The 72,089-nt window shown below is 39.7% G+C and overlaps 1 protein-coding gene across 1 annotated transcript; it reads left to right on the top strand.

Annotated features, from left to right (window-relative positions):
- Positions 1–13,121: 13,121 nt before the first annotated feature.
- Positions 13,122–51,435, top strand: POC1B (POC1 centriolar protein B). The gene is made up of 12 exons (XM_060777342.2): positions 13,122–13,295; positions 19,806–19,890; positions 21,062–21,233; positions 24,108–24,287; positions 25,875–25,982; positions 27,024–27,139; positions 30,625–30,758; positions 32,599–32,667; positions 32,926–33,078; positions 36,582–36,668; positions 48,402–48,590; positions 51,165–51,435. Exons 1-12 carry the CDS (start codon positions 13,281–13,283, stop codon positions 51,261–51,263), a joined length of 1,407 nt encoding a protein of 468 aa, XP_060633325.2. The 5' UTR covers positions 13,122–13,280; the 3' UTR covers positions 51,264–51,435.
- Positions 51,436–72,089: the final 20,654 nt, after the last annotated feature.

Below are 72,089 nucleotides of genomic sequence, written 5' to 3'. Positions count from 1 at the left end.
AAACATGAAAGGACAACTTTTCCAGGCTAGAAAACTATATTCCCCAGAAGGAGCTGCAATTGCTGACCCCAAATGGGGGGTTATGGGGTGAGCTGTGCCCCATCATGACTACCCCATCTAAGCACGCACACAGATCCCCTTCCTTCTAGTTGATAACAAAGGTTGCTGACCTCCCACCTAAGTCAGCAGAGGAAACCTCTTCCATCTTGTTTTCTCTTCATGTTATTATCAACAAGCAGTACCAAGACTACAGTTGCTTTCTCTTTCGTCATTCACCCAAATTCAGCTTTCCTTACTGCACAAATTCCACATCAAATGTTTAAATAGCATATCTCACCTCACCTTTTTTTCTGTGTCTCTTAGCTGCATGGGTATGCTGGGAGAGCTATGCATTGGAAATAATGACTTTTGTTTATTTAATTTCTGGAGAAAAATTGTACGTACATTTGAAATGTACATTGGAGTGACACAATTCGCCTGTACCCATAAAGCCCCATGTAATTGATTTAAATCCGTTGTTTCAGTTTTCAACTCCACCCTAGTCCTAAATTCCAAATTCTGTTGGATCGTTTTTTGTCATGACTGATGTTATTATGCACTGCTCTCAAATTTTGTCCTTGCAGTTCCTGCCTGTAAACATTTTGTGTACCTCCACTACTCTGAGTAAATATCAGACATGTTAGGAAAATACTAAATATAACGAGATATTTGTTTCAATAATAATAATAATAATAATAATAATAATAGTAGTAGTAGTAGTAGTAACAAGAACAACTTTATTTGTATCATGCCACCATCTCCTCAAGAGGACTCAGGTCAGCTTACAAAAGCACTCAACAGCACAGGCATATATAGTACAGCAAGTACATAAGCGAAATGGCACAATAGCAAAAACATAACCAGATTACATAAAACATCATATAAAATCCCCAACCTCTTTAAAAGATTCAATAAAATGCAGCTATGGCTGCGGATATAAAAAATAACTTGTATTAACATCAATCCTGTAAGGTGCTGGGATGAAAGAAATCAGTAGTTTCACATGAATACCAGATAAGGCTCTAAACATGGTCAAATGCCTGTTTGAAAAACCATGTTTTCAGGTTTGGTCTGAAAATTTGAAGTGTGGGGGATAATCTAATCTTTTAAGGGAGGGAATTCCAGAGCCGGGGGGCCACTACCAAGAAGGCCCCCCCTCTCTCGCTCGTCCCCACCAACCTCACTTGGGATGGATGTGGGACTGAGAGGAGAGCCTCTCCAGCATATCTTACAGCCTGCACCGGTTCATAGAAGGAGATGCGATCTTGAAGATACATTGGACCTGAAGCATATAGGGCTTTATAGGTAATAACCTGCACTTTGAATTGGGTTCAGGAACTTAGCAGCAGCCAGTGGAGCTGTTTTAATGGGGGTGCTATGCCCTCTATAGCTAGCCCCAGTTAGTCGTCTGGTTGCTGACCTTTGCACTAACTACAGTTTCTGAATCATCTTCAAAGGCAGCCTCACTTTGAGTGCATTGCAGTAGTCCATTCTGGATGTGACTTAAGATGTGGATCACCGTAGCCAAGTCAGGTTTTTCAAGGTATGGTTGCAGCTGGCACACAAGTTTTAACTGTGAAGGCCCTCTCTTCCTTGTCTCCATACAATTTCCCTCCGTTTTCTAATGCTAGTTCCCAATACTGTCATTTTGAGTTCAATTTACACTCAATAAGCAAACCGATACACTTATTTTCAAGAATATCTTCTTTTAGCAATATTTTGAAGGAATAAAATACCAAGAATGGACTTTGCCTAGTTGCTGTTCAGGATAAAATATGTGGTCCTAAACAGTCCTAAAGAATCAGCATTGTGGTAAGAGTTGTCCTTAAAGTTATAGTCAGCCTTCAGCAGTATGGTGTACATATATAATCTTAGTAGATAACCTCAGAAAGTATGAATACTATAATGAGTTTTTCTTGTTAAACAAAAATACAAAACTTGCATCACATTAAATTATGATACAGATGTCTAGAATGGTTATTTCAAAATCTTGTGTAAAGTAGTTTGAGTGTAAATAGAAATTTGACATCCTTCATAATGCAGATTTTTGTTCAAGCCTAGCTGTATGTTCAAGGTTCTTCTTCGATACCAGGTTGGTTGTAATTTTGTCTGACCATCAGACTAATCTGGGTCATAAACTAGAAAATACTAAATTAATCTTTTCAGACATGAGTCTCCCCTCAAGTACTCTCCTCCCTGTCTAGTTTTCACATCATTACAAAAATAAAACCAGGAAAAAAAACATCCAGAAGAAACTACTCTCAGTGTATCAAAGTATCCAGTTGCTTAGCATGGAAGCTGCCAACTGTTTTCATGAATATGGGGTACAAATATATACCACAAAGAATATAAACTAGTTACAGTAACAGAAAATGACAGACTAGGGATAATTTCCGGTCCGGTTATCTCTGCACTGATCTTCTCTACATTCCATAGATTTCCCATCTGCAATTCTAATAGATAGCATTAGAATCTAGCTCTGTATGTGTGTTTCAGATAACAGGACTTTGATTCCAAGGGCCATATCACATTAGAAAATGAATCCACTTTAAATCCAGTTGCTGCGTCCTGCAGAATTCTAGGGTTTGTAGTTTAGGGAGGAGCCTTTAATAGCCTCACTAAACTACAAACTCCAGAATTCTGCGAGAGGCAGAAACCTGATTTAAAGTGGATTCATTCTCTAGTGTGATGAAGACTACAGCCATACAAGATTTAATATTCAATTTGCAAATATCAATGATCACTGCTTGGTAAGATGGGCAAAAGAACCTGTTGTTCTTCTCCAACTATCTAGTTGTATGTTCTGGGATGGGAAATTTAATCTCAAAACCTATAATAGGTTTTAAAAATAGAAAACTCTTACAGTAATGTTCTGTAAGGTGGTGCTACTATTTGCACACTTGATAATAAAACCTTTGGGGTGTTTTAAACTGCTCTGTAAATAACTTGGATAAGTGTTGTCTTCTTCATGTCTGTGCCAGTGTTGCTTTTCATTTCTCAAAAAAAATGAAAGAAAAAAGATTAGTTGGTTTTCTGAACTTCATTTTTAAGGTATGTACTACAGACTGAGTACATCTACATTGCAGAATTAATGCAGATTGATACCACTTTAACTGTAATGGTGCAATGTTTGGAATCATAGAAACTAGTTTTACTAGGTCTTTCACCTCTGCTCAAGAGTGATGGTGCCTCACCAAACTGCAATTTTCATGATCCCATAGAATTGAGCATTGGTAGTTAAACTAGAGTCACAGGTCATAAATTCTACAGTGTAGATACAGCCTATGTTACATTATTCTGTTTTATTAAAGCTACATAGTTTCACCTGTCTGTATGGGGGATTACACTTTTCAAAACTATTCCATGTACTGTGATTTTCCTTCTTCACATTACAACTTCTGGTGCTTTCACAAGTCACTTCTGATGATCAAGATGTCCAGAGTGATGTGCAATGTTGTGTGATGGGATTGCAGCTGGGAGATACCTGGTGGAAACTACCTGTGTAAAGCCGCCTTCAGATACAACATGTGGACGAGCTTGCAGATATGTTGGACCATTACTGTCAAGATGCATGGCCATGGGTCTTCTGGCTAGGGATTATGTGTTTGTAATCAACACATTAGAAAGATGCTGTAATAGCAAAATCATTCGGAGTGTACATGCTTTGTGTAGGCAAAATGTTATCACATGACTGAAACTCTATGTAGCAAATTGATACAAACCATACTTTGATAGGCCCAAGGGAGACTAAGATTTGCAAAGACTACAGGAACTTAAATAAGTCTTGAATAGGGATCAGCAAGATGCCGAATTACTGTGGAATACTGACTCATCTAAGCACGTGTGAGTGGGAATTGAGAATATGAATGGAAATGGAGCTGATTGATGGAGGAAAATCATCAATCACGTGGCAAGATTTTGTTGCAATTATCATATTACTAAATGTCATCAGAATCCCCATCGCACTTAAGATTTAGGATGATTTTTAATGAAATGCTTCATTTACTTGTTTTGGCTTAATTGGGGTGGTGGGGGTATTCCTAAAGCAAAAGGTTTCCACGGAGCCTAGACATAATTTCTGATTCATTTCTAGATGTTACTCTTCTCATTTCGTACTTTGTCCTGAAAGCAGTCACTTTGTGTATGTGGTTCTAAATTATGTTTGAAATGTGTGTTAACATCAAATTGCCTCATTTGGTTACATTTAATCCCCATTTAAAAGACTGCATTTAAATATTGTGAATATTTGTCAAACCTGCCCATATTTAGTAGGCATTATAATATGAATACGTTTGCCTTAGTAGATGTGCATTTTGGCAGATGAATGCTTCAGGAAGTTCTGCCACTATAAAAAAGTCATTGCTCCTTCCACATTATTGGCAGCTGGGGCATGTTCCTAATGTAGATTGAACCTTGTCTCTGCATACTGAGATAGGCATGTTGGATATTTATCATAAAAGTCTGTTTCATATGCATAAGAAGTAGAAATTTACTTCTACCCTACAGTTGCCTTTACCGTTTCCTCCCAAATGCCCACCTTTGTTTTTCCTCCTCTTAGTCTCATTTTTCTTGTTTAGGCTTGGCTGCTGACAGAACTGAGTCTGTGTGTTCAATCTGTTCTTTCCACCCATGTGATCCTTGCCTAGCTGGTTGGCAACAGGAGATAACCTAATGATAAATGTCTTTTTCAGAATGGACTGTCATAGCAACTACCTGGCATGCTAGTTTAATATTTACTCTGGCTAAAGACATATTCTTATGATCCAAATGTTAGAATCATTTCACACTTATGGTCATATTCGTGCTTTCAAAACTATGGTACTATGATCCAATATACTTAGATACATCTACTTTATAGTATTTCTGCCTTCAAAGTGCAGCTGTGAATATGGACATTATTGTGAAATGATTCTAACATCTGCTTCAAAGTAGAAGAAGGCTGTATTTTCATTGTTACAAATTGAACATAATTAAAGCATAGTGATTAATCACAAGAATAATATGTAATTATAGAATAGGATAGAACAAGAGAGAAGGAGGGGAGAAAGGATGAGAAAGAAAGGGGAGGAAGAGAGGGCCTGCCTCCTTGCCTTCCCCCTGTGACTCCTCTACCCCGTACCGCTGGAGGAAGAAGAGGAGGAGCCCCTTTTCCAACCTGAAGGAGGCCAAGCAGCAACCCCCTGTGAACAGTCGTTCGACCCCAAAGGGTTTGCGACCCACAGGTTGAGAACCACTAGTATAGAGCATTGGTCATGAGTTTCTCTTGTTCAGACCAGAATTTGGAAGCAAAGAGTGAAGTAATGAAGTTGCTTGCAACAACTTATTTGATATGCATAATAGCGTTATGTTTGTGTGATGAAATAACCAGCTAGCAAAGTTAGGGGGAGGCAGAGCTACAAATAAGGTTGACTCACTGTTATTCTTTTTGTGAGAATATTTAATTTTTACCCCTGGGATACCTATATGTATAAGTGTGATGCCATATACAGTAGAGTCTTGCTTATCAAACGTCAACGGGCCGGCAGAATGCTGGATAAGCACAAATGTTGGATAATAAGAAGGGACTAAGGAAAGGCCTATTAAACATCAAATTACATTATGACTTTACAAATTAAGCACCAAAGCATCTTGTTTTACAACAAATTGTCAGAAAAAGCAGTTCAATACACAGTAATGTTATGTAGTAATTCCTGTATTTACAAATTTAGCACCAAAACATTGCAATGTATTGAAACAGTTGTGGATCCGGGTGGGAGGCAGGCTGCATTGGATATTACAGAATGCTAGAAAAGCGAAGGTTGGATAAGCGAGACTCTACTATAGGTAAAGGTAAAGGTTTTCCCCTGATATCAAGCCCAGACATGTCCGACTCTGGGGAGTGGTGCTCATCTCCATTTCTAAGCCGAAGAGCTGGCACTGGCCATAGACACCTCCAAGGTCGTGTGGCCAGCATGACTGCATGGAGCGCCATTACCTTCCCACCGGAGTGGTACCTATTCATCTATTCACATTTGCATGTTTTTGAACTGCTAGATTGGCAGAAGCTGGAGCTAACAGCAGGAGCTCATGCTGCTCCCTAGATTCGAACCTGCAACATTTTGGTCAGCTCAGTGGTTTAACCCACTATGCCACCAAGGGCTCCAACTCTACTATAGTTCATACATAGATGTAATGATTTTAGTGATATTGCAAAGTTGTCCTTAGGCTAATGATTTGCCAATAAGCTGTTCTTTCCAACAGTACAAAGCTGGCCACTGATACTCAGAATCCTCAGAGCTGAGAAAATATAGATAGATAGATAGATAGATAGATAGATAGATAGATAGATAGATAAGGAAAATTATACTTGGTTTTCTTTGTTTGCTTTGTCTGATATGGGAAAGGCTCAGGTATTGCATATAAAATATCTTTTCTGAATTTGAAATCTGTGAAAAACAAAAAGTGATATATTTTATGATAGTAATGTTATGGTGTTAGCAGAGGTGGAGGATGGTAGAAAATGAAGAAGAAATACCAGGCTCCCACTTTAGTTAGGCAAGTATGGACCTTTTTCTAAGAAAATAGCTTCTAATCCGTAATGTTAAAATTTAACAAGAATGCTTAGTTCAAAGCAAAATACAAATGCGCAAAGTAACACTGATATTGCTGTCAATATAACATTGCTGTTCACTAGCTACATAGGCTGCTATCTTCCCTAAAAGATAATATTTTGAGCATCATGAGGCTTGTTGGACACACTGAAGTTTGTCTCTCAATCACAACTGAAAGTGCTGGCAAAAGGTAAGACACATTTTTTCAAACGCACATCTCACCTCTTGTCTGTGTGCAAAGCTGGCCATTTTTATTGCACACTAGCTGTAATAGAATCATAGAGTTGGAAGAGATTGTAGGGGTCATCTAGTCCAACCACCTGTCATGCAGAAAAAGCTTATTCAAAGTACCCATGACAGATGGCCATCCATCCTGTTTAAAAGCCTCCAAAGAAGGAGCTTCCACACAAGTTATGCCATATATGTGAACAAACAAGGAAAATTAAAAGCTGGGTTGAATACTTAAATGTTAGATCTTTGCCCGAAAAAATGAAAAGAGCTGGATTTGAGGTTTTTTTAAATGAATACAAGAGCTAAAACAAAATCACATTTATTTTTATGTGGGGAACACTATGAAATGTTTCATATCCGAAAGCAGATGGTGAAAAATAGTCTAACTAAATTACAGCTACTATTTGTTACATATGATCCAATTTCATAAATACATTGAGATATAATTTCAATTAACCAATTTAACCAATAGTATACCGTTGTATTACATTACAATATGGTGCTATAATATGGGTATTATCAACCAACACTCACAAGCTTATTCAGATAAAAGTGTGTACAGAAAAAGAGATAAAAAGTTATAATGCTAAAAGAAATTGTAAAAAAAACAACAACGGCCAAGTTTTAAAAACAGACCATGATTAAAAGGACTGCATCTGTTCATTTAAAGTATTTTTCTCAATGGCCAGTCAATTGCTAAAGTGTGGAATACATTACACCACATTAAAACAAGGGATGTGGCTCTTAATGCGACCTGTCGCATTATCACAGGATATCTACACCCTAAACCACTGGAAAATTTAGCTGGTATCGCACCACCTGACATCCATTGGGAAGTAGCAGCCAATAATGAAAGGACCCAGACAGTGACATCTCCGGCCCATCTTCTGTTTGGATATCAGCATGTCAATGGTTTAAATTAAGAAACAGTTTCCCAAGATAGAGAGAGAGATACTCACAGGAACACCTCAGCAAGTGAGAATGCAAAAGTGGCAGGTTAAAACCCAGCACCTTAATCAGTGTCTGAGACCGGCTGAGAAACTCCCTCCTGGGCACACAGAAGATTGGGTGACCTGGAAGGTGCTGAACAGGCTGTGCTTTGGCACCACAAGATGCAGAGCTAATCTTAAAAATGGGGCTTCAAAGTGGAGTCCACAACATGCGAGTATGGAGAAGAGCAAACCACAGACTACCTACTACAATGCAACCTGAGCCCTGCCACATGCACAGTGGAGGATTATAGCAACAGCAGAGGCACTCCAAGTCAAAGGACATTTAGCATAATGCCAAGAGGTTTTTTTAACCTTTGTGTTTTTAAATGCATTTCAACTGTACCCTCAACTCGCGTCTGACATGATAAATAAAGAAATAAATAAATTGCTAAAAGTATGCCCAAATAAAGATGTCTTTGTCTACCTATAAGAAAACCAGGAAGAGTGCAGAATCACCTCCCTTGCCAAGGAGTTCCACAGCAACTGGGAAGCCATCACCTGTCAATAATGTTATTCTAAATTTGTAACCAGGATAAAGGAGTCAATTTCCATGCAGAAAAGAAAATATATTAGAAATGAACAAAACAACAGGCTTTTGGTATCCTCTATAGCAGGCATGGGGAACCTTCGGCTCTCCAGGTGTGGTGGACTTCAACTCCCACAATTCCTTGAGGCCAAGGTAAGCCTTTGGGGTGAATGCCGAGCCTCAAGGAATTGTGGGAGTTGAAGTCCAGCACACCTGGAGAGCCGAAGGTTCCTGACCCCTGCTCTATAGTTTGGTCCCAGGACCTCACATGAATACCAATATTCATGGATGCTCAAGTCCCTTTATATAAAATAGCAAAATCAAAGTTTCCTTATTGGAATTTCAATCTGAGGATGGTTGATTCATTGATGCAGAGGGATGACTATATTTAAAAACCACAGCAAGAATCCTTTAAGTCTCCCTGGACACTCTATTGCACATGCAGAAGTCACCTTTCTCAAACAAAGGAACTTCAAAAGCAGCAGTAGAAAAAAATGGAGTTGTCTATTGCAGTGCTTTTTTGAATGGTACTTGTAATTGCCTTATTATGTAGCTTTTCACAATGTCACTATGACCCATATTTCCTAGCCTTCTGCCCCCCCCCCCCCCTTACAATTTATTTATAGAGCATTATTTCTATTCACAATGCTTCACAAAGAAAAGATTTGACAGATCCTTAGCTTACACAGGCAAGGAAACAACAGAGGCATGGGGAAAAGAAGGTGTGGGAAAACAGAGGAATCATAGAATCATAGAGTTGGAAGAGACCACATGGGCCATCCAGTCCAACCCCTGCCAAGAAGCAGGAATATTGCATTCAAAGCACCCCTGACAGATGGCCACTATTTTAATTGCATATGGCTCACTTACACTTAAAGGGACTTAACCCCCGCCTGGGATAAGCATACTGATTTAACCGCCTTGGAGCCAAGCTCCAAAAAGTGGTGGGATAAAAATATAATGCTGAAGATTTCTGAAATAAATTCAATGACCACTTGTGGCACAAGATTAGTCTTTTATATATTTAGAAATGTGAAATTAATCTAAGTGTAAAATCGTTCAACATATCTATATATAATGGTTTGCTTCTGCTCAGAGGCGGCCCTGGGTAATTTTCAATGGTAAGCAAACAGTATTTTGGTGCCCTGCCCTCAACCAATCACTGATGTATATTTTCTGTTTGTCGTGGGAGTTCTGTGTGCCATATTTGGTTCAATTCCATCATTGGTGGAGTTCAGAATGCTTTTTGATTGTAGGTGAACTATACATCTCAGTAACTACAACTCGCATATGTCAAGGTCTATTTTCCCCCAAGAGCACCTCAAGAGCGCCCCTGGGCAAAATCAACTATACTGCAAATGCTTACTTTGTGTAATGGGTTGAGCCACCGCTGCTTTTGCTCAATCCTGTTAGCCTCAGTAATAAATTCAGCTTGAAGTTAGATCATGTACTGGAGTATTGAGCATTATTACATGCTGCGTGCCAATTTATATACATTCCAATTGCAGATAACACTGAAAAATCTCTGAATTGTTTTGTTAATGTATCTTAAACATGGAGCTACTTCTGAAGACAATGTTTAAAGCCTTGCACAACATATTGAAATGTTTAAAACAGTATAAAATAGAGCCACTGAACATTTTTTGGTTCTCATCAAATGCTTAAGATTCCAGGGTTTGAATAAAATTCACTAGATGAATGTTCCTAATAGATGGGAACTTGAGTGTTGGGTTTTTGAGTAGAATGAATGCAGTTTGATAACTTTTTAGACTTCGAACAGTTATATGCTGAAAGTTATATTCTCCTTTGACTCTTTGAGGCCCTCACTTCTAACTGTGTTCCATGTACATAATCTGAATGGCTTTTGTCTCAGTTTAGGGGTGATATGTCCTTGATCTGGGCAATCGGAGCAATCTTCCATTTTGCTGAGATGCATGGTAGAGGGATGGGACATGGAAATGTTAGTACTCCTTAGTATGGACTAGGATTCAAGGCACTCTTTAATGGCACATCTACAATAGGACAGGGACATTAATAAGTAGGAGTTGTCAGAAATGTTATATTATGTACTCTACATGTGAAAATAACCTTAAAATCATGGCCTAGGCTTTACAAGTGAATTCATATTTTTCACACATGTACACATACATATAATTTGGTTATGTAAGTAAATTATAACATTGTCACAGTCACCATCACAAAATAAATTCCATATGCTGTATTGTCAAAGGCTTCATGACTGGAATCACTGGGTTGTTGCAGGTTCCTCGGGCTGTATGGCCATGTCCTAGAAGCATTCTCTCCTGACGTTTCGCTGCATCTATGGAGGCATCCTCAGAGGTTGTGAGTTTTGACAACCATACAGCCCCAAAAAACTACAACAACCCAAATCCCATATATTCTCATTCCATTCTAATGATTCCTGTTTTTCTATTATTATTTTTTTACATTACTATGCTTATCTGCTACTTACACATATCCAATTTTTCTGTATCCTGAGGAATCTATAACGACCAAGTAGCAACACTAAGAATAGACTATGGAACAACAGACTGGTTCAAGATTGGGAAAGGAGTACAGCAGGACTGTATACCCTCACCCTACCTATTCAACTTGTATTTCTAGGCGTGAAGATTACGGCAGACACAGATTACAGCCAGGAAATCAGAAGACCTTAACTTCTTGGGAGAAGAGCAATGATGAATCTCGATAAAATAGTGAAGAGTAGAGACATCACACTAGCAACAAAGACCAGCACAGTTAAAGCAATTGTCTTCCCTGTAGTGACCTATGGATGTGAGAACTGGACCATAAGGAAGGCTGAGCAAAGGAAGACAGATGCTTTTGAACTGTAGTGTTGGAGGAAAATTCTGAGAGTGCCTTGGACCACAAGAAGATCAAACCAGTCCATACTCCAGGAAATAATGCCGGGCTGCTCTGTGGAGGGAGGGATATTAGAGGCAAAGATGAAGTACTTTGGCCACATAATGAGAAGACAGGAAAGCTTGGAGAAGATAATGATGCTGGGAAAATGGAAGGAAAAAAGGAAGAGGGGCCAACCAAGGGCAAGATGGATGGATGGTGACTGAAGTGACTGGCTTGACTTTGAAGGAGCTGGGTGTGGCCAAAGCTGACAGGGAGCTCTGGTGCGAGCTGGTCCATGAGATCATGAAGAGTTGAAAGTGACTGAACAAATAAACATCAACAAAACAACTGTGGTGATCAAGTATTTGGACAACGGTGGCATTCATTTCATCACTTCAGTGCTGGTGACATGCAGTTAATTGCTTTAAGGTTTCTTCTAGCACGATGAGGAGCCCCTGATGGCACAGTGGGTTAAACCCCTGTGCCGGAAGGTCTGAAGGCCGACAGGTCACAGGTTTAAATCCGGGGAGAGCGCAGATGAGCTCCCTCTATTAGCTCCAGCTCCTCATGCAGGGACATGAGAGAAGCCTCCCACAAGGATGGTAACACATAATGACATCTGGGCGTCCCCTGGGCAACGTCCCTGCAGATTGCCAATTCTCTCACACCAGAAATGACTTGCAGCTTCTCAAGTCACTCCTGACACGACAAAAAAAAAAAAAAAAAAAAAAGCATGCTGACATTTGCCCGTCTGTCTTTTCAAGAGATTTGCAGGATTTTTCCGAGGCAGTGCTGATGGAATCGTTTCAGGAATTGAGTGTGAGAAACGTGATAAGAGGAAGGTGCGTCAAGCCAACCCTGACTGAAACCACCTTCCACCTGGAAAGTGATACCCTCACTGTGAAAGAACATGCGGATCAAGAATAGGTCTCTACAGCCACCTATGCATCCACCGCCAAGACACAACACTCAGAAGGCCAATGAGGGATCGCCTAAGTAAGTAATGGAATAATAGCTTGTTTATAAAGCTATTGTCCTCCTAACCTTGTTATACACCTGCAAGACATGGACTATCTATAGATGTCACATGCAACTCCTAGAACGATTCCATCAGTGTTGCCTCCGAAAAATCCTGCAAATTTCTTGGGAAGACAAGCGGACAAATGTCAGTGAGCTGGAAGAAGCAAAGACCACCATCACTGAAGTGATGGTCCTCCACCGTCAACACTGGAATAGCAACGTTGTCCGGATGCCTGACCACCGTCTCCCAAAGCAGTTGCTCTACTCCGAACTCAAGAACGGAAAACGGAATGTTGGGGGACAGGAAAAGAGATTTAAAGATGGGCTCAAAGCCAACCTTAAATACTCTGGCATAGACACTGAGAACTAGGAAGCCCTGGCCCTTGAGCGCTCCAGCTGGAGGTCAGCTGTGACCAGCAGTGCTGCAGATTTTGGAGAGGCATGAATGGAGGGCGAAAGAGAGAAACGTGCCAAGAGGAAGGCGTGTCAAGCCAACCCTGCGGGAGAACATGCAGATCAAGAATAGGGCTCCACAGTCACCGATCTGGGAAGACAATCCTACTCGGAGGGATCACCTAAGGAATGGAATAATAAGACGTCATTCTTTTTTTTTCTTGGCCTACAACTCCCACCAGGCCTAGTCGTCACAATATGATGAGGCATTACGGGATCTGTAGGCTGAAGCATATCTATCAACAACCACAATTGTCCCCATACTTTTCGCTGCCTCTTTCCTTTTCTAAACTTCCTGGACGCTCACCGTCGCTAAGCAACAGGCTCGACTTCCGGGTCTTGAGAGGGAGGGTGAATCGAGCGTCGACGTCATGGATGCTGAGGCTGGGCGCCGAAAGGTGGGCGGGGCTTAGTTCCGCCCCTCGTTCCCTCTCCGGCTGAAAGGCTCCTCCGCTTTGTTTCCCCTCCAGGGGGCTCGGCGGCTCCTCGCTCGACTGGCGTGGTCTGAAGCGCGGGCCTTTTGAGCGGGGCCCAGAGGCAGAGAGGAGAAGGAAGGGAAGGTCGATGGCCTCGGTTCTGGTAGGGCGCTTCTCTCACCCCACTTTGCGCCTCTGGGCCTGCCTCAGCCTTTAAAAAGGGCCAGGAGAGCAGTTTGGCAGCAGTGCCCCAAACACAGACTCCTCCCTGGAAGCCATGCAGTTCGACACCACTGTAATTGTCCTATTTCAACACTATGGAGTCCTGGGAGTTGTAGTTTAGCCTCTATGCTGTGGAACAAACTTCGGTTCTCCAGTGTTTTGGACACTTTAGAGGGCCAAGGTTTGCCCATGCCTGCTGTAGAAAGAGTGCAGTTTGACACCACTCTCTCACAATCATGGGAGTTGTAGTTTTACAAGGGCTTGAGCCCTGTCTCCCAAATAATGCTGGATTCCTAGTTCCAACAGACCTCACTACCGCTGAGGATGCTTGCCATAGATGCAGGCGAAACGTCAGGAGATAATGCCTCTAGATAGTATGTTCAGTTTCTGATCAATTCATGTTTGATGGGTGCAACAGAAAAAAATAGGAAAGGGTTAAGGAAGAGGCAGTGGACAGGGTCATGCAAATCCCACAGCAATAGAGAGAAAACACTGAGATGTCTGTGGTGGAGGAAACACATACAATATAGGATGAAATTGTCCCAGTATGAAAGCCTTCACTTGGGTGGTAGGTTAACTATAAATCCCGGCAACTATGACTCCCAAATGAGACAATCAGTCCCCCCACCCAACCCCACCAGTATTCAAATTTGGACGTATTGGATATCTGTGCCAAACTTGGTCCCGTGAATGAAACGGGACACATACTGCATATTGGATATTTACATTACGATTCATAACAGTAACAAAATGACAGTTCTGAAGTGTCAACGAAAATAATGTGATGGTTGGGGGTCTCCCCAACAGGAGGAACTGTGTTACGGGGTCACGGCATTAGGAAGGTTGAGAAGCACTGCTCTAGAACATGGCCATGTAGCCCAAAAATACCTACAACAACCCAATGCTGGATTCCATAGCATTGAGTTACATCAATATGGGGATATTTATTTATTCATGTGGTGGGGATGAGAGACAGGGCCTTCTCAGTGGTGGCCCCTCGGCTATGGAATGCCATTCCTGGGGATATTAGATTGGCCCCCTTCCTCTTAGCATTTTGGAAGAGAGTCAAGACTTGATTGTTTGAGCAAGTGTTTGAAAATGCAAGGTAAAAGACGTAGGAATTGGAACGACTGGACAACGAGATGGGACAATGTTTTTATTAGGAGAGGCAAAGGATGTATGGTTTTAGTATTCATGTTGTGGTTTTATATTATGTGTTAATGTTTTTAAATGTTTTATGGTGTTTTTGGGCATCGAATCGTTGCCATTGTAAACAGCCCTGAGTCGCCCAAGTGCTGAGAAGGGTGGTATACAAATATAGTAAATAAACATTTATTTCGAACACTTTTACTCCGCCCTGTTCCCTCCAAGTGGGGGACAGGACTCAGGGTAGCCTCACATAAGATGCTATCATCATATAAATAATCAACAATTATATTAAAATATCAAAAATAATTAATTAAAACGATAGATTAGTCACGCCAGTTTAAAACCAAATCCAAGTCTGGGTTAATTCAATGTCGCAGTATCCAGTCTTCTTCCAATTGCCGCTATCCATTAATCAAACATCTGGTCCCAAAGCCAAGTCTTCAATTTTCTTCTAAAGGACATATAATATTATATAGACCAGGACTGGGCAAACTTTGGTCCTCCAGATGTTTTGGCATTCCAACACCCACATTTCCTACTGACTGTTAGTAATTGTGGGAGTTGAAGTCCAAAACACCTGGAGGGCCAAAGTTTGTCCATGCCTGACACAGATTCATAGAATTAGGCACTGTAAGGGCTCCAGCAAAGGATCACCGCCTTGTCGGGGCGCTGGAGCTTGAGCACCTCAATGATGTCATGAGCGAAACCGTGAAGGGACACCCAAGACGGGACGGTTGTGGCAGAGAGGTCAGACCAAGCGTGATCCCTGGGGAAGGCAATGGCAAACCACTCCAGTATCCTTGCCAAGAAAACTAAATGGACCAGTACAACCAGAGATATGTCGGTATGCCATTGGAAGATGGGACTCTCAGGTCGGAAGATGGCCAAAATGCTACTGGGGAGGAGCAGACGATAAGTTCAACTAGCCCCAGATGTGATGACGCAGCTAGCTCAAAGCCGAAAGGAAGGCTAGCGGCCGACGGTACTGGAGGTGAACGACGAATCCGATGCTCTAAAGATCAACACACCATAGGAACCTGGAATGTAAGATCTATGAGCCAGGGCAAATTGGATGTTGTTATTGGTGAGATGTCAAGACTAAAGATAGACATTCTGGGGGTCAGCGAACTGAAATGGACTGGAATGGGCCACTTCACATCAGATGACCACCAGATCTACTACTGCGGACAAGAGGAACATCGAAGAAATGGAGTAGCCTTCATAATTAATAAGAAATTCGCTAAAGCGGTGCTTGGATACAACCCAAAAAATGACAGAATGATCTCAATTCGAGTGCAAGGAAAGCCTTTCAACATTACAGTGATCCAAATATATGCCCCAACCACAGCTGCTGAAGAAGCAGAAGTAGATCAGTTCTATGAGGATCTGCAGGACCTACTGGATAATACACCAAAAAGAGACATTATTTTCATTACAGGAGACTGGAATGCCAAGGTGGGAAGTCAAATGACAACAGGGATCACAGGCAAGCATGGTCTGGGAGAACAAAATGAAGCGGGACGCAGGCTGATAGAATTTTGCCAGGAAAACTCGCTGTGTATAACGAATATTCTCTTCCAACAACCTAAAAGACGGCTTTACACATGGACCTCTCCAGACGGTCAACACCGAAATCAGATTGACTACATCCTTTGCAGCCAAAGGTGGCGGACATCCATCCAGTCGGTGAAAACAAGACCTGGGGCTGACTGTAGCTCAGATCACGAACTTCTTATTGCCCAATTTAGAATTAAACTAAAGAGATCAGGGAAAATACACAGACCAGTTAGATATGATCTCACTAACATTCCTAGCGAATATACAGTGGAAGTGAAGAACAGATTTGAAGGACTAGATTTAGTAAACAGAGTCCCAGAAGAACTATGGACAGAAGTCCGAGACATTGTTCAGGAGGCAGCAACAAAGTACGTCCCAAAGAAAAAGAAAACCAAGAAGGCAAAATGGTTGTCTGCTGAGACACTGGAAGTAGCCCAAGAAAGGAGGAAAGCAAAAGGAAACAGGGATAAGGGGAGATATGCCCAGTTAAATGCGCAATTCCAGAGGTTAGCCAGAAGAGATAAGGAACTATTTTTAAATAAGCAATGCATGGAAGTGGAAGAAGACAACAGAATAGGAAGGACAAGAGACCTCTTCCAGAAAATTAGAAACATTGGAGGTAAATTTCAGGCAAAAATTGGTATGATAAGAAACAAAGATGGCAGGGACCTAACAGAAGCTGAAGAGATCAAGAGAAGGTGGCGAGACTATACAGAAGATCTGTATAGGAAGGATAATAATATTGAGGATAGCTTTGACGGTGTGGTGAATGAATTAGAACCAGACATCCTGAGGAGTGAGGTGGAATGGGCCTTAAGAAGCATTGCTAACAACAAGGCAGCAGGAAACAACAGGATCCCAGCTGAACTGTTTAAAATCTTAAAAGATGATGCTGTCAAGGTGATGCATGCCATTTGCCAGCAAATATGGAAAACACAAGAATGGCCATCAGGCTGGAAAAAATCAACTTATATCCCCATACCAAAAAAGGGAAATGCGAAAGACTGCTCAAACTTCCGTACAGTGGCCCTTATTTCTCATGCCAGTAAGGTAATGCTCAAGATCCTGCAAGGAAGACTCCAGCAATACATGGAGCGAGAGTTGCCAGATGTTCAAGCTGGGTTTAGAAAAGGCAGAGGAACGAGAGACCAAATTGCCAATATCCGCTGGATAATGGAGAAAGGCAGGGAGTTTCAGAAAAACATCTACTTCTGCTTCATTGACTATTCTAAAGCCTTTGACTGTGTGGATCATAATAAATTGTGGCAAGTTCTTAGTGGGATGGGCATCCCAAGCCACCTTGTCTCTCTCCTGAGGAATCTGTACAAGAACCAAGTAGCAACAGTCAGAACTGACCACGGAACAACAGACTGGTTCAAGATTGGGAAAGGCGTACGGCAAGGCTGCATCCTCTCACCCAACCTTTTTAACTTGTATGCAGAACACATCATGCGATGTGCGGGGCTGGATGAATGCAAAGCTGGGGTGAAAATTGCTGGAAGAAACATTAACAACCTCAGATATGCAGATGACACCACTCTGATGGCCGAAAGCGAGGAGGAGCTGAGGAGCCTTCTAATCAAGGTGAAAGAAGAAAGCGCAAAAGCCGAGTTGCAGCTAAACGTCAAAAAAACCAAGATTATGGCAACAAGAATGATTGACAACTGGGAAATAGAGGGAGAAACCGTGGAGGCCGTGACAGACTTTGTATTTCTAGGTGCAAAGATTACTGCAGATGCAGACTGTGGCCAGGAAATCAGAAGACGCTTACTTCTTGGGAGGAGAGCAATGTCCAATCTCGATAAAATAGTAAAGAGTAGAGACATCAGACTGGCAACAAAGATCCGCCTAGTCAAAGCCATGGTATTCCCTGTAGTAACCTACGGATGTGAGAGCTGGACCTTAGGGAAGGCTGAGCGAAGGAAGATAGATGCTTTTGAACTGTGGTGTTGGAGGAAAGTTCTGAGAGTGCCTTGGACTGCAAGAAGATCCAACCAGTCCATCCTCCAGGAAATAAAGCCCGACTGCTCACTGGAGGGAAGGATACTAGAGACAAAGTTGAAGTACTTTGGCCACATCATGAGGAGACAGGAAAGCCTAGAGAAGACAATTATGCTGGGGAAAGTGGAAGGCAAAAGGAAGAGGGGCCGACCAAGGGCAAGATGGATGGATGGCATCCTTGAAGTGACTGGACTGACCTTGAGGGAGCTGGGGGTGGTGACGGCCGACAGGGAGCTCTGGCGTGGGCTGGTCCATGAGGTCACGAAGAGTCGGAGACGACTGAACGAATGAACAACAACAAGGGCCATCCAATAAAGGTCACAGAAGACCCACTAAACCCTCTGCATCCTTTGGGAGGATGTTAAAGCATTTAGGAAGAAAAGGAAAGGAAGAAATTCCCTTCTTCCCACTGACCTTTTCCCCCAGAAGCTATATCTCCCAGGATTTCATAGCATTGAGTTAAAGTGGTGTTGAATTGCATTCATTCAACAGTGTGGATGGCCATTTGGGAGCTTAAATGAGAAAACACATTTCAGAGTTCTGCTACAAGGCACACGACTCTTGTCTATGTTGTCTAACCGCCACGTTTGCGGTTTTATTTTTTGCAGATTTGATAACTCACAAATTTGATGAAAGCAATTCTCCTTAGGAATTTCTAGCTCCCCCCATGTGATGATAATGTTTCCAGGAAAAGTTGAATATAGAGTCATGCTGGAAGAGGAAAGGATGCATCTCCACTGTCAAATTAATGCAGTTTTGACACCACTTTAACTGTCATGGCTCAATGCCTGTGGAATTATGAGAGTTATAATATTGCAAGATACTTAGCATTCTCTGTCAAAATAATGCTAGATCTTCACCAAACTACAACTCCCATGATTCAGTCGAATCAAGCCATGTCAGTTACAGTGGTGTCAAATTAATTCAGCAATGTCGCTATACCCTTGGAAATTCCTAAGGGGATATTACAACCCTCTTATAAAAATAGCATTTTTTTGTGTTGTCAGAGATTTGAATGGCTGGAATCACTGGGTTGCTGTGAGTTTTCCTCAGAGGTTGTGAGGTCTGTTGGAAACTCAGACAAATGAGGTTTATATATCTGTGGAATATCCAGGGTGGGAAAAAGAACTCTTGTCTGCTTGAGGCAAGTGTGAATGTTGCAATTGGCCACCTTGATTAGCATTGAATGGCCTTGCAACTTCAAGGCCTGGCTGCTTTCTTCCTGGGGAATCCAATATTCACAACATTGCAACATTCACACCTGCCTCACACAGACAAGAGCACTTTCTTCCACCCTGGACATTCCACAAATAAACAAAACCTCACTTGTTCTACTTTCTTCTTTCTCATTTATTTAACATTATAGAAACTTTTTTTTGTATTAGAAGCTGATGGAAGAAACTCTACTTTTATCTGTTCTCGTAGCCCTCCCTATTTCTTATATTTTATAAATGAAATTATTTTGGAATATATATATATATATATATATATATTCATATTCTAAAACATCCCCAAAGCAAACATTTACTACATCATTGTGTATAATGGGACTCGAGCATCCACTGATTTTGGTATCCACAGAAGGTTCTGGAACCAAACCCCAGTGATTACCAAGGATCCACTGTACAACAAAGGGTCTCATAACACCTTAAAGTCTGAAAGATTCAGTGACATCTTTTACTGTTAATTTTGGTATCAGATTATGTGACTGTCTAAATAAAAGCTGCATGTTATTTTCTATCAGGAGGATCCTATCTTGCTCCGTAATTTTAAAGGTCACAAAGACGCAGTCACCTGTGTTGCCTTCAATCCCACTACTAAAGCACTTGGTAAGTACATTGGAAATATTTATGGATAAAGGGATTTGTATGAGCTCTTCTGGGAAGCACCAATGGTCAAGTGGTTCAGTTCTACCAAGTTATAAATTGAATTTGTCAGTTGGAGACTTAAGGGAAGAAGGCTCCAGGTGCTGCCCTGAGTGTCATATTTGGTTTTTAAACTCTTCAGATTTTTACATCATTTTAAAGTTAAAGGAAAAGATTGTTCTTCAAATGAGAACACTTTTTTCTGGAATTGTTTTCAGACCATATTCAACAGCAAACTTAAGCCTAACAAAATGTGCAAAGGTTATATCATTTTCATCTTTCTGCTGTCCACATTTCATTGGTGCCATGCTGAAATCATTTCTTCATGCTAACCACTTAACAATTTTATTTTTGGGTTGTTGTAGGTTTTTTCAGGCTATATGGCCATGTTCTAGAAGCATTCCCTCCTGACGTTTCGCCTACATCTATGGCAAGCATCCTCAGAGGTTGTGAGATCTGTGGGAACTAGGAAAATTGGGTTTATATATCTGTGGAATGTCCAGGGTGGGAGAAAGAACTCTTGTCTGTTGGAGGTGAATGTTTCAATTAGCCACCTTGATTAGTATTTGATAGCCTGGCAGTTTTTTGGAGTACCTTGTTAGTGCCTGGGGGAATTTTTTGTTGAGGGGTGATTGGTTGTCCCTGCTTCTTTCTCCTACCCTGGACATTCCACAGATATATAAACCCAATTTTTCTAGTTCCAACAGACCTCACAACCTCTGAGGATGCTTGCCATAGATGCAGGCGAAAGGTCAGGAGAGAATGCCTCTAAAACATGGCCATATAGCCCGAATAAACCAATAACAACCCAGTGATTCCAGCCATGAAAGCCTTTGTCAAAGTTATTTTTGATCATACTCAGGATATGTCTTCACCACCAAAGCTCCATGACCAGATAAATGGCCAATTCTTTCTGCTGTCATTGAAGTGCACAAGAAATGTGAATGGCAATTCTTTTTGCATGCCAGTTTTTATCGAAATGGGGAATCCAAAATTGAGTTTAGAACAGAATTATAGTCCCAGCTCTCAGATCGAAATGTTTCTGCTTTTATATTCAGTTATATTCAGCCTTTACAAAGAGTGTGGATACAGTAGTTCATTTGTGTTTTTAGTATCTGTGTTTATTTCTTTCCAGCTACCTCTTCCTTAGATAGATTTCTTATGATATGGAATTTGAGGCCAAACTCCAGAGCCTTCAGATTTGTGGGCCATGTAGAAGGTGTAACATGTGTACAGTTTTCACCAGATGGACACTTGCTGGCTTCTGCTTCTCAAGACAGGACAGCAAGGCTGTGGATTCCTTGTATGTAAGTAGTGCTGAAACCTTAAGATTTTTGCTCTCTGTGCTTTTCAGTGGCACCACTTCTGAAAGTATGGCTAAATGTAGGGCATCTTATTACTTTTTCTGTCCCTGTAGCAGGGACAGATAAAGTCACTTTTACTTTCATCTACAGAATTTACTTCAGCTGAGCTGTAACTCTTTATTTACAAATGTGATATTGATATTTTGGTCTTAGGATCTTAAGGTTCTGTGATCTAAAGATGCTTTAAAATTAGGCTTATGCAATCCTGGTAAACTGCAATCAATTTTGAGGTCCTGATTTCGATGGGGGGTCCCAATCTGTTTTTCGGGAACCTCTCAGGTTCAGGAGGACCACTCTTTCTGCGATCCTTTACCTTCTGTTGTAGAGGACACCGGGTTTAATGCTTAGTTAAAGCTGTTTCTACTCTAGAAGAGACAGGCACTGCAGGCACATGCAGCATTCTCCCTGCAGCACGCAACTTTCCAAGGCATTTTAAGGAGGCTTCCCCACTTCTCACAGAAGAAAGAGCAATCAACCTGGAACTATCCTACCCTGGGCTTCCTTTAAAAAGGCCTCTCATTTTTCTTGGTTTGCAGGTCCTGGAGTGGTGCCTTTTTTGCCCCTCACACTTTTCCTTCTAGCAGCTGCCTCCCGCACACCACTTATAACCAAAAGCAGCCGGTTTTTGACAGACACTGTTTTGTTGCAGCCAAAAACATGATGGAGGCTGAGTCCTTTCCGTTATGGCCAGCCAACAAGCCGGACCAACCGGATTAGCCTAAGGGAACTGGCCAAATAGAATCTGTGCACAAGCCTATTGAAAATGTAACTTTTATTGATTCTTGCTGGTTCCTTCCCTTTTACAAAAAAATTAAATGGTAGATTATACTGTACTGAATGCAATCTTGGAATTTGGGATTTTAATTATCAAACTAACCAGTTGATTATTTCATATAGGCTTGATATACTAGACGTTAAAACCTACCCTATACTAAAGTTAAGGTAAAGGTTTCCCCTTGACATTAAGTCTAGTTGTGTCCAACTCCTGGGTGGTTCTCATCTCCATTTCTAAGCCGAAGAAAGGGCGTTGTTCATAGACACCTCAAAGGTTATGTGGCCAGCATGACTGTATGGAGCACCGTTACCTTCCCACTGGAACAGTACCTATTGATCTATTCACATTTGCATGTTTTCAAACTGCTAGGTTGGCAGAAGCTAGGTCTAACAGCGGGAGCTCATCCCACTCCCCAGATTTGAATTGCTGGCCTTTCAGTCTGCAAATTCAACAGCTCAGTGGTTTAACCTGCTGCACCATTGAGGGCTCCACCGTATAATAGAGAGACATATGATAGTATCTAAATAGGCTTGCAGTAGCTCTACAGTTTATCTTTCTTTCATGTGAACAAGAAGCAAACTATTCCTTTCTGTGCCAGTAGTTTTCTGTACACCTCTCTGTTGATTTTTAGCTAGACTTGCAAAAATAAGACAAGATTGATTTTCAGGGAGCTGTATTTGTTTTTAATATTTACACAGTACTCTCTGATCCTTGGGATATTATTAATTGCAGATCAGAATAATTATTTGTACAGTGTTTTTGTGCAATACTGAAGAATATTCTTTTTTAATACCTGTCTACTTGTAATCCTTTAATCAAGTTTGTTCAGTTGTATAAAAATATAGCTACAGCTATAGGCTCAAAGTTTGTGCTTTTAGTTTTATCTCTCTCCCCATAACACGGGTGCAATTTAACACGGCATTTGAACAAGGGCTGTAAAATATCTTTATCTGGTATCCTAAAAGTTATTTGGTGGCCTGTAGGTTTTTTTTCTTTCTAGCATCATCCCTGCCCTACAATAGTATTTTTGAGAAAGATGGGAAGAGTCTAAAACAGGAAGAAAAGAGAAAGATTTGTACCATGTCATTTTAATATTTATACTAGGATGTTTAAATGTTGTTTATGTCTTATGTTTGATGGTTTTAATTATTTTAATTAATAGTTATATGCTACTATTTAGTTATTATGATTTTTACGTGTATGTTGGCATTGAATTTTACCATTAGTATGTTGTAAACTGCCTTGAGTCCCCTCAGGGGTGAGAAAGGCACTATATAAATATAGTAAATAAATAAATAAATGTAGTTCTTTGACTCTCAATATACATATATTTGGTCCAGTCATAGTCTATGATGAGGTAGGAATATATAATGCCCCCAGAAACTCCTGAGGCCCTCATAATCCCTTGCACACACACTTGCATGGTCAGACTATTCCTGATCAAACTAGGTACCTTGTTTCCCCAAAAATAAGACAGTGTCTTATATTAATATTTGCTTCCAAAGATGTGCTAGGTCTTATTTTCAGGAATAATTCACATTTATTGTTGAACAAAAAATGAACATTTTATTATATACTGTACAGTCGTTGTCAGTGCATAATAAATATACTGGCCCTCACACACAGGGCCACAAAAAATAAGGCCTGTAAAGTACCTAGCTCCCACATACTGTCTGGAGACTGTAATGATCTCCCACAGCACTTCCCAGACCACTTGTACAGCAGGGACGGTATTGCAGCTTCCGGCCACCAGGGGGAGCATGCTTCCAAACAAAAACTTTGCTGGGTCTTACTTTCCGGGGAGGCCTTATATTTAGCAATTCAGCGAAACCTCTAGGTCTTATTTTCAAGGGATGTCTTATTTTCAAGGAAACAGGGTACATCTGGTCTTTGGGGAAAAGGTGTCAGATTATGCAGAGAAGCACACTGACTGGATTAGAAAGGTTTATGTTGTCTTTAAGCAAGTTGAGAAAAAGACAGATTAGCCTGCAATATTTATTACTCTCCTTTTATTATGTTTGTTTTCTTTTTCCATTTTGCAGTCATGGCGAATCTACACCATTGAAAGGCCATACTGCAACAGTCCGCAGTGTGAACTTCTCACATGACAGTCAGTTTCTCGTTACTGCATCCAATGATAAGTCAGTAAAAGTGTGGAGTATTTACAGACAAAACCTTTTGTTTACCTTATCCCAACATACACACTGGGTGAGCTGTGCCAAGTGAGTGTTTGTATACCTTTCCTTTTTGAATTTGAAAAGTTCTTGTGCTTCTACTAAGTTTGCAGATAGTCTTCTTTTCTGTTGCTTCATTAATTGGCCCCAAAGAAAGGAGAAAAGGTTCACTGATACAACAACTCATCTGAAACCACGGGTCTTCCATCTGGTCCGAATAATTCCATTGTTGTATTCAGGCTATATAGAAATTTACTAAATTACACTTCTGGTAAATAATTACTTTTCTTATCTTAAGTGTGTGAAATTGTTTCAAACTCAGTTCTTGTGGGTTTTTTCGGGCTATATGGCCATGTTCTAGAGGCATTTCTCCTGACGTTTCGCCTGCATCTATGGCAGGCATCCTCAGAGGTGAGGTCTGCTGGAGCTGGGAAAAAAGGGTTTTATATATCTGTGGAATGACCAGGGTGAGACAAAGGGCTTTTGTAAGTTGGGCTAGGTGTGAATCTTTCAACTGACCACCTTGATTAGCATACAATGGGCTGACTGTGTCTGGAGCAAACTCTTCTTGAAAGGTGATTAGATGTCCCTGCCTGTTTTTCTCTCTGCTGTTTTTGCTGTTGCAATTTTAGAATTTTTTAATACTGGTAGCCAGATTTTGTTCATTTTCATGGTTTCTTCCTTTCTGTTGAAATTGTCCACATGTTTGTGGATTTGAATGGCTTCTCTGTGTAGTCTGACATGGTGGTTGTGAGAGTGGTCCAGCATTTTTGTGTTCTCAAATAAAATGCTGTGTCCAAGTTGGTTAATCAGATGCTCTGCTATGGTTGATTTCTCTGGTTGGAGTAGTCTGCAGTGCCTTTCATGTTCCTGGATTCTTGTTTGGGCGCTGCGTTTGGTGGTCCCTATGTAGACTTGTCCACAGCTGCATGGTATACGGTAGACTCCTGCAGAGGTGAGAGGATCCCTCTTGTCCTTTGCTGAACGTAGCATTTGTTGGATTTTCTTGGTGGGTTTGTAGATTGTTTGTATGTTGTGTTTCCTCATCAGCTTCCCTATGCGGTCAGTGGTTCCCTTGATGTATGGCAGGAACACTTTTCCTCTGGGTGGATCTTCATCTTGACTCTAGTGGCTTGTTCTTGGTCTTGCAGCTCTTCTGATGTCTGAGGTGGAATATCCATTGGCCTGTAGAGTAGACATCTAGCCCAACTTACAAAAGCCCTTTGTCTCACCCTGGTCATTCCACAGATATATAAACCCCTTTCCCCCCAGTTCCAGCAGATCTCACCTCTGAGGATGCTTGCCATAGATCCAGGCGAAACGTCAGGAGAAATGCCTCTAAAACATGGCCATATAGCCCGAAAAAACCCACAAGAACTGAGTGATTCCAGCCATGAAAGCCTTCGACAATACATTGTTTCAAACTAGTAATGGATATAAATTACAAAAAATTGCTTCTCTACTATAAACAGTAGAAAACCATGTAGCATAAGGAGACCTCACTGACATAACTGACATGAATTAAACTAGTCTTTTCAATAGCTTGCATGCCCCTCTTTTGTCTTGCATTCTTCTGTACCACCAGTAGTTGTGAATTTTTAAAATATATGTGTGTGTGTGTACTTCCCTTTTCAGATACTCACCAGATGGAAGATTAATAATATCTTGCAGTGAAGATAAAACTGTTAAAGTCTGGGATATAAGGAACAAGACCTGCATTGATAGTATAATAGATCATGATGGGTAAGCAGTAGTCATGTGCATTCGATACTTACCTTGATTCGTTTTGTGTCCCGGCTTTTGGTGCCCCCCCCCCCCCCGATCCATCTTAGTTCTGAGCCTCCCGAAATTGGAAGGTTAGATATTTGTTTTTCGTTTCCAGGGCCTAAATATCAGTTTTCTTTTGGTCCATTATTGCAGGGGGGGGGGGGGGACTTCACCTGTAGGCCCAAAGCGCCCGGGCCTATGGGTGCAGGATTTAGCCCTACGCACCTGGGCCTGGCAGGGCCTGCAGCTGAGCATCGAATAAGGAGCGCTCCTTACTCGGCACTCAGCTGCAGGTCCTGTAAGGCCTGGGTGTGCTTTGGACCTACAGGTGGAGGGTTCCTTGCCTATGTTCCTGGGTCTGGCAGAGCCTGCAGCCAAGCGCAGGGTAAGGAGCGCTCCTTACTCGGTGCTCAACTGCAGGTCCTGCCAGGCCCCACGCAATCCTTCTGAAAAGCAGGCCCACCTGCCTTTGTATCGATTACATTTTCATTTCAGGAGGGGCCTTTCCATTTCATGCCATCCGAATGGATGGAATAAAACAGGAACACAAATGAAAAGAATGGGAAAAAATTGGGCCCATGACTAGTAAGCAGTACTTGGGCAAGAAAAAAGGATGCCAGTAGGTGATCATAAGGGAAAGGCAAAACTATTGTGATTCAATGTATTGTCGAAGGCTTTCATGGCCGGAATCACTCAGTTCTTGTGGGTTTTTTCGGGCTATATGGCCATGTTCTAGAGGCATTTCTCCTGACGTTTCGCCTGCATCTGCATTCTCACCCTCTGAGGAAGCTTGCCATAGATGCAGGCGAAACGTCAGGAGAAATGCCTCTAGAACATGGCCATATAGCCCGAAAAAACCCACAAGAACTATTGTGATTCAATTTGGCAAGAACCTGTTGATATCTGCAAAGCAGCTAGAATAGAAAATAAAACCTATTCAATTTTTAAGCTTAGAAAAACTAAGTGGAAAGGATGACATTGCATTTTCACAGTGACAACCCATTGTTTTTTTTCCAGATTCACAAACTATGCAGATTTCAGTCCTGATGGTACATGCATAGCTTGTGCAGGTTCAGATCATACAGTGAAGATCTGGGATATTAGAATAAATAAATTATTGCAGCAGCACCGAGGTAATTGTATATTCTGTTCAAGGTGACAGAAGCTCTTTTTCAGGTCCCATGTTCACTGACCATTTTGTGCAGTTTCAAACTGGTATTGAAGAAAGTGATTTTGCTGTGCAGGCAAAAACAGGATTATGGAACCAATTTGAAGTATGGAGGGTAATTACACAAAGCACAGAGCATTGCTTCACAATAAGGGTTTGCTGTCATGCTTTTCTGGGAGTTTGTTGTCTGGCCACTGCAGTTTGAATCTAGTTCCAAACTACATTAAATGGTCAGTGTAAATGGAGTCTTTGTCTCTCAATCTTTCCCATCCTCCCCAACTTGTAATTTGTCTGAAAGCTAATACAAATCTTAGGAAATAAATGTGGGAAGCCTCTGATTATAATTTCATTTATTTCACAGACCTGTCAAGCATCCTGAAGAGAGCCATTTTTTCAACTGGTATTTCAAAAATGGTCTGCTTTAGTAACATTTGGCAGTGCTTCAATATGTAATTACCTATATATACTCAAGTATAAGCCAACCTGAATATAAGCCGAGGTACCTAATTTAGCACAAAAAACTGGGAAAACGTATTGACTTGAGTATAAGCTGAGGGTGAGAAGTGCAGTAGCTATTGGGAAATTTCAAGATAAAATAGATACCAATAAAATTACATTAATTGAGGCATCAGCAGGTTAAATGTTTTTAAATATTTACATAAAACTGTAATTTAAGATAAGACTTCAAACTCTGATTAAATCATTATTCAAACTTTCTTCAATCTAAATGTGCTTATGTATCCTTCCAATAATAAAGACAGGAAAATAATAAATGTAATAAAAATAATAGAGTAAAATAATGGAAATGTAATAATAACAAATAGAGTAGAATAATAAATGTAGTAATAATAATAATAATAATAATAATACAGTAAAATGAAAATGTAATAAAATAAAAATAAATAGAAAAAAGTAATAAATGCAGTAATAACAATTAGAGTAAAATAATGTAAATGTAATAATAAATAGTCGAATAAAATAATAAATGTAATAATAATAATAATAATAATAACAACAACAACAAAGTAAAATAATAAATAACCTTGACTTAAGTAAAAGCCGAGATGGGCTTCTTTCAGCCTAACAAAAGGGCTGAAAAACTCAGCTTATACTCGAGTATATGCGGTATATAATTTATGTTACCCATTTTAAACAATTTCCCCTTATGTTAGGTCATTGTAATGAATCTAAATAGTAGTAAAAGTGTTGTAGCATAAAGCATATGTTCAAATAGTAGGAATGTAGGAATTGATAATAACAAAACCATTGTTGTAGATTCTCATCACAGACTGAGATGTTAGTCTGAATTTTGTTGTGTATAATTTTAATAAATTGGAGGGTTGCACAAATGTGTTTTGAGGATTTAGTTATAACTACCTGTCCTTATAATATAACCCATTGGAATTACTATTTTAAACCACTAGATGGCAGCAAAGTTTCTCTATAATCTCAAACTCATTGTCTTCCTAAACAGGATGCTGCCAGATTAACATAGAAAAGAAGTTGTTGTTTTTATGTGCAACGTCTTTTTTGTATTTGGTTGTTACCAGGATCCAGACTTCCACATTGTGGTTATCTAAAAATGACGCCGTCCTCTTTCTGGATTGGTGCAAAGAAATCATAGACTTTCAGAAAATTAAAGCTATTTGTTAAAGATGTTAAAATCTTGTGGTATTGTGTAGTGTCTGAAAAATTCCCATGTTTATCCCATTAAAGCATTGCTTACCCTTTAAATTTGTCTACTGCTGTCTAGGGTTCTGCTGAAAAATAATTAAACTTTTGAATCTGATCATATCAGTTCTAAATCTGATGAGACAGATTTAAGAATGTTATTTTCATCTTGGAAACTAGAAATTGAATAGTGTTCCTTTATTTATCGTAAAAAGGGCCATTCTTGCAGAAACTCCTCCATCAAATGTTAATGCATGATTTAGGAACTCTCACATTTTCCTTCCAGCCAATTCATCCGTCTCACTCAACTTCCTTCCCTCCCCAGCTGTTCCTAAGGATGTGTTGGCAGTTCTCCTCACTGCTCCCATATGTTCTGTTATTTCCTGAAATCTTTTTCTTAATGAGAGTTAAATGAACCGGCAGTTTTGACAATCATCCCTTAGTGCCCATAAGTAGTTCAGAGATAGTAGAGACTTAATCCAAATTATGAGATATGGAAAGGCACCAGCTCCTGCTCTGAAACCATCTTGTGCGCCTGCCAATCAGAAAGTCCTTTACCTTCGAGAGGCTTTAGGGACCATTTGTGAGTATTTAGGATCCCATGGACATGAATAACTTACCTTGTTGTCCAAAACTGTGGCTGGCTTAAATGGTTCTGGATGCAAATTGTATGCCATTAAGCTCCAACTCTACACTTTCACCTTAAACGCTGACATTATATAACCTCCTTACCTTAGTATTTTAACTATTAATGGTCTTGTGTTTTTTATTCTTTGGAACCATCCATTTGTACAGTTCTGTTAACCCTGGTAAAGTCAGAGGATGAACATATCGAACAAAGCGAAGCAGTTCCTTGCAACTGAATTCACAGTAGATATCTTGGCCTATCATATATCATATATGGTGATTTAATTATAAATATTAAAGAAAGCCTCCCTGGTGGTGAAGCGGGTTAAACTGCTGAGCTGCTGAACTTGCTGACCAAAAGGTTAGCGGTTGAAATCTGGGGAGTGGGGTGAGCTCCCGCTGTAAGGCCCACCTAGCCGTTCAGAAACATGTAAATGTGAATAGATCAATACATACCGCTTCCTCAGGAAGGTAACGGCGCTCCATGCAGTCATGCTGGCCACATGACCTTGGAGGTGTCTATGGACAATGTGGGCTCTTCGGCTTAGAAATTGAGAGGAGCGCCACCCCTCAGAGTTGGATATGACTAGAACTTAATGTCAGGGGAAACATTTACCTTTTATTAAAGAAGAGATTGGTTTTCCCAGCCACAGAGAAACCAGTATTAAAATACTGCAGTTGAAAGAGAAGGAGATATATTTTCATAGAGTGGCATAGGAATAGTTAAAAGTGGAAATGTAGCAATTTAAAAGAATGACAGTAGGTCAGAGTAGCTGGAGACAGGCCAGGATCTAAATAGGCAATTAATTTAGATCACTCTTCTTCCAATAAAAATCCAAGAAACACACCATATACCCTTATTTCAGAAGGTCTCCAGACCACTCAGAATAAGTTTTGAGGTACATGGGAGACTTCAGAAGGAGACATGACAGCTTAAGTATCAAACTGGAAAGTGTTTCTCAGTAGAAAGGAAATGGTATTTAGGAATCAAATTAGCTTTTAGCTGCAGTTCTGTACATGCTTATATAGAAGCCAAGTCTCATTGTAAACAATAGAACACTTCTGAATAAGTATTCTTAAGATTGAACTATTGATGATTATATTGACAGAAATATCGGGAATAAATACCTGAATTACTTTTCCTTACATAAGTTCACAGGGCTGGTGTCAACTATGTATCTTTCCATCCTTCTGGCAACTATCTCATCACGGCTTCGAATGATGGTACCCTTAAGATTATGGATCTTTTAGGAGGAAGACTTTTATATACCCTTCATGGACATAAGGTAAAATGGTGTTATCTCTTCTGTCTTGTACTTTGTGTATTGCTAATTCCTTTTACAGGTTAGTCCCAAGTTGCGAACAAGATAGGTTCTGTATATTTGTTCTTAAGCTGAATTTGTATTTTAGTCAGAACAGGTACATTTTTAAGTGTAACTCCAGTCAAAATATAGCATAGGGAAGGGTTAACACCCTTGTTGTGTTTGTTTTGCTGAATGTGTCCCTATTCAGAAGATTTCACCTCACTTTCTGTCCCTGTGAGAACTGGATTTTGAAAAATGTGACTTGTTGTGGAAATAAGAATTGGCGATAAAGCTTCAGTAGAGACACCTTTTCCCCATGATAACTCTTTCAGGAGTGAATTTCCCTTCTGAGGGGTAGATTTCTCTCACTTGTTATCTTCTTGTATCTAACCCTTGTTCTTAACTATGAGTTGTTTGCAAATCAGATGTTTGTAACTCAGGGACTGTCTGTATTAAGGTCATTCCTTTGTCCCTAATTAATTGTAATGCAAAAAGTATGACTTGAGTACATCCTGTGACATTGAACAAATACTGTGTTCATAATGTGTCCAACTCAATGTATTTGTAGATACACACAAGTATACAGTACTGACCAGTATATAATGTAACATGATTATTACTTTCCTCAACTTGGAAACTATGCTTCTATTAATGCAGGCTAAAATAGCATTGACTGCAGCATCACAGTCTTGGCTGATATTCAACTTACAATCAACAGCAATCAGAAAGTCCTCTTTGATTGTAGATCTTCTGAGCCATATATAACTCATCCTATAGCTCCTCTGCATTTGTTTTTGTACCTAAATGTATTTTTTTATATTTCTCTCTAATTGCCTTCTGTTAATTCTCTTCAGTTTTCTAGTTTATCCATTTTATCAAGGTAATTTGCAAAGTAACTCTAAATATATCATAACACCTTGAAAATTCATATTATTTATTTATCATATCAGAAGCAAACCAAGGGTACATTTGTAATGTATTAAAAACACACGACGTTTAAAAAACTTGGCATTATACTAAATGTCATTTGACCAGTATCTAGCTACTGGTGTTGCTATAAGAAGATCCTCCATTGTGCATGTGGCAGGGCTCATACTGCATTATAATAGGTGGCCTGTGGTTTGCTCTTCTCCACATTCGCATGTCAGGGACTCTGCTTTGTGACCCCATTTCTTAAGATTGGCTCTAGATCTCATGGGCCAGAGTGTAGTCTGTTCAGCGCCTTCCAAGTCACCCAGTCTTCTGTGTGCCCAGGGGGGAGTCTCTCATTTGGTATCAGCCATGGTTTGAGGTTCCGGGTTTTAGCCTGCCACTTTTGGACTCTTACTTGTTGAGGTATTTTTGCGAGTATCTCTGTAGAGCTCAGAAAACTATTTCTTGATTTAAGGTGCTGGCTGATATACAAACAGGATGGGCCGGAGAGGTCACTGCCTTGGTCCCTCCATTATTGGCTGCTACTTTCCACCGGCTAAACAGTATAATTTCTCCAGTGGTGTAGGGTGTAGACATCCTGTGATAATGCGACATGTCTCATTAAGAGCCACATCCACTGTTTTAGCATGGTGAGATGTGTTCCATGGTTCAGATGTGTTCGGGGGTATGAAAATTCATATCACAGAGTGGGATTTTCAGCATATTTATCATACTCCCAAATTTCCCATGCTCAATTCTAAATATCCTTTTAGTTAGAAGTGAGGATAGAATGGAGTAGAATTTCATAGGACAGAACATGAACACCACATCTTAAAAAGGGACAAAAGTTGAAAACTTCTGGAAGCTTATATATTGCCTTTTTTAAAAACCATCTGTGTTTTTCAATTAGGGGCCTGTCCTTTCTGCAGCTTTTTCGAAAGGTGGGGAAACATTTGCCTCTGGTGGTACAGATGCACAGGTTTGTTAAGTTTTGAATATTTAACATGAAAACACATGTATACCTGAAAAGACATCTAAATCATAATCATTTTTCTTCTGTTTGCCGTTAGCCTACAAGAGTCTTGTTAAAATTAATTTCAGTTTTAACTAGTTAGTCCTTGTTGATAGTCAAATAACACAAGATACCTTCATAATTTAATAGATAGTGTTGTTTCTTTTTACAAAATGAAGACACTTACATTTTTGAAGTGTGCATTAATTTTTTTACTGATTACAGGTATTGCTATGGAAAACAAATTTTGATGCATTTGAATATAAGAAAATGCTCAAAAAACATATGCAAAAAACACGTATTGTTGATCCTCCTCACCTTCTTGATATTTACCCAAGATCTCCTCATCGTCATGATGCAAAATCAAAATCCATAGAGGTAAACATTTTTATCTTTTGTTGTTTAGCTAGCTAGTATTATATTCTATCCCCCCCCCCAGCAGTGAACATACTCTACTCACTGAGCATGATTTCTACCTTATTGAAATGTTTCAGCAATTTCAGCTAAACTGTATGATTATCTCCCTCTTGTGTTACTTTGTCCATATGAGGAAAGGCATTTAGAAAATGAGTACTCTGATAATTTTCAAGATCTACCTCTTCTAGCTCAGGATGTCTAGATGACAGTGATAGACAAAAGTAATAAACTAGTCTTAGAACATTTTAAGTGGAAAAAAAAACCTAATTTGCTATCACTTCAATAAAAGATTCATAGAATTAATCATTAAGCTATGACTTTTAAATCACATTCTGTTTATTGTGTTTTTTCTCAGGTATTTCAATATGTGTATGTTTTAATATATGCTTTTATGGTTGCATAATTAACTATGTTTTAATATATGATTTTATAGATGTGTTTAGCTATGTTGTACCCTGCCTTGAGACAAAAGGAGAGGCGGGTAATAAATACATTGTTGTTGTTGTTGTTATTTTGCAGACTCAACAGAATGTTTCTTGTATTTTGAGTTTAGTATTTCCTGAATTGAAAAATAGTAAATTTTTGTACAGTTACTTCACAGTTACCTTCTTCAGTGATACAATTACCATTATCATTCAGGCCTACTCACAACAAATGTTTTTATGTCTATGAATCAGTCTTAGGGAAGTGAAGCTACAAACACGTGTGCCATGATTTTCACAAAGATAATGGCTGGGATTGCTGACACATAACTCTTGCAAAAGTAAAAAACCCACACATTTTAGAAAAACAGTTTTAATTCAAGTGAACTCCTATCAAAGAATCTATAAGTCCTCCAGTGCAACTCAGTGGTCAGTCTCCATCAAAGTTGTCCATAAAATTGCACAAAAGAATCCTGGAGATACCATATTAATCAAATCTGTGAATAATCAAATCTGCCAAAGCAAACCCAGAAATTGGGAAAGGGATGGGGACGACTGTATTTGGAAACAAATGAATAAAAATTATCTCATACAGGTGGGCTAAATTATAAATCCCTAAATAACAATCTTTGCAAAATCCAGATATTATTTGCAGTGTTTCATTCACACAGCAGTGACAGTAGCTTTCAGGGAAATTAATTAGTTTGTTTATCCTCAAAGTTTTTAAGCAGAGGGCCAGTTCACAATCCCTCAGACTGTTAGTGGGCTGGTCTATAGTTTGAAAAAAAAAACATGAACAAATTCCTGTGCACATATCATATTTGTAGTCCAAAAATTATGAAAGAACAATAGAATATTTAAAATGAAGAACAATTTTAACCAGCATAAAGTTACCAATATTTCAATGAGAAGCGGGGACCTTGTTTTGGCTGATGAGATAGTCAAGTTAATTAAGATTGTTGTTGTAGCATGCCTTCAAGTTATTTCAGACTTAGGGCAACCCTAAGTTTTAAGTTTAAGGCGGGAGCCAGGTAACTGATCTTGGAGGGCTGTATCTGGCCTGGCGGTCTTAGTTTGGAGATCCCTTTTTCATGTATCCCGGGTTCCATGCAGAAAATATCTATTTACATGCTACTATGTCAGGAAACATTAGGAAGTTACTGATGACCCACAGGGTAGATGTTTATGTCATCTCTTTTTTTTCCCAGGACTACAACTTTCAGTAGGTCAATAAAATAAAAAGTGCAAGTAATAACACAATACATTACAATATTAAGACACCAGAGATTGAAAATAATTTTAGTTAAAATAAGAGTAAAGAGATAATAATAGTATGGAATAAAACAATTAAAACATAATTGACTTGAAAGTGTTTAAACACAAGAGAGGTTTAAATAATAAAATAACAATAAAACAAATGCAATAATAATAATAATAATACACCTTAATGCATGTTAGTATTATATTGTTATGTATGGTACTGTTTGCAAGTATATGATAGTATTTGGAATATAAATCAGTGTACATTTTAATGACTTCTACTTTGCACTAGATGGCACTACAATTTCAGGATTTTAATGTACATCAGAAACCAGCCTACTATGAAATAGGATTTTCAATTGAGTACCCTTTTGAACATTGAAAATGTCATACTTCACATAGTTTTGATTCCGTTTTGTTATATACATGAGGATAAACAAACATATTTGATGGGCTACAAGAAAATGTTACCTTGCAGCAATAATTTAAAAAACTACCTAAAAAATAAATGTTTAAATTCCGTAAAATAGTTTTGAATATGGTTATATGGAAGATAGTGGAAATACTTTTGAGGAGCAGCTGCTGAAAAAGAAAACAACTTGGGAGCCTAACTCCATGTCCATAAATCGAGATAGAACAGATAGAATGTAGCCTTCTAAGATAGAATAGCGCCTATGGTGCAAAGCTAATTGTAGATATTCAAACTTTTATTCTGCCAGACTTTTAAAAACATGGATGGAGAAGAAAGAGATATTTAATGCCATGATGTTATCTATGTTTAATTGGCATCTAGATGCATTTTAAAGAATTTCGCATAATTTCCTGTTTGTTTTAAATATATTTTCTAGCTAATTTCTACCAGAAGTCATTCTAAATATTTTTTCCATTAATAATTCAGACGTGTTTCATAGCAATTTGTTTCTGCTCCAGATACAGTCCATGGTCTCCTGCTCTTTCATGAGCTTCATTGAGCATCATTAACTGTACTGTTTCTGGTACTCTTAAGGACTGACTCTTCCCAGCTGATCTCCTTGTGTATTAAAAAAAAATCCCTAAATAACAATCTCTGGAAAATCCAGATATTATTTGCAGTGTTTCATTCACACAGCAGTGATTTCTGGGTGTTCTGCTCTCTTAGTAAGAATTATACAACAACAACACTTTATTTCTAGACCACCCTCTCTCCCCAAAGGGATTCAGGGCGGTTTACAGACACAAAACAAAAGGCAAACATTTAGTGCCTGAAATGAACACAAACACATCAAAATAATACAAGGTGATGCACAGAAACAACAGTAAACTTACAACAAAGAATTATTCATCGAGATGAAAATCATAAAAAAAATCCAATAAGACATAGTAAACAACATTTATAAAACATTACAACATATACCATAAAGCTAATTATGATACAATTACATTAAAATGGTTTTAAAATGGCTAACACCAGTATTCATTTAAGATGTATTATAGTAGCCATAAAATGCAAGTGGTATACCCAGCACACCAATAGGTTACAATTTTAAACACTTTGAAAGTCCAGTTTATCTGAGAGCATGGGTACAAAATAATGGTTGTCCATGCATCTTCTGGAGAAGCAAATTACAAATATGAACCAATGGGTATATTCATTGCTACTAAATGGATTAAAAACATTTTCTTAAATTATAGTGTGTACTTAAATAGTTTGCTAGCAGTATATATTATCTCACCATATGCAATTTTTGAGGGTTCTGTTCTGTGCCCATTTTGAATAATATCCTCACTTCTTATTTTCAACAGATAGATCCCAGCTATGATGTAACAGACATGCAAACATTTGACCCACTAGTCATAGATATTACCTCTTCAACCTCTTTGATGTCTCCGGTAAGTCTTCCAGGGTCATAACCTAAATTGTACACATGATATATTATTTCCCATGTTTCACTGTAAGAGATTTAAAAATTATGTTTCCAGGTTTGGATTCTGTTGGATGGCAATTTTACACTACCTTGGTAAATGATGGCTTATTCTTTTAATTGCAAATGAATTAGAATAGACCTCTGTGTTAAGAGTTACATATCACATTGTGCCAAGAGTTTCCCTCTTTGTTTTATTTGAATGGCTTTCTTCTTCCACTGTTTTGGTGGAGATTTTGCTTCTCATTAATCCTCAGATGTTGCCAAAACCATCCCACTTCCAAACTATAGAAATCATTGTGGGACCGGCTACATGTGTACTAGGTGTCTAAATAGAGATGAGTTGACTCTTTTCAAAGTCACTGTGGCCGTTTCCACAACATATGTGTAATTTACATATAGGTTACACATATTCAAATTTTTCAGTAATAAGGTAAGAACTCAAATAATTTTTGAGTGTGTACATTTGTTGAAATGTTTCATTTAAAGATTTTAATAAGTTCCCTTTTAATTCTGCAAGAATAGATCTAGCTAGATCACACTACCCAACCCTGCTAAGTGTCCAATATACATAAGACCCCATATTGTGTTGTTTTCCTTGCTTAGTCTTCAAGCCCGTTATGAGTCAGTTCAGTGCTTCTTAATTGGATACTGGAGCTACTTTCCTGTGGTGTAGTCACAAACCAGTGAGATATCACATGAAAGCCTAACACTGTACTGATGACAGGGCTGGTTGTGCTAATTGTCCAAGGAAGATCCATGAAATTAGCCCTACCAGTGTGTGGTTTTAGACATTGCTACCGAAAATGGGATGAAACTATGATAGTGGCTTCCACACTGTAATGAAATTAAAAGTATGCCAATCTCCCATTTGCAGACTGACCTAGGCTTCAAGATGCCTTTGCCTGTACAGGCAGTCCCTGAGTTACAAACATTTGACTTACAAACAAGTTATGGTTAAAGACAAAGGTGGGATAACAGGAACTGAGAAAAATCTACCCATCGGAAGGGAAATTAACCCCTGAAAAGAGTTACCATGGGGAAAATGTATCTCCACGGAAGATTTATCACCAATCTTTGTTTCCACAACAAGCCAAATTTTTCAAAATCCAATTTTCACAGGGACAGAAAGTGAGGTGAAATCTTCTGAACAGGGGCACAGACAGCAAAACAAACAGAACAGGGATGTTAACCTTTCCTATGCTATCCATAGGTGGCACAGCAGGTTAAACTGCTGAGCTGCTGAACTTGCTGACCAAAAGGTCAGTGGTTCGAATCCAGGAAGCAGAATGAGGTCCCACTATTAGCTCCAGCTTCTGCAAAACTAGCAGTTCGAAAACATGCAAATGTGAGTAGATCAATAGGCACTGCTCTGACATGAAGGCAACGGCGCTCCATGTAGTCATGGAGTGCTATCTGTGGACCCGCTCTTTGGCTTAGAAATGGAGATGAGCATCACCCCCCAGAGTCGGACACGACTAGACTTAATGTCAAGTGGAAACCTTTACCATTACTATGCTATTAAAAGCCCCCCCCCCCCCCCCGCCTTTCTCTCTCTCTATATATATATTATCTGGAGTTACTCTTAAAAATGTACCTCTTCCAACTTACATACTAATTCAGTTTAAGAACAAACCTACAGAACCTATCTTGTTCATAACTTGGGGACTTCCTGTAATTGAAAAATACTTTGAAAAGAATTGTAGGACACGATTTTAGCTCTTGTCATAAAATACCTCAAAATCCCTACACCTTAAATATGATAAATATATATTTATGAGGATTCCCTTAAATTTCTAGCTAATTTTCTTCTGTGACTCATTGGTGAATGCACTTGTGGGTATAATGAGACTCTGTGCATCATCTTCTTAGCTAATGTTCCTTTACACCAGCCTATAATTATATATTAGACAAAAACAAAGTGTTAAGTACTTTGTTTTCTAATATTTGTGGCTTTTATGCTTAGCAGCTATAGATTTTATATATATATATTTAAAACACTGTGAACCTCTTCTCAACTTCCTATTCACCATCATTGCCCAATTTATTTGCTTTAGAACATTATGTGATGTAGAAAACTATAAACAAGAGAGTCGGAAAATCACTACATATTGAGCAAGTAGCCCATTTTGCATCCCTTTTTGCCTTCAGAACATATAAAGGCTTATATGCCTATTGTACAGTCTCCAGCCTTTCTTAAATTGACTCCTTTGTATAGTTAAAGATAAAGCAGCCCTTCTTGCTGAGATGATGGTAGTTGTCATTGAGTTTTTAGCGTGTGAAAGTACTCCAGAAAAGCCGGAGCTATTGCTAAATGTTCTGATCAAACAACTATAAGTAGAAATTACTCCATTTTTCTGAGTGAGGCTCCATAATTTTTCAGTGAGTCATAAGTAGTGAACGTTTGCTTGACAATCTTTGTTAAAGTTACAACTTGTCTTAGTGTCAAACACTTGAGAGGTGTTCTGATTCCAGCATGTTACGCAAGCAGAGATCTTGAAACTGAACTCCAAAAAGAATGAGCAATGTCACTGTGTTCATTAATAATCTTTGTTGAGAACTTTTCCAGGGAGAGGAATTTCTTTGTGTCCTTGTATGGGATGCAACAAAATCCACAGTGATGTTTGTGTTGGACCAACTATAAAGTACAAAATAGATCATTCAAGCTTTTCAGGCCCCACTGGCTTCTTCATCAGGCAAACATGTTAAAATAATGCAGGAGGATAAAAGTGATGGTGTTAGAGATATAGGACTACTGTTTGTCTCAAATTTTACTTTTGTTCTTAGTTAAATGATCTGGAGAGATACCAATACAAGTGGTGGAGGCCATTCTGCATCTTGGCCATGTGGGGAGCAGGGAGAAAGGGCAGTAGAAATCCAGGAATAAAATTTTAAATTCATTAGCAGTAAAGTAAGTTCCATTGAAGTCCAGGTTATCTTTGTCCTGTGTAATACTAAGTGCCCCTTTCTTAGGCAGAGAACATTGAATATATTGTGAAGTCTCTATAGTGTTACATCCTGGGGGGGGGGGGGGAGAGATGGTAAGGGTGTTTTGTATGTGTCTGAAGTGACTTGAGAAACTGCAAATTGCTTCTGATGTGAGAGAATTGGCTGTCTGCAAGGACATTGCCCAGGGGACATCTGGATGTTTTACCATCCTGTGGGAGGCTTCTCTCATGTCCCCACATGGGAAGCTGGAGTTGACATGCAGGAACTCACCCCGTCTCACGGATTTGAACTGCCGACCTTCAGGGTTTAACCCATTGTGCCATCGTGGCTCCTAGATGTTTAGATGTTGCTTGCATAGGGAAAACCTTTAAAGACTAACATCTGAGATGTCTTGGCATCTTTGTCTGATGAAACCAGTAAAATTTCTAAAACAATGTGTTTCGGGCATTTTGATTGCCCCAACAAAGTTATCACTGTTTTGCAGATTGGGTTTTTTTTTTTTTTTGTATTATGCTGCACAGGCAACATAGCTACTCCTGAATGTGTTGGATGGGACACAGATATTTTCAATTTTTCTGCATTGTAATGTTACCTAATGTTTTTCATGTGAACAGTGACCGTATGTCTCCATCACCTATTGCTCCCTCGTCACCTCTTTGTTTTGCCCCTATATTTCTGAGAGTCTAACTTGCTGCCAGTATCTTACAGCTGATTATTAGACATTTGTTAAATGCCTCACAGCCATCAGCCCCCACATCCGCCAACAACTGTTTCCTTCCTCTTCATGTGGAAAAGAAATATTCTCTGAGCGCTGCACCCTGAGGAATGCAGAGACAGCGGCAAGGCTTTCACACAGGAAATTACTGCTCTTACAGGCTTAGAGAGTGCTTCTGTCACTTGGACTGTCTGCCCATAATGAGCTTCCTGCTGACCTACAAGATGATTTACTACTGATCTGAATGCCTTTGCCAGTCTGTAAGCATAACGGCAGCTAATGATGCTGGTGGTCAGCAGTTCTGTAAATCTGTAACTGCCCTGTTTTAAACTTCAATGTGGTAAGCACATGCATGCAGGGCTGAGCATTTTTCCCTTCCCTCAAACAACAAGCTGCGTGCTTTACCATGGAAAATATTGCTGCAGATCACTGAGCCATTTCCAAACAATTTTACTTTTATACAAATGTAAGTAAATGGAGCATTGTAATGTCAGCATTAAAAAAAACTTTGACCTAATGTCAGCTGACATCATAAAAACGAAGGCTTCTGTCCACCATCTTGGCTTATGCCCCGTTGACCTCATTTTGGAAGATTGCCCGTGGCCCAATGTTATAGTTAACTACATTTGGAATATGAAAGGATTAAGTGACAGTAGCACAGTAGTCTAACCACACATAATATCAGGAATGAGAGGAATGAGTGTTTGTCCATTTTCCCTTTAAAAAATCTATCTATGCATTTTTGTACATGAGGGAAATCCATACAAAGCTAAATATTTTAACAGAACAGTCTCATGCATAAATTCACATTTAGTGAGGCATTTCTCCTTGCAACATAGTTAACTTCTGTTAGCAGTTTTACTACCACTTGATTACAGAGTTTAATGGAGGTAAATAAGGAGCAGATTTACACTGAATTAAACTATCTAATTTGTAACTCTGTTTAGCAGAGGTTGGCTATTGGAAAAGGAGGGTCAATCCTGCCCCCCTCCCCCAGCTACAGCATTCTCCCAGCCCAAACAGAAATACAGCATGTTGTTGTTTATTTGTTCAGTTGCTTCCAACTCTTCATGACCTCATGGCCTTGAATATAGTATATTCTCATGCATAAATCAAGGGCAAGCTTTGGGTCCAAAATTATGGATTTGGGATTTGGATTTTGATATAATCTGGATAAATTGAGGTAAAATAGCAGTGGTGTTTTGGGGCCAGCGGCTACCATTTTCTCACCCAGGCATTCAAAAAAACCAGAACATAACTAGAAACAGTTTCAACTGTCAGCTTCAAAATGCTATTTTTCTTGAGAATGGATACATCATCCCCATGTTTATGATAGTTTAGGCACAATATGGCCAAGCATTTGGTCTAGACTCTATGGCAATTGGGATCTTATGGACTTTATGTTCAACACTACCGTTTAAGGCCAAATCAGTAGCAGTTTACATTATCCTTAAGATGTTTTCAAACACATTTATATTTTGGATAGATTTTGGATCCATATGAGAGGTTTGATCTAATTGTTCCTGGTAATTTGGCACATGGATGTGTTTTCTGTTCCTACAAACGATAGGCTATTCATCAGATGGATCCTTTCATAAAAAGCTAAAATTTGGTCAGGGTGGGTAACCCTGCAGAACCCTACTATGACATTTCCACATGTAGTTGAAGTATTTCCAGGTTTTTTAAAAATGTTGATTATTACAATTTTTGTTTTTAAAAGACTGTTAGAATATGTGGAATTTGCAGTTTAATTCATTTTGAATACTAAATGGAAGAAGACAATTGTTAATCATTTGAGCAAGGAAGAAAATTGTCCAAGCCATCACAGGTGATCCCCAGAGCCTGTGGTGTGGCTGCAATGGTTGTCAGTCCTCCTCGGTTGCAAATTGAAAATCCAGACAACAAAGATAGGGCATTCATGTGTGTGAAGGATGTTCTGGACACAGAGAGGGGGCCAAGATTTAGGGAAAGCAGCTGTGTCCCCCCATGCTTCAAAGGCAAGACCAGGAAGACAGGAAGCTAGTGGGTTGGGGCAGAGGGGGTGGAATGAGGTTGTAAAGTTAGATTGGGAGAGGCAGCTTTTGCTGGAACTGCCGTCCAGTTAACTAGGTAGCACTGCATCAGCATTAAGAGGCTTTGCTGTGAGCTCTTCCTTGGGCTATGTACACATATGGTCTGAAGCAACTAGTTGCAAATTAAACTGGCCTCGTTTTTATTTCGATTGTAAATAGTGTGAATGTTTTGGTGGTTTCGAGTTATTTGTCCTTCTCGTTTTAAGAGCTTCCTGCTGCAGCTGTTTACAGAGACACCGAAGACCAGCCTTTTATTACATCGCTTTACCTCTCTCCATTGAATTGTTATTGTTATTTTTGGTACCTTGGGTCTGCATAAGAACATTTGTCGTTTATGGAGGGACTTGTATATGCTTCTTCCTGTAGGGTTTCTATTTTGAGTTGACTTCCTGGCTGGGATTTTCTCACCTTTGGGAGCTGAGAGCCTTTGATGACTTTAGTCATCTCTTTTTTTATTTTACCAAACTTATTTTACTGATAGATAAAAATTGAACCATATTCAACTTGAACATTTAAATATAAAATAAGTATAGTATATGAAAAGATAATACTTATGTAGAAGTACAATGTAATTCACTGAATATTTGTAGTGAGATACTTTGACTTCAACCAGTATATCTAAGTTGCCCTAAAGAACACTCAGTTCTTTGCAAACTTCTTCCATGTGAAGTTTGGGTATTGTAATGTTTCACATTGTGCATTTCCTACCATTGATGACATGTGTAGGATAATGAACTCCAACCTCCATCAAAGCACTAGCAGTCCTGGAAGTTACAGTTGTGTTCAGTTTAAAAAGCAGTGTGCAAAGCTTCTCCGAAGCCTTTTTGGAATAGTAAATACTATGACACTTGTGGAATTTTTCAGACACAGAAGTCCATATTTTGCTCTCAACTTAGTCTATCTGTTTAAAAGACCACATGCCAGCTTTGTGCTGTTGAGTGTGGCTAAGAGACCACTGTGGTGTAATGCCACCGTTGTGCTAAATTTAACACAGCTGTCGTCCCTAGCAAATAAATCAATAAAGCTGGCATATCCAAGCACAGCTGCAAGGGCAGCAACTGAAGAACTCTGTTTATTCTCCCTCTCCCCAACCCTGCATATGTTATAATAAAACCAAGCCACTGTGAGATTCCCTACTCCACTTGTTCTGAAATGACCTAGTGCCCCGTATAAGCTTGGGCAGCTTTAGGTTAAGTTAGTAAGAGTAACAAAGTGAGTGATGGAAATGTCCATTTCATTATTGAGGGTAATCCTTTTAGGTATGTTGTTTGTCATTTGTGAGTGGGAGGCTCTGCATCGCCAGAGATTCAGAGCCCATTCCTAGGGCTTAAAATGTCAATGCAGGCCTATGTTGTGACTTCCACAGCCGCACAGCATTCCCCTGAGAAACTTCCAGGGACTGTTTATCCTTGCCCTTACTTTTAGAATTAAACTGGATACATGTGTGCCAGATTTAAATACCCTGATGTTGTTGTGTACTTCCAAATCATTTCTATCTTATGGTGACCTTAAGGGGAACTTTTCAGTGGTTTTCATGATAGGCATAGGAGCTCCTGGTGGTGCAATGGGTTAAACCCTTGTGCCGGCAGGACTGCTGACTGACAGGTCAGCAGTTTGAATCCAGGGAGAGCGGGTCGAGCTCTCCAGCTCCCCATGCGGAGACATGAGAGAAGCCTCCCACAAGGATGGTAAAACATCAAAACATCCAGGGAAACATCCTTGCAGACAGCCAATTGTATCACACCAGAAGTGACTTGCAGTTTCTCAAGGCGCTCCTGACACAAAAAAAAACAGGTAATAATAATAATAATAATAATAATAATAATAATAATAATCTTTATTTGTACCCCGCTCCATCTCCCCGATGGGGACTCGGTGTGGCTTACATGAGGCCAAGCCCAAAACAACAATTACATAAAATAAAACAAAACCAAAAACGCAAATAAATAAACAATAATAACGCAATTATATAAAATAAAGACAACATAGCAATATAAAATTACAGTAAACACAATCACAATAACATGGGCGAGCTACATATAATGGATAAAAGAAAGCTGGGTAGAAACAGATTAAAAACTCAGGCGAGATAAACAAGGACAGATTATTTGCGGAGGAGAGCTCGTTTTGGTGGAGGTCATGAAGCAAAGCTTTCCTATAAGGGGGGTGGGATGCACTCCAATAACAGAAACTGTTAAAACTAAGCACTAGTATGAGGATGTAAATCTATTAATCAAATGCCCAGTGGAAGAGCCAGGTTTTGAGGTTCTTTTTAAAGGCTTCTATAGTAGAGGCTTTCCTAATCTCTCCAGGAAGTGAGTTCCAGAGTCGGGGAGGCACAGAGGAAAAAGCTCTCTCCCTTGTACTCACCAGACACGTCTGGGAAACTGGCAGGGGCGAAAGAAGGACCTCCCCAGAAGAACAGAGGGCCTGAGACGGTTCATGGAGAGAGATATGGTTACGAAGGTAGGCGGGTCCCAAACCGTTTAGGGCTTTATAGGTGATAACCTGCACCTTGAATTGGGACCGGAAAATAAATGGCAGCCAGTGGAGCTCCTTAATCAGGGGGGGTTGACCACCCCCTGTAACTTGCCCCAGTTATTAGTCTGGCTGCTGAACGTTGGACAAGTTGTAATTTCCAGGCCGTCTTCAAGGGTAGCCCCACGTAGAGAGCATTACAGTAGTCCAATCTAGAGGTAACTAAGGCATGGACCACCATGGTCAAGTCAGACTTCACGAGGTAAGGTCGCAGTTGGTGCACAAGTTTTAATTGCGCGAAGGCCCTTCTGGCCACCACCGACACCTGCGCATCAAGCGTCAGCGCTGAGTCTAGGAGGACCCCCAAACTGCGGACCTGTGATTTCAGGGGGAGTGCAACCCGTCCAGCACAAGTTGCCACCCAATACCCCGGTCAGCCGAACGACTGACCTGGAGGACCTCTGTCTTGTCAGGATTGATCCTCAGCTTGTTCTTCCTCATCCAGGTCGCCACAGCAGCCAGGCACTGGTCCAGTATTCTCGGGGCTTCCTTGGAGTCAGATGAAAAAGAGTAGTGGAGTTGGGTGTCATCTGCATACAGATGGCACCGTATTCCAAAACTCCGGATGACCTCTCCCAGCAGTTTCATGTAGATGTTAAATAGCATGGGGGACAGAATAGAACCTTGCAGGACCCCATAGGTCAATGACCAGGGGTCCGAACAGGAGTCCCACAGCTTCACCCTCTGGGAATGGCCCTCCAGGAAGGACCGGAGCCACAGTAAGACCGTGCCCCCGAGTCTCATCCCAACAAGCTTCCCCAGAAGGATACCATGGTCAATGGTATCGAAAACCGCTGAGATATCCAAGAGAACCAGCAGGGTCACACTCCCTCTGTCAAGCTCTCTTCAAAGGTCATCCACCAAGGCGACCAAAGCCGTCTCGGTACTGTGCCCAGGCCTAAAGCCAGACTGCGAGCGATCCAGAAAATCGGTGTCATTGAGGAATCCCTGAAGCTGCGAGGCAACCACCCTCTCCAGAACCTTGCCCAAAAATGGGAGGTTGGAGATTGGTCTGTCTACAGACTAGTCTACTACAGACTGGTCTGTAGTAGATAGGCACAGTGCTAGCAAAAGCAATCTTAAGCTTTGTTAGGTGTAAATGGTCAAACTGCATATGGAACATAGTAAGATTTCTTGTTGCTATTATGTAACTTCAAGTCAACTCTGGCTTCTGGTGACTATCCCAACATGGGATGGAAGCATGCAATGTGTACTGAATCACCCAGAGGGTTTCCCTGTCTAAATTGACAAAAGCAAGAGCCCCTGATTCTAAAGTAGCAACCACAATGCTTCCTAATAAAGAACAACTTAATTTATACATAATCTTACAGTGTAGTCATATACAAATGTACTCAAAAGTAAGCATCAGTGATTTAAGTTGAGCTCAATCAAAGGTAAATGCACATAGAACCCTAATTCTTAACAAATATGTTCAATCAAAACAGAATTGCCTGTCTGCTTTGCCACCTTGCATGCTTCAAAGTGGTACAAGAAAGTTCTACTTATATAGTCAAAGTAGAAACTGGATGTCCTATTTTTAAAGTGCATGCCTCACCAACGTCATGATTCATTTGGAAGGCCTATCTTCAAATCCTTATTTGTCATGAGGTCATTCTGGCATTTCACAGGAAGCTGTCAAATATGCTTTATGTGTAAGAAAGCTGGCCAAAGATTAAAGGAAGGTGATTTTTGAGATGTATCATATAGCATGTACATTCCCGGGAACACCGGCACCGGTTAGTTTATTTTCAGGCAAAGTTAAATGATAGGCCAGCTTCCAAATTGATTGGGTCCAGGTAATGAGGTGTTTTATTCTTAAATGTAACAGTATTTTACTTATAATATAGAGCTGCTATAGAGTGCCCAAGGAAGGTCTTTCAGCAAACATGACCAATTCAGAAAGAGTGAAACATAGGCATCTTAGTTAAGCCTTTTTATTTAATTGGCTTAGTTGCAGACTACATGTGACATCCATGTTCCTATAAAACATATCCTGGTATGCTGCATCATTCTTATTCTGTAAAACATGAAAACATGCTTCCATGGAGTGTGTGCTTTTTATGCTTAACTTTACTTGTGTTGGTACAAATGCTGCTCAGTATTTCCAAAATACTTAGACCAATGGTTCTCATCCTGTGGGTCTCCAGGTGTTTTGGCCTGTAACTCCCAGAAATCCCTGCCAGTTTATCAGCTGTTAGGATTTTTGGGAGTTGAAGACCAAAACATCTGGGGGCCCACAATTTGAGAACCACTGACTTAGACTGTGTTAATGGCATGCAAATATTTGTGTTTCCTGAGAACTCCATAAAAGGTAAAGGTTTCCCTTTGACATTAAGTCTAGTCGTATCCAACTCTGGGCGGTGGTGCTCATCTCCATTTCTAAGCCAAAAAGCCGGCATTGTCCATAGACGCCCCCAAGATCATGTGGCTGGCATGACTGCATGGAATGCCGTTACCTTCCTGCCAAAGCAAGACCTATTGATCTACTCACATTTGCATGTTTTCAAACTGCTAGGTTGGCAGAAGCTGGGGCTAACAGCGGGAGTTCATGTCGCTCCCCTGATTCGAACTGCCAACCTTTTGGTCAGCAAGTTCAGCAGCTCAGCGGTTTAACCTGCTGGGCCATCGGGGGCTCTGAGAATCCCATAATACACCAAATTATGTATTGAAACTTCTAAAATTGTGTTCAATTTGGCAGGAGGCTTCTTTATAGTGTAACCTCCCCATGGATAATGCATTTCACCTTTTTCAGATCCTTCTATAACTATATCCTGTATGGCATTTCCCGCTTATTTCAGAGCATTCCAAAACTGTTCTGTACAAATCAAAAGGTATAAACTGGCCTGTCTTAAGCTGGGACTTGCTTAGGTATATTGACTTTGAATCAATTCAAATGAAGCAGTGATCATATAAGGCAAAACTAAGCAACTTACATCTCCCCAGAGTTTGTGTCACAGCTCCCACCATTCCTGACCATTAGTCATGGGAGCTGGGGCTGAGAGCAACAACATCTGGAGAGTGGTGCACAATTCAGTTTATGTACCACTGAGGTAAGGGCTATCATATGTCAACCCATGGCAAGATCCAAAGAGCAGTTTCAGATGCATCTAAACCCATTCTAAAAATGTAGATAAAATCTAGCTATATTGATCCAAGCTCATATATAGTTGCTCAATCATGTTGCATTTGTATCACTGTGCATTGGGAATATTAATCTATTCAAGATGTAATATTTCCATACATATAAAAGGAATAATGTATAGGATCGGGATAAACCATCCTAATTTTTGTCAAAATGGAAATAGACGTGCAAATGTAATAATTATTTTTATGTTTTTTAAGGGAAACTTTGATATTCATAACTATCAATGCTGAAATGTTTAAAGCTTACTACATGTATATTCTCTGCTTCCTTTTTAAAATCAAGACAAAGGCTCAGCGGGATCCTCGTGCTTTATCCTCCCCAACAGTATCAAAAAGACGTTTGGAGGGTGAAAACAGACAAATATTGCCTTTTACGGATGAGCCAGGCACCATGGATGAGCCTGTAGGCATTTCTCCAGTTCTGACTAATGCCTTGGAGCATATTGTTGAGCAACTCGACATTCTGACTCTTGTGAGTTCCCACAACATCACATCTATGGGATTACCATTATTAAACAGTTTTCATTTCTCTGGACGAAATTCTAGCAAATAAAACCAGAAAGGGGTGGAAAGTAACAAGGAAGGCCTCTCTGTGTGGGAAGAGTGTATCTAAACACTGGGCTTCTGTCCCAGACTAGAAATCCATATTTCAACCTTTATTTATTTTCTTACAAACTTGTTTATGGATTTGTACTCTATCCTTCAAAAGCTTTCCCAGGGTGGGTTACATGGTATCTCAGTTCATCGGTTCATGCAATGAGCAGGTACAGACTTCACTCTCTGTCCTTGCACAGCTCTTCAGCTGTGATAAATAAATACTAATGTTATAACAATCACCAAGATGAAGTTCATTAAAATTGGCATGCCATACATCTTTATAGATGTCTTTGTGAGATTCTGAAGAAAGAGAATGGAAAAACATTTAATGAAATCTAATTCAATTTATGTTTGAAAAGAAAAGCTATCATTTTCTTTATTTTTTCTTTCATAGTACTACAGCTGAGCTAAAATAGCTTTAAATACCATATATACTCAAGTATAATCTGACCCAAATATAAGCTGAGGCACCTAATTTTACCAGAAGTAAAATATAAGTATAAGACGAAGATGGGAAATGCTGCAGCAACTGGTACATTTTAAAATAAAAATAGATACAATAAAATTATATTAATTGAGGCATCAGTAGGTTAAATGGTTTTGAATAATTACATAAAACTGTAATTTAAGATAAGACTGTCCAGCTCTGATCAAACCATTATTCTAACCTTCTTCAATGTAAATGTGCTTATGTATCCTTCCAATAATAATAAAGAGAGTAAAATAATACATGTAATAAAAATAATAATAGAGTCAAATAATGGAAATGTAATAACAACAATAATAGAGTCAAATAATAAATGTTATTATTATTAAAGTAAAATAATAAATGTCATAATAATAAATAGAGTAAAATAATAAATGTCATAATAAATGTCATAATAATAATTAGAGTAAAATAATACAAATAATAAAAATAATAACAGAGTAAAATAATAAATAACATTGACTCGAGTATAACCCAGGGGGGCTTTTTCAGCCTAAAAAAGGCTGAAAACTTGGCTTATGCCCGCGTATATACAGTAAGTATATGTTGCATTTGTATCAGTAGTCTCCCATTATAAGGTAAAAAGCTGTCCTTTGATGAAAAATAGCCCCCTATGTTAATTGATTAATGATTTAAACCAAGAAGCCTTATATGTCAGATGCTTTGTTTGCGTTAAATAGAAGTATGTCATATTATTGTTGCTGTTAATCTTCATCACCGAGGTAGCACCGCAGCTCTATCTCTAATTGTGTTGGTTGAATCCAGAATATGCAGTGTGACATATACACAGAAGTTTGCTTGAAACTTCTCAGTGACTTCCTTCCTTTGAAGTCACATTTAAGTTTCTTTTTTCCTGATTCCAAAGATTATGTTACCCATAAAATAGCCCTTTTCATTTCAGCTGCAAAAAACTTCAGGAAAAGAGCACTAGATAAAATTGCTACAAAGCCATGGGGACTGAAAGTATTACTTGGATTATTATGTTGGAAATTTATCTGTAACATGAAATGTTTTTATGCCTTATGTGAGCTTGGTGATCACTTTGGCAACCATCTTCTGTACTTTTTAATCTGGAATGTTCTGTACATTTTATAGCTCTTTGTCATGACCTTTGGCTAGCACAATAAACATATTGATTGATTTAAGATACTCCACATTATAGTCGAGAACATGTTTAAAAAGCGATACCATTGAAGTGCTGAGTTCTAAGACAAGAATTTTAGAAAGACGTGATGTTCATCCAAAAGCATTATGCATTTCTTTCAACTAGCAATAAGGGCATGCTGGGACCTTAAGAGCCCCCTGTGCATGAGTAGAAGGCACTTCGAAGTGCGCCTGGAGGCAGAAGAAGCACCCTCCCTCAGCTGCAGCCTCCATCTCACAACACATGTTTCTTCTACAGCTGTTCAGGCAATGCAGCTGTTCAGGAAAAAGCTGGGAGGAGTTTAAAAATCCTGGCATGTGTGCAGAACATCTCACCTGGTTCTTTGGATCTCAGCTTTTCAAAGAGGATCTCTCAACACTCCCTTTTCCGGTGCTATCTCTTGGTAAATAAGGTAGTTCCTTGGAGGATTTATTTCCCACAGCAGCTAATGTGCAAATACACATCCTGGTGGTGCCACGTGGGAATTCTCTGCCATAGCTAATATTTAGGATTAGAAAAACCTACTTGAGAGCTCTTCTTTAGCACTGTATTTTGATGCTGAAAATATTGTGTACCTTACTTGCACATACTCTGTATTAAAAGTACAGACATCAATATCCAAATTCATGGCATAGCTAAAGGTTATTTCCAAAACTAAATTTTCATAAGACTTCTGTTGCTTAGCAAGCCTTTTCTCAGGGCTGGAATATCTGAACCAAACTTTGCATTTTTTTAATGTGTTAGGAGCAGGGTGGTTTTTTGTTTTTTTGCAAATAAAACAATGTCAATAATAAGCACTTCTTCTCCTTTCCTAACAGACTGTCTCAATCTTGGAGCAGCGCTTGACTCTGACAGAAGATAAACTGAAAGAATGCTTAGAGAACCAAGAGAAGCTGTTACTTTCTGTTCATCAATGAAAATAACTCATATGTATCTTGATGTACACTTTTTAATATATATTCAGGAAATAATGAATGCCGGTCTTGAAATAAAGCAAACAAAAAGTGCCTGTGAGAAATGTACTAATCATTGATAACATTTTAACTTGTAATTTTTTAAGTATTAAATATATTTTGCTTATTTTCTGAATATCCCATCTCTTTCATTTGGACTACACCTGACATATTTTGTCTATACAGCACCTAATTCCCCCCCCCCCCCCCATATATATAACAATGGAGGGACTTCTTAAGAAATTCATTGTTATCTGACTAAGAAATGGGTAGTTAGTTAGTTTTCCACAGGAAGAAGCAGTTCGGATTTTAAGTTTCTTTTCTGTCGCTAATAGTTTAAATTGTATTACCTATCTTTTATTGCCCTTTGGGCCCATCCCCACGTGGCCATGAAAGGGAGTGCTTTCTACCTGCATTGAGACATCTCTAGTCCAGTGGTTCTCAACATTCCTAATGCCATGACCCCTGAATATAGTTCCTCATATTGTGGTGACCCCCAACTATAAAATTATTTTTGTTGCTACTTAATAACTGTAATTTTGCTATTGTTACGAATCGTAATGTAGATATCTGATATGCAGGATGTTTTTTCAGTCACTGGACCAAATTTGGCACAAATACCCAATACTGGCGGGGTTGGGGTGAATTGATTTTGTCATTTGGGAGTTGTAGTTGCTGGAATGTATAGTTCACCTACAATCAAAGAGCATTCTGAACTTCCATCAACTATGGAATTGAACCAAACTAGGCACACAGAACTCCCATGACCAAATAAATAAATAAATAAAAATACTAGGAGAGTTTGGTAGGCATTGACCTTGAGTTTAGGAGTTGTAGTTCACCTACATCTAGAGAGCACTGTGGACTCAAACAATGATGGATCGGGACCAAACTTGGCACGAATACTCAATATGGCCAAATGTGAACACTGGTAGAGTTTGGGGAAAATAGACATTGACATTTGGAATTTATAGTTCACCTACAATCAAAGAGCATTCTGAACCCCACCGATGATAGAATCAGCCAAACTTCCAATACAGAACCGCTATGACCAACAAAAAATACTCTGTTTTTTTATGGTCTTTGGTGACCCCCCCGACACCCCCCTTGCGAACCCCCCCAGGGGTCCCAACCCCCAGGTTGAGAAACACTGCTCTAGTCCCCCCCCCCTCTCTATATATATATATACACACACGCACACACAATTTTTCAAATCTTTGCCTCATGAAGAAGCCAATGAAGTTTCAAAAACTTGCCTGATACATTTTCTGCATTTTGGCTGACCAGTAAAGGTTTTGCCCTTTGGTTCTATTGTATTTTACAATGCTGCTTTGCCCAGAAGAGGCAGTTACTGGCTTTTTATTGCTTGTTTGTGTTTAATGAAGGCTTCCTTTCAGCACCTCATGGCAATTAGCTTTATCCAGTTTCAAGGTATAACCTTGGATACATTTCAGCAAGCATTGGGGTTATTTAGAATTTATCCATAAGAGAAAACATAGACTTAATAAACTAGTATGAAACTGTCAGAAAGATTACCTGGAGAGGAGAAAGGACTGAGTCACCCTTTTAGATGTTTCTGCCTAAACTTGTAGAAAGAAAAGTAGTTTCAGCTTGGGTTGTTCCCCAGATCCCAAAAGAAATCCATGCTCTTTGAGAGAGAAAACAGATGAAAGAGGAACGGCTTGGGAACTGTCTGGTGCATCCTTGGATGCTGCAGCATTTCTATTGAAGTTTTTCCAGCACTTGATGAGAGAAACCTGAAAGCTGTACTGTGTTTATGTTATTTCACCTGTATTGAATATCAAGGTCTGTGGCAAGATGAATCATTTAGAAAGCCCAATGGAGCACATTTGCACAAGACAATTGTTTCTGGGAGCAGCTGTATCAGGAAAAAAGTTCAAAAGGTGCTAAAGCATCTGTAAGCTGGGGATTTTTAAATAGGTAAACTCCAGCGGCTTCATGTTCCCTCCTTCTCACATCTCTGTCAACAAAACATTAAAGCAACCATCCTGTTTCAGGCAGGAAAAAGCCTAGACTGCTGCAGGTAACATTTCTTTCTTACTGAAAGCATGTCATACTTGCAATAGGTTTTGTTTGGTGTGTTTAAAGATGTGGGCTTAAACCTTCTAGGGGTATGTTTAAGATTAAACACTTCCTTGTGTTTAGGAAGGATTTTCTTTTAAGGGCAAAAATGCAGGTGCAGAATATCCTCCCTTATGTATTGCTAGATTTTTAATTTTATATATCTTTGTGAAATAGACTTGTTAAAGTAGTCGTGTTGGCTGATGGATTGTGAAAGCTGTACACTCAATAATGTTTCTAGGAGCTGGTAGTAACATTACAGAATTTAGACTAAATTCAATTTGCTTTTGTGTACAATGGGCAGCCGTGTGTTCTTTCTTTTATCTAAAGTTCTTGGAACCAGAAAATTGCAATATATGGCAGCTGAGCCTGGTTTGTTCATTTGGGATACACCTGAGCAGCTTGACATATGTCTCCAAATTTTTGGAATATTGCAGACTTCGGATTAGACCATTCTGGTATTCTACACTCAGCACTGATTTTTCCCCCATGCTGAACATAAGAGGAGAGGGGCAATAAGTACTATATATACCCAAATTAAAGCCTAGTTTTTCAGCCCTTTTTCGGCTGAAAAGCCCCCCCCCCCCTCAGCTTATACTTGGGTGAGGGTCCTGGCGAGAAGGCGTGGGGCTGAAAGAAGGGCTTTTTTCAGCCCCACACCTCCATGCCAGGACCCTCTCCTCTCCACACAGCAACACAGCTCTCCTTTCTCTCTTGCAGTGCACATCTTCTCCTCCTTTCCCACGCACCACACAACTTCCTCTCCTCTCTTAAGTGTAGTGTGCGTCTTCCTCTCCTCTCTTGGCACCAGTGTTTCCCACTTTTCCTTATTCATATACATACAGCATTTCCCCCAAAATGTATAGTTAAAATAAACTATAAAGATTATTGAAAGGATACGTAAGCACATTTACATTCAAGAAGGTTGGAATAATTATTTAATCAGAGTTGGACAGTCTTATCTTAAATTTATGTAAATATTAAAAAAAACATTTAACCTACTGATGCCTCAATTAATGTAATTTTATTGGTATCTATTTTTATTTTGAAATTTACCAGTAGCTGCTGCATTTCCAACCCTCGACTTATACTCGAGTCAATAAATTTTCCCAGTTTTTTGTGATAAAATTAGGTGCCTCTGCTTATATTTGGGTGGGTTGTTACTCAAGTATATACAGTACCTTCCCATAGGATTGTTTTGCTCTGGGATGTATGTATTTAAAATGAAATTCTGATTAGTTGTCAAGGGAATGGTTGATTCCAGGAGTCATTTATATGAGATTTTTATGAGAGGATGGTCTTGGAAGACAAGCAAATGCATCTATTGGAGAAAATACTTTCCAGAATCTTTTCCCATTCTCAAGTCATTCACTGCTGTCCACCAATGTAATAGGCAGGTTTTTATCACATACTGCTTTTATAAAAATGCAAACGACAAGATAATCACAATTTATCATTAGTGTATTAATAGTAAGCCAGCACTATCACCCTCATTTCTTTTGTGCATTGAAATGTGATACAAGTAAGGCCCTGCTTGACCATGGAAACCGCTTTGGGCAAGTTACACTATCTCAGCTTCAGAGGAAGGAAAAGGTGAATCCCCTCTGAACAAATTTTGCCAAGAAAACCCCACGACAGGTTCAGCTTGGAACCCTATAAGAAGTGACTTAAAGGCACACAGCAATAGTAACAAAAGAATTTTTTTTTCAGTAACAGTTTTGGAAATGCCAGGGACCATTTCCAACATCTGCCTCTTACAGTTTGTTGAAGGAAAGAATATAATCTGTATAAATTTGACAGAATAATTGTTCTTTCACTAGAGTGCAAAACAAGAGAGGCTTTTTTCACTATTTCCAGGAGTGTATTTGATAATCCTGTGGTTATGCTTTGCAAATTGGATTATAAATCTAGAAGAGTCTAAAATAATTCTTTTTCATTGCACAGTAGGATTTTATCTGTATTTTTAATACCAGAATACCTCCGCAATCCATACAACACCTTACATTTGGACAGATGAACTGTTGGCACTTCAGTTGGTCTAAACTCTAGATTGTTTATTGGCCCTCATCTAGTCCATTTTATGGGTAACTGAGGATATCCAGCACTTCACTTGATGATGTAAATGAGAAGAGCTGTGTATCATCAGTATACTGATTTTTTATTTATCGTGTCATCAGCAACCATTGTGTTACAATTCTAACAGAGCAAAACAAACACAGAGTTTAAAAAGAAAAAGAAAAAAAAAGAAAGAAAAAAAAACCACACAGATTTTGTAAATTTGGTATTTGGTTAAATGTCCTTTGACCAGTATCTGGCCACTTGGAGTGCCTCTGGGGTTGCCACGGGGGACATGAGAGAAGCCTCCTCGCAGGATTGCAAGACATCCGGGCGTCCCCTGGGCAACGTCTTCGTAGACGGCCGATTCTCTCAACCCAGAAGCAACCAGAGTATACTGATGACAGTGCCCTTTTAAACTCCATATGACTCCCCTCAGTGTTTTCTTGTGGGTTTTTAAGGAAGAGGTTAAGTCTGACCTCTGTATAACCCCAACCTGATTTGTCTTTGAGACTGAGCAACACCTTTTCATACTGACCATCCAAGTAGGAGCAGAGTAAACATCTTGCACATCAGCAACTGACACTCATGCAACAAATGTGAAAATGCCCTGAATGCCTCACTTGAAAACTCGAAATGAAGAATTATCTTCCTGCCAGCACATGCTGACATCTGGAATGGCCCAATAGCTGTCTTGATGGCCATAAAAGCTTGAGTTGTCCCAGACCTGGCCACCTTGGTAGTTGATGTATGCTAATACTAATAACTTGGGGAACCTCAGCACCACTTCTAGGGCCAGTTCCACTAGCTTAGGTAGAGAGAGTACTAGTCCCTAGAATAGATAGTATACAAGCAGAATTCCTGGGCCATTGGACCCCGGGCCTACAAAATTGAGTGTCATCAATTTTCCAGTAAATTCTTATTAGCCACTTCTTAAATCTCCAATGTGATCCCCTACTGTTTAGAGTTAAAACAGCTATCCAAAATAAAAAGTGTAGGAATATGATTAAGCGTTGGTCAGTGCCTATTGAAGTTACTAACACCAACATATGCTAGTTGTATAGTAATTTGAGAGAAAGTGGGATACAAATACTATAAATAAAATAATAAAATAAATAAATCCAAAAAATTATTACAGATTTGCTCAATCGTTTTTCACAATTTGCTTTGATATTTCAGTCTTGTAGGACGTAACTGAATGAAACTAGTATTTAAATTAGTCATGACATTTGTAGAAGAACTGTGTGATGCAACATTTTTATTCTTTTATACAGCACACCAACAAAATCATTAAAAGCAAATGACAATAACCCAATGACAATATTTTATTTATGTGTTTATTTTTAGAAATCATCTCTGATACAAAGTCTAGATAAATACAAGAATGTTTCTGCAAAGGAATATTTCCTGCATAGAAAATGCTGTTTCCTGCACAGAAAATCTTATTTTCTACCAAAAGCATCTGCACACATGTGAAGATTCTTATCAGCCTAGGAATATTTTTCACCATGGGTTCTCAATGCTTATTCTTATGTTTTCTGCCTATTTTTTTTAGAAAATATTTTCAAATATTCTATCTTTAATCAGTGCTCTTTTGCCAACAGCATCACAGTCCCATGTTTTAAGCAAAAGGTTGATGGCTGCAATCTAACAGATCAACAAGAAGAGCCTCCATGCCTCATACTGTCTGTTCCTAGAGGTAAATGAGCCTAGAATTGGCTGAATGGAGGAGTTAGTGGCAGGATAATATTGTAAAGTATAGGATGATATTGTAAAGTATAGTCTTTTTGTGCATAATACACACACACACACACACATACATATATGAGGAATTAATTGATTTCAGACAGGTTTAAGAAGGCCAAGTTGACAAGGAACCAGGTGGCTTCTCTCAGCTAGGACATCACTTAGTTTGCTCACCTGAAGTGTCCAAAACTATTGGTGTATATAAGGAACTATGAATACTCATTTCCATGACACCCCAAGACTGCAGTGTGATCCTTGTAGGATGAAGCAAATTAGTGATGCATGTATGTCCCAATCCATACACCAGGTTCATTTGTATATTTGATCTATATTGGACCTCACTAAAACATTTTATTAAAAAGTCAAGTGTGGCATAAATGCGAAGAGCTGTTTCAAGTATCTGACAGGCCTCAATATATGTCTGGTTTTTTTTTTTTTTTTTTTGGTGAACCACAAGCTGAACAAGTCTGTACTAAGGCTACTTTCATATTTGATGTCTGGAATTCTCATTTCCCTTTAAACGTTTTAGTATGCAGAGGTAGAAGATGAAATCAGGCTTCTCTGTGCTATTGTGGGATTATTAAAAGCTATTTGGAGGCCAGTTTCCCCCAATTAAACCTATGTTGGATAGGGTTAGCAAAAACTAATCCTTTAATTACCTATAGTATTCATTGCATTTAAGCAGCCACTTAGGATGTCTCAATGGATGTGTTCAGGCAATTATTTGATATGAGATTCTCTAATGTAATTGAAAGCAATGTTTATTAAGACCCATATTATGAACCATGTGGCAGAAGAATAGTTTCTATTGCCCTCATGAGCAATGCCTTTAACAGGAGAAACAGTTTTAAAGATTCATCAAAATGGGCCAAGAATGCAAAGTAACCCAAGAGGCCCACTGAATTTAGCTCTGAGTTTAGCGCACAATGTTTTTATTGGAATGAATTGACAAAATGAATTTTAATTAGCAAGAATATTCTAGGATATGTGGGAGTCCAGTCTAATATAATTGTTAAAGGCTTATTCACATTTAAACATGGATTATCTAATCCACAGACAACTAAAGTGTAATGATCAGTTGTTTTTATGGACTCTTTTACACCATAGAAACCAAAAGGATTAAGTAACAATGATTCACACAACGATTATATACATGGAGAAACCACTATGAAGGGCTCTGGCGGGATAATTGTACTTGTGGCTGTCATGTGTTGGAAACGGGGTTTACCTTTTATACCCACAAGATTTATTTTCCAATGTGGATTATCCTAAAATACTTTCTTTAAATGTAACCAAGAGCAATGTTTCACCAAGGCATTTCCAGTTACTGTAAATTACAGTAGCAGAGGTTTATCTGGCAGAAACTCAAACAAAATAGAACCTAGAATGAAGGGTGAATTACCAGACTTATTACAATTTTGGTTTGTGCCTTCGCCAGATGAACTATTGGAATAAGCCATTATTGACATAATGTTTTTCAAAGAACAGCTCCTTTGAAAAAGACTCAATCCTTCATGAAGTCTGAATTATTTCATGCAATGTATTGTCAGCCACCGTATCGTGAAACATTAATTTGCTTATTTATCATGTCAGCCACCATTCTTTGAAACTTTTGAATTACTTTTCATTACTGGTGAAACATTTATTTGTTTATTTATTGTGTCAGAAGCACGTTGAGCAGTTAACATGTATTTAAAAACACAAACAAGGTTTTAAAACTTAGCATTGTGCTAAATGTCCTTTGACCAGAAGCTGGCCACTTGGAGTGCCTCTGATGTTGCTGTGAGAAGATCCTATATTGTGCAGGTGACAGGGCTCAGGTTGCATTGTAGTAGGTGCAGGGGCGGCTCATCCGTTACGCGAAGTAAGCGGTCGCAGAACACTTTTTTTTGCCAGGGGCGCAGAGGCGCTTCTGTAAATGCCCCTCGATTGCCACTTGAGGAGTGCCCTCTCAGCTCACAACAGCCCTAGCAGTCTGGGGGGAGCCTCAGCTCCCGGGGGGAGCCTCTGCCGGGCGATCCTCTTCTTGAAGGGGCCAGGTCTCTTCTCCTGACTTTCTCTTCAGCCATTGGGACCGAGAGAGAGAGAGAGCCCCTCCGGCTGGAGGTATCTCCCACTTCCGCTCCCTCCTTTGTTTTTGCGCCTACCTTCAGGAAAGGTGGGCATCTCCACCTCTCTCTCTCTCTCTCTCTTCCTTGGTCCCAATGGCTGAGGAGAAAGTCAGGAGAAAAGGTGACTTTTGGTGCACACGCCGGGGTCTTCAGGCACGCCTCCGGACCCAAAGCGGGCCAGGCAAGGGAGCAAGTGCGGCAAGTGTAGTTACTGGGATATATAGTTCACCTACAATCAAAGAGCATTCTGAACTCCACCAATGATGGAATTGAACCAAATATGGCACACAGAACTCCCACGACGAACAGAAAATAAATATCAATGATTCATTAGGGGGGGGGCACCAAAATACTGTTTGCTTACCATTGAAAATTACCTAGGGCCGCCTCTGAGTAGGTGGTCTGTGGTTTGTTCTTCTCTACACTTGCTTGTTGTGGAGTACACTTTGTAGCCCTATTTCTTAAGGTTGGCTCTGCATCTCACGGTGCCAGAGCGCAGCCTGTTCAGCGCCTTCCCAGGTCTCTCATCCAGTCTCAGCCACTGATTAAGGTGCTGTGTTTTAACCTGCCACTTTTGGATTCTCACTTGTTGAGATGTTCCTGTGAGTATCTCTCTCAATCTTAGGAAGCTGTTTCTTGATTTTAGGCGTTGGCATGCTGGCTGATATCGGAACAGAGGATGGGCTGGAGATGTCACTGCCTTGGTCCTTTCATTATTGGCTGCTACTTCCCAACGGGTGTCAGATGGTGCAATTCCAGCTAGACAGTATAATTTCTCCAGTGGTGTGGGGTGTAGGCATCCTGTGAAAATGTGGCATATCTCACTAAGAGCACATCCACTGTTTTAACATGGTGCGATGTATTCCACACTGGGCATGCGTATTCAGTAGCAGAGTAGCACAGCGCAAGAGCAGATGTCTTCACTGTGTCTGGTTGTGATCCCCAGTTTGTGCCAGTCAGCTTTTGTACAATATTATTTCTAGCACCCACATTTGCTTGATATTCAAGCAATGCTGCTTATAAGTCAAAGCATGGTCCATAGTGGAACCAGTGGTTCTAAACCTTTTTTTTTTTGACCAGGGACCATTTGACTAGGGACCACTCTCCAACATTAGTACCAAAAGGGTTATGAATCAGTTTCTGGTCAACTTTAGATTCAGTTTGGTTATTTGGGGTGCTGATTCAGAAACTTGCATTGGATAAACCACATCAGCTCTAGTTTCTGATACAGAACATATGCCATCCAGTAGTTGCCATCTGCTCGCCCACAGAAAAGAAAACCATATTTAATAATCTAGAGCTGTGGTCGTTATTTTAGGTCTCACAGCCCACCATTGGGCCAAGGCCCACAAGTTGGGAACCACTGTTTTAGAGAAATTAAGAAAATAGAAGCTGGGCTCCTGGATTTGGTTTTATGGGAATGTAGATAAATAAATAGATAGATGCACAATAGAAGTGAAAACATTCAAAATTCTATTTTAATATTTACTTTTTGTTTGCTTTCAGAGTTGTGAAGCACTTTGGGTCTCAATCCTGAGAAAGATGGGGTGGTGATGATGACAGCAGCAGTAATTTCACTAGGTGTGTGAGAGTCCAGCATTTTACACAAGTATAACTTTTTCAAACTTAAAAAAAATAATTTGGAGCCTCCCTGCAAATATTTATTTATTTATTTACTGTATTTATGCCCCATCCTTCTCACCCTGAAGGGGACTCAGAGTGGCTTACAAATAGGCAAATACAGACTAATGTGTACTGAGCACACCCAGTGGACACTGAGTATATCTGTAAAGGGAAAACTACAAATGGGGGTAGTCGGGGAGAGGAATGGAGTGTCCTGTGAAAGGGCATGACTGGCTGGAAACGTGAACAGAAGTGCTCTGCATAAGGTCCTTGATATATCCTGCAGGGGTCAAGGATGAAACTCTCCCATCAATTCTTTTTGTTGGACACTTGAATCAAGTACCCTGACCTTTAAAAGAAAAAAAAAGTCAATGAATTACTAAGGTTTAGCTTTTGTCTCTACTTTTAAAATATGTCAGAGCCTGAATATTAATAGTATTGTTTCTTGCGGTCTAATGAAATAAATGAAAAAAGCTCCAGCCTTCTGCAATAGCAATCAAGCTATTAAGAAGAGGAAATGAGCAGCCTGGTTACACAGAACATATTGTGCCTTTCAAACATTAACCATTGTTAAGTGTCTGTTGCTCTAGACACGGCGGCTACGAGGCACTGAATGAGAGGCAAATCCTAACCCACAGGGAACATCAGTTTAACCAAGCATTGGAAAGATTGTCTTCCTAACCATTTGGTACACAAATATTTAACTCAGGATGCAAATCTTCATGAATATCACCATGCTAGAATTCATATTTTTACCATTTTTGTCCTCACTGTGCACAAGTCATTCAAAAGGCACAATTTTCAATGACTCTTCACATTGTGACTCATTCTGTGCAGAAAAATACTTTGGGGTTAGGACAGAAAGCTTTTCAATAAAATTACCACAATGCTTGTTTCACTCCAACAATTTTGACCATTTCTATAACTTTTTTCCAAGTAAGAAACAATTCTATCCATGTGACTCCTCTCACAAACTAACAAAGGTCAAATATTTGATATACTAAACAGAGCTGACAAGAAATGGATAGAGGTCACCATAAGGTAACAGGTAATTTGAAAGTCCCCTAGTACACACAAGACCCTACCAAGTGCCAGGATTTATTTCATAGGACTGCAGAGGTGTACCGGTCCCAAAGAAAGGTTACTTGAAATGGTGATAATCATTTTTCAAACTGCAGATAATTTATAAACTTGCATTATAGATTTATCATAGAAAGAGCAGCAAAATTGCAATCACTTTGATTTCAGTCTGTGTGTGTGTGTGTGTGTGTGTGTGTGTGTATGTATATAAGGTTGCTTTATTTTTAATCTCACAGTTCCACTCTCACAGGGTGTTCTCCTTAGATAAATGTCAAGTGACTGCTTACTATTTACATAGGAAGTCAACTTAACATTTAGCATGATATTAAAGGATTTCCCATGATCTTGTTTTTTTTTTTTTAATAGCTCTTTTTATCCCTTCATTCGACAGCTATTAGCAAAATGACTAATAGAAAATCTCAGGGTAATAATAAAAAAATAAAGGTAAAGGTTTCCCCTTGACATTAAGTCTAGTCATGTCTGACTCTGGGGGGTGGTGCTCATCTCAATTTCTAAGCTGAAAAGCTGGTATTGTCCATAGACATCTCCAAGGTCATGTGGCCAGCGTGATTGCATGGAGCACCGTTACCTTCCAGTCGAAGTGGTACCTATTTATCTACTCACATTTGCATGTTTTCGAACTGCTAGGTTGGCAGAAAATGGGACTAACAGCGGGAACTCACCTCTCTCCCCGGATTCCAACCACCAGCCTTTTGGTCAGTAAATTCAGCAGCTCGGTGGTTTAGCCTATTAATTAGAAATGCAGAACTTCTTCATATGTTAACAGCCACAGTTGTTCAGGGTCTGTGTATATAGGGACAATATGTTTCCATTCTGAACTAAAAGTATTGGCCCTTCTAAATAGCTTGGGACTTTGATACATGAGGGAGCACCGCTCTATAAACAGTTGTTCATTGCTTTCTACTGATGCTTGTTTCCAGGATCCACTGTGGATACTAATTTTTGTGTGTGTTCAAGTCCCATTACGTACAGTAGGGTAGTAAAATTGTGCTCCTTCTATAAAAGAGCAAAATCAAGGTTTGTTTTGGGGTATTTTTTTTTAATTCAAACCATGGGTGGCTTCATCTGTGGATACAGAAACTGTAGATATGGGGAAAAAACCCCTTCCTCAAGAGGGTTAAATGCACTGTCTTTTCAAGTTTCTTTCAAGCATTCAATTTCCACATAGGAGAGGTCACATTGCAACAACAGCACACTCACTAGCTGATTTTCTTAGTCTGAAGAGGTATTTTATGCCCTTTTTTTCTATATGGGGATGAGAACACAGATCAAAATTCTTAGCCCCACTTTTGAAACTCTACATATATAGGCAATGGTGACACATGAACTCCGTGTGTGAATCCTGGTTCTCAGTAGTGCTGAATGCCAGGACAACTGAAAAGTTGGATCCACATACCATGCTTTCAGACAGAAGAGAACTAACCAAGGAGAGAATGATTGAATATCAAGTAAGACAGAGTATCAAAGAGGAAACAGCAGAAGAAAATTATGCAGTATGCGGATGCTATAGAAACTTCTTGCTTTGATAATTTAGTGCATCAGTTCTGGTTTTAGTGAGGGGATGTCAGTGTAGTGTGACAGGACCAAAGACCAGACATAATAGATGAAAAAGAGTGCTGTTCTGATTGTCTTAAATCAAGATGTAATCCCTTCACATCATAGACCTAATCCCTTCAAGATGAAGTTTTTGAGGTTATACTATTTAGAACAGTATTCTTGATCTTATCATTGTAAACACAAAACCAAAAACAGTGGGAAGAAGGCTGCAGATGTTGTATATTTCAATTGTTGGGTTCATAAATGTATTTTATCCCTATATGCATTTTACCGTTTCCCCTTTTCCTCAGTGGAGAAGAAAGTTGTCCCACTGGCTTCACTTATGAATTGGCTCACAATCCTTTAAAATGATAACTTTAATCTCTGCTAATTGTAAGAAATCTCATCACTGTAGACATTGGATGAGAATGCATGGGATTTCCAAGTCCATTATTGTCACTATTGCACAAAAGAGTAAATTGGAGTGGGGGAAGTTCAAGGAGAAGGGGAAAGATGGATGCTTAATCTATTTTCCTTTTCAGCAGTTTCTCCCTTTAACCTTCTCTCCCTCCTGCATTTCTTACTTGACCAGCAAATGGACCTTGACATCACCAGATTTAATGAAAAAAGCAGGAAGAGGTAAGCAAAAGCAAGCTAGCTTTTCCTCCTTAATGCCAGAAAATAGTTTGGAAATTCCTGGCAAAGGAATGCCTGCACTTTTGGATTTAAGTGTCCCCCTTAAAGGGTGCCTTAAGAGCACACTCTCCAGCTATCCCAATTTGTCAGGACAGTCCTTTATTAAACTGCTGTAACCTCACCTTTTCAGCTGCTATTAAAATTACCCAGAATTTCTCTCTCCTCCTTTCCCCCCCTTTTCTTAATTTACTGCAGGCTGCATCCAGGGCTGCATCTACACTGCTTTAGCATGGAAGTATAAATCTAGCGTAGGCAAATAAAATAAAAAACCCCAGATTTTGCTCTTGGGTTTTTTTTCCTGATTTTATTCTGAGCTTTTTTATTATTATTTATTGTGTCATCAGCAACCATTGTATTACAATTCTAGCAGAGTAAAACAAACACAGAGATTAAAAAGAAAAAGAAAAAAAAGAAAGGGGAAAAAAACCACACAGATTTTGCAAATTTGGTATTTGGTTAAATGTCCTTTGACCAGTATCTGGCCACTTGGAGTGCCTCTGGGGTTGCCGCAAGAAGGTCCTCCATCGTGCATGTGGCAAGGCTCAGGGTGCATTGCAGCAGGTGGTCAGTGGTTTGTTCTTCTCCGCACTCGCATGCCGAGGATTCCACCCTGTAGCCCCATTTCTTAAGATTGGCTCTGCATCTCGTGGTGCCAGAGCGCAATCTGTTCAGCGCCTTCCAAGTCGCCCAGTCTTCTGAGTGCCCAGTCATCTGGTATCACCCATGAATTGAGGTGCTGGGTTTGGGCCTGCCACATTTGGACTCTCGCTTGCTGGGGTGTTCCAGCGAGTGTCTCTGTAGATCTAAGAAAACTATGTCTTGATTTAAGTCGTTGACGTGCTGGCTGATACCCAAACAGGGGATGAGCTGGAGATGTCTCTGCCTTGGTCCTTTCACTATTGGCTGCTACTTCCCGGCGGATGTCAGGTGGTGCAATACCGGCTAAGCAGTGTAATTTCTCCAGTGGTGTGGGTCGCAGACACCCTGTGATAATGCGGCATGTCTCATTAAGAGCCACATCTACTGTTTTAGTGTGGTGAGATGTGTTCCACACTGGGCATGCATACTCAGCAGCAGAGTAGCATAGCGCAAGGGCAGATGTCTTCACTGTGTCTGGTTGTGATCCCCAGGTTGTGCCAGTCAGCTTTCGTATGATGTTGTTTCTAGCGCCCACTTTTTGTTTGATGTTCAGGCAGTGCTTCTTGTAGGTCAGAGCACGGTCCAAAGTGACTCCCAGGTATTTGGGTGCGCTGCAATGCTCCAGTGGGATTCCTTCCCAGGTAATCCTCAGAGCTCGGGATGCTTGTCTGTTCTTAAGGTGAAAGGCGCATGTCTGTGTTTTAGATGGATTAGGAATCAGCTGGTTTTCCCTGTAATAGGCAGTAAGAGCACCTAGAGCTAAATTATTCTGAGCTAAATTAAACCGACTTCAACAATTGGTATATATAAAAACTCTGATCATATCAGGAGCTGACAAAATATTCTGGGATAAACAAAACATATGGATCTTCAAAATAAGATTTTTTTTAAAAAGAAACAAAAACTGGGATTTTCCGGTCTTTAGAGATACCTTCAGTTGATAAATATATGGGGGAAAGTCATAGGGAGGAGGGAGAAAGCTTGTTTTCCGCTGCCCTGGATACTAGTAGTAGGATGCGAAACAATAGCTTCAAACTGCAGGAAAGGAAATTCTACCTGAACATGGGGAAGAACTTCCTGACTTTGTGAGCTGTTCAGCAGTGGAACTCTCTGCCCTGGAGTGTGATGGAGGCACCTTCTTTGGAGGCTTTTAAGCAGAGGCTGGATGGCCATCTGACAGGGGTGCTTTGAATGTGATTTTCCTGCTTCTTGGCAGGGGGTTGGACTGGATGGTCCATGAGGTCTCTTCCAACTCTATGATTCTATGATCCAAGCTGAGTTCAAAGTACAAAAGTAGTTTACATGCAGTTAATTCAGTAGAACGGAGAAGCGAGAAGGGGGTACAATCTCTGTATAGCAATGGTCCCCACTCTGGTTTACTGAGTCATAGCAAAGCTGAATATGATTCCCAGGCAAAAGCAAATGATGCCCAGGTGTTTCTTCATTCACATCCATCAGATTTGGGTCTGCTTGTTAGGGACATATGCTGAGTCGGAGAACTTTCAAACTGGAAGGCTGAAGTTCCTTTACTGGAAGTCATGTTTGTCCACCTAGTTTTTGCTAGAGTATGCAAAGCCATCTTTCTGCCCAGCATCTTTATCATGCTCATAGATCAGAGCTCTTCCCAGCCTTTTCACCTCCAGGCTCTCTCTCTGCCGAATGTTCCTTTCCTGTTTACCAGATGTGGCATTCTATTACCCGGTGGGACATTTTCCCTTTCAAGCCCTGGTTGTTTTTTCTCAAACTTTGCTGGGATACACTGGCGTCTTTTAAGGCAGACCATCCTGTTTTCATACAAAGTTCCTGTCTTGTTGAGAACATTCATTTTTAGATGTTTTCAGCAGCCTCTCTGTGTGAAGTGATTTTTAAAAATAAAATAAGCCATTTTGTGAGGTAGGATTTTTTGAAAAACAATTAAGATATGGGCAGCTAGGATCTTTTGGGATTTCACAGCACACATCTCACATCCCTGCTCTAGGGTCTTTGAGAAAGCAAAAAATGCCCCTTGCACCCTCAGAGGTTGCCAGATTTATATAAAATGACATATATGCGAATGTAAATAATTATCATGAACCTATATACTCTAGATTGTTGACAGATCTATATAAAATGTCATATATAAATTGTAAAGACATGAGATCACACCTGATCTTCAAAGGCAATACCAGATGCTATGGGTTGTAGTTCAGAGGAAGGAATTGAAAAAACTACCTCTGACTATTCCTTGACTTAAAAAAATGCAATGAAAATCATGGGGTCACCATAATTGTCAGGCATATAGATACCCACAGTCACACCAAAAGCAAATACTTGAAATTAATATTTTACAATATATGTGTCTGTGTGTGAATGTTAAACCTCTGAGCTACTGAACTTGCTGACCAAAAGGTTGGCAGTTCAAATCTGGGGAGTGGGGTGAGCTCCCGCTGTTAGACTCAGCATCTGCCAACCTAGCAGTTCAAAAATATGCAAATGTGAGTAGATCAATCGGTATTGCTCCATGCAATCATGTCGGCCACATGACCTTGGAGGTGTCTATGAACAACACCAGTTCTTTGGCCTAGAAATGGAGATGGGTACCAACCTCCAGAGTTGGACACGATTAGACTTAATGTCAAGGGGAAACCTTTTATATTAATAAATGATATAGAGGTTGGACTGAGTTCCAGGGCCTCCCAAAACACTCTTTTTCAAACCAAAAGTGGCCATCACCACATCTGTGGTTTCATGGAAATGGGCAGATGTAGCCTGTGGGTTTCTAAGAGTAGATTAAAATGGGATTGCTTAAGGCTGTAGCTTCAGAGGAAGTGAAACGAGAGGGTGGTTCCTCCAAATAAGAATTCTTCCCCCACCCAAGGAAATTTTCCTTCAGCACCCAAATTTCTAGCATTGCAAAGTGGGGGCCACTGAAAGTCATTCACACTTACAATTTGTTATGTTTGCCTTTAGTAACTTTGCTTGTTTTCTTGCTTTGGAGACCCAAACTGCATTTCTAAATGCACAACTGAAATTTTAAATTACCTGTACTTTAGTGCTAGATATATGATTGCTGAAGAAAAATCAGTCAGGTGGGAGTGGAAGGAGAAAAATCTTATTTTAAAGTTTCGCAGGTCAGTTGTAAACTATGAATTTTAAATTTATGTATTTTTCTATGTTTTTAATATATGTATTTTTATGGCTCTTTGGTTTTATATTATTCTTATATGGATGTTTATTATGTCATGTTAAATGTTTTTTAATGGTATTTATTACCGTTGTGGCATCAAATTGCTGCCAATTTGTAAGTTGCCTTGAGTCGCCTTTGGGCGGTGAAAGGCGGGATAAGAATACTATAAATAAATAAATAAATAAGCTATGGATTTCAACTATGGTGTTCCCAGTCTAAAGCCATCAGCAAAGGTAGGTAACAAATAAAGTTGTTGTTGTTACTATATAACTATGCCCCTATGGATGGTGGTGCTAGCAAACTCTTATTGCTCAACCCATGCTGATGATATCAATGCTAGCCATTGGCTAAAATGGATAAGAGTTGGTGTCTAGCAACATCTGGAGGGCTATAGATCTAAACTAAGAAAAAGAATTCATCAGAAGGTGATCTACACAAGTAAATAAACTGATGCCCATAGATCAAAGTTTTGAGCTCTGGTAATTAACCAGGTGAAGTCACACATTTCTCAGCTTACCACTTAGATCTTCTCAAAGTCATTACACCCAGCTGAATAAATAACAATCAGGCAAGTTACTGCTTCATGTCTAAAGAACAAAAGGAGCTGGTTGTCTCCTCACCTTTCCAGAACTCAGGTGCAACCAAAGAGAATTTCCCATTCAAAGCAAAAAGTGTGAAGGGTTTTGTGTGGATGTAGCATTGTAATAGCCAAATAACAACCACAATAATTGCAACCATTGAGCTGATATAAACTGGCAGAAGTCCACCAACTTCCTCTCAGTCTTACTCTTTTACACTTAGCTTCCCCATGACTGGGATTGTTCTAACAGCCATGATGAAAACCTAATTGACAGTTGGCATGCACAGATACTGTTCTTTCTCTCCCTCTCTCTAAGTCAGCTTCCTCTGTAGAAGCTGACTTCTGACTTGTGATTTTTCACCTTGCCTCACTCTTCCAATATTGACACTTCTGAAAGCTTAATTTTAAAAACCCTTTTTGAACCATGATTTGTAATAAAGCCAAAATAGTCTTGTAGTTCTAGTGGCCACTTTGGCACAGCTTCAACACGAGCTTGGCAAAGTTACTCTATGGACTGTAGCTCCCATAATGCCCTAGCAGATGAGTTATTTTGGGAATCCTAAAATGGATTTTACTCAGGGCCTTTCTACACTGCCTGATATTCCGAGATACATAATGGGTTTACCTGAGGTGCCCAAATGATGCTTCAGGTAAACCCGGATTAATTTGGAGAAAACTGGGATATCCAACTTTTCTCCAGATTGATTTGACACCTACAAAGATCTTCCTTAAGCTAAGGTCTGGATCTTTGCAGGTGCTGGGCCAGTGGGGATACAGTCTGCAGTCCCAGGGGTCAATTCCCACAGCCATCCCAGTTCTTTGGGCACCTAGAGCCTGAAAGAGCGAGGTGACACCCACACCTCCCCCCAGGCCCCCATTTCCCTCTCAAAAACGTACCCAAGGAGCATGGTGGCAGCGCAGGTTCCTCTGGTGAGTTCTCCTGACATGCAAAAATGATGCCTCAGGAGTTGAGAGGAGGAGGAGGAATTTCCTCCCCCCCCCCCCCCCCCACTCCTCACACATTAATTTTGTGTCAGGAGTACTCTCTGGAAGGCCTGCGCTGCTAGCAGGCCCCTAAGATGGGTTTTTAAGGGGGAAAATGGAGTGGGGGGCTGGAGGATGGCTGGGTACCCTCCCGGGTCAACCTTTTGTTGACCCAGATGGCATCTAACCAGCCTATCAAAGGAAAGCTGGAAGTTTGGGTTGGGAGTCGGGACAAAATCTCAGGAGGATCTGGGTTAAAATAACCCAGTTCCTCCCTAAATTTTGGCAGCGAAGGACCCTCAGATTCAGCTATGCAACCTCAAAGGGCCTGAGGCCATTTTGATCTTAGTGGGCCACAACATTCAAACTGTACCTACCAAAAATGTTCTGTTACAACACCAACCAAGTCATTTCCTAAGGCAAACCTATCATGGGATTTTCTTGGCTTGCCTTTGTTTTCCTCTAAGGCTGAGAAAGTATAAGGTGCTCAATGTAACCCAGTGGGTTTCCATGGACAGGTGAGAATCTGAACTCCACAATCATAATTCAATGCCCAAACCACTATAACACATTGGTGTTCAGTCTTGTATGTCTGAGGAAATCATATCCAATATTCTAGAAACAATGAGAAACACCTTCGAAAATGTACCATGCGATAACTTTCTAGCCTTCACTTTTCTTTTGATGGCTGCATTTATAGATCGATGCATGTTCGGCTGGCTGTAGTTGGTAAGGAAGTTTTAATACATAATAATAATAATAATAATAATAATAATAATAATAATAATAATACAAACTTTATTTGTATTCCACCCTATCTCCCTGAGGGGACTCAAGGTGGATTCCAGCATAACAAGGGCAAACACTCAATGCCTACATAAAACACATGATACTAACATAAAATCGCAGAAAGCCCCCACATATAAAAGTAACATTAAAGCCTAACATCAAATTAAGACCTAACACCAGTAAATTAAACCTGACATCAATAAATTAAACTACACATAACCAGACAAAATTCTATAATAACATAAATCTAAACAAAAAATTAGTGTACAGCAGCCAGCAAGGGTTCACAAAACGGTATGGGTTGGTTATGTAGTCAAATGAGGTGATTGGGCTGGCATGGACCAGGAAGCCCAAATACAAATAGTTCTCAGAGGCCTGGCAGTGATCTCTCAACCATCTATTCCTCCTCCTTTCCATATGCTAGTGAGCAAAAGTAAGTCTTCAGTTGTTTTCTAAAGGACAGGAGGAAGGGGGCAGTGTTATTTCTTTAGGGAGGGCATTCCAGAGGTGGGGGGTGACCACAGAGAAGGCCCTTTCTCTCGTTCCCACCAGCCGTGCTTGAGATGGGGGTGGGACCGAGAGCAGGGCCTCCTCCGATGACCGCAGTGTCTGTGCTGGTTTGTAAGAGGAGATGCAATTAGTCAAATAGCCTGGACCCATAGACAGTAATGGGTTCTGGAGACAGTAGCTGTTTACCTTGTCTTTTGTAGGCAGATACAGTCAGTTATAGTTGAATAGTTAAAGTAGACTTCCATAATATCTCACCTCAAGCTTTATTGCACTCTTTACTTCAGATATGTTGCTGTCATCCACTACCAAAAGTGTGTGACTCTCCAACCTTTCTTTCCAAGCCTGACAGTGATTTAAAAAATCCACCTAGGCATTCATTGGTCAAGGAGAAAAATGAAAGTCTGGGCACTCCAAAAGAAGACTTTGTAAAAAGGAGCTTCATGTTGTGAATAGAGGTATATCTTACTGTATTCATATTCAAACCAAATGTTCCAGACTTTGTACAGTTCTGTTTCCTAGAACAGCAGCAACACACTGCATCCCACAAGTATTTGAAAGGTATTTTCATGTCTTTCTTTCATTTTACTCATTTATGCAGTGTAATCCTTTCCTTACTACTGACCATCCGAATATCTTCTAGTTTACCATAATCTTGTTAAAAGTATAGCACACAAAGCTAGACACACTAGTCTGGATGAAGTTTGACTAGAGTAGAATAAAATGGAGCAATAACTTCCTACTTAATTCGGAAGTGTTATTTGCATTTTATTTTCCCTTCTATGTTTTTGAGTGTGACTCATTCAGCTTCTGACTGACTACAGTATCGTGATCTTTTCCACATGTACTTTCTGATCCAGAGAAATTATGCCTGTGTCTGCTGCAAGGAAAACGTGACCCAATTGATTTTTATTCTCCTCTTCAGTAAGTCAGCTGGCATCCTCAACAGAACTGGTCTCAACAAGACCTTGGAAAGGCTGCAAATCTCCACAAACATCTTCACTTCACCTAAATCATCCATGATAATGTCCAGAAAATGATGCAAAAGCACTCTGGTTTGGTGGAATTATGTCAAAAACATTATTAAGTAAACCATTATAGATTAAACATAGCACCACATGACATAATATATGAATCCTATAACATATGATGATACAACAGCATAAAGGAACTTT

This window comes from Anolis sagrei, chromosome 5, assembly GCF_037176765.1.
Source record: "Anolis sagrei isolate rAnoSag1 chromosome 5, rAnoSag1.mat, whole genome shotgun sequence".
In the NCBI taxonomy this organism is placed as follows: Eukaryota; Metazoa; Chordata; class Lepidosauria; order Squamata; family Dactyloidae; genus Anolis; species Anolis sagrei.
This window is presented reverse-complemented; position numbering and strand designations above follow the sequence as displayed.

Excerpts from the sequence above, each read along its gene's own strand:
- POC1B (XM_060777342.2), top strand. Across the intron at positions 36,669-48,401 it reads CAACCTCTTTGATGTCTCCG|ACAAAGGCTCAGCGGGATCC; the intron begins GTAAGTCTTCCA and ends TTTAAAATCAAG. Across the intron at positions 48,591-51,164 it reads AACTCGACATTCTGACTCTT|ACTGTCTCAATCTTGGAGCA; the intron begins GTGAGTTCCCAC and ends CTTTCCTAACAG.